Source organism: Schistocerca gregaria, chromosome 1 (genome assembly GCF_023897955.1).
Source record: "Schistocerca gregaria isolate iqSchGreg1 chromosome 1, iqSchGreg1.2, whole genome shotgun sequence".
Lineage (NCBI taxonomy): Eukaryota > Metazoa > Arthropoda > Insecta > Orthoptera > Acrididae > Schistocerca > Schistocerca gregaria.
In genome coordinates this window covers 348,661,385-348,733,473 of record NC_064920.1, presented here as the reverse complement: position 1 = coordinate 348,733,473, position 72,089 = coordinate 348,661,385, and the positions used below count along the sequence as shown (strand labels likewise).

Here is a 72,089-nt window from a genome sequence, read left to right as displayed (position 1 = left end):
CCAAATAAACAAAACAAAAAGATGCGCTGCTCCTATAAAAGACGTTCCGTCTTACCAGAAACCCACTCAAATGTGCAGGTAACGACATTAAACTGATTTTTGAAGTATATACGTCGCAAAGGAATCCGAAAATGCCGCTGGTTGGATAGATGATATAAATGAGTTAAAAGATAATGCGCTTGGCTACTGTTCGATATTGAGATGTTTTAATTTTGAACTATTTGCTGAAACGCGATAAAAGGAAAATGAAGATACAGGAAACCGCATATATTTTAAACAAAGACTTATTTCTGTCATTAGCAGGCTCGTGAATATGTGAAAAAGCGAATGCGGTAAATGGTGTCTGTTGACGTCAGAACGTTCAGATATTTTTCGCCTCTTTGCTGCACAACGACCAAGCCTCTACCTGTGGACTGACGTAAATCGTTCACAATAGAGTTCTTTCAGTCCAGCAGAGCCTTGACAGTATTACGATCACTGCACGCTTTCTTATCAAACTGGCCAAGGACTGTTTTGAGGGCAAGAGATCCGTTTCCGTAAGCTAAAATTAACTAAACAAACTTGCGGCTAAGCATCACAGAATGGAGAGTAACTTAATGTTTACTGAGTGTAATCCATAAAATAAGATGAAAGTTCAACAATCAACAGACTCAAATTCATTCAAGTCCCTGAACGATTTCTACCGTTTTGCTCAGTCATAACGGAATTTATTCTGCTGTATACTCCACAAAAACAGTCTATTGTAGTTTTTCTGTGGCTGCTGTCCATTGACGGCGGTTGACAATGGCACGCGAAGCTTACCCCGAGTTCCCACTAAATGTTTGTGTTTCACAGTTACTTTCCACAAGGAATTCTTTAGCAACAGTTTGAGCTAGAACAGTTCTTCTCCACGATTCATCCTTGAGTTCAGCGGTCTGCTTAGTTCCTTTATATCGCAACTGGACACTGATTTATACAGACATGCAGAAGATGGCGAAAAATTAAGGTCCTTCAGAGAATGTTCGGTCTCTGTATGTTCTACTTTAGAATACAATAAATTATGCGGATACTGTCGGGAATGGAGAATTAGTAAAGTATGGCATATCTTGCACACGAAACACTTAGAAAAAATTTGCACTAAACGAAAATGATCAGTCATTCCTTAGACACAACGAGTCGTCATCAAACAGGAATGGTAATGACCTTTTTGAAGACTTCACATCACGGAGCTAAAAATATTTAGTTTAGCGTAGCCTCGGTGTAAAACATCATCACGTCAGTACTGAAAGTGATCGCCATTACAGTAGTTATTAGCAAACTGAAACCTCCTCTTTTTAATTTTATCCGTCAGATATGGTTAGCAAAAGCCCTCTACTGTAAAAATAATGATTTTGTTTGTTTTAAAATAACGTTTGCTGCTGGTGATACGGATTTTCCTTTATTTTATTTTATGCACGACGTGTTCCGGAAAACTATTCCCATTATCGAGTGCTTTTTTGTGTATTGTGATATTTATATGTGATGTTTGTGATATGTAAGCTGCGGCAATATTCTGGTACCTTTAGGATTTCTTGCTATCCTCTTGCACAGAAACTCACACGACTGACAGGTCCACGTTACATGTATAAAACAAGAGCATCTGTTTTTAGCATGTACTGAGTATCGTCAATTCAGTTGCTTCATATTATCATAAAACTCTAGCTAAGTACTAGCATTTACACATGATAACTCAGTTTTTCTCACGCTTCTTTAAAGGAAATCGGATGAGTACAACAATTTTTCTCATACTTACCTTCATGACTTTGAAGGCCTGTTCGGCGAGACAGAATCTGTGAAGTTTTCGTAAAGTTGGTGTTTCTTTGTATTGCTCATAATATTGCAGATATTGCCCCATAATGACACACTTACTCTTATCGTCAATGATACATTTATTGTACGCAATTTGCTTCTTCACCTCTGGAGCATGCATTTGTATTTCATCCCACCCAACACCTTGTTGCCTATTCTGCCGTAATTTGCACTTACTCAACCTAAACAAATTGTCTGCACGTCCGTCACCTTTTGGGTCACCGTATCACTTACACATTTTGTCTGCACCTTCTGTCATCTTTTCGGTCTCATTTTCCCCTTCTCGTTCCCAATAAATTTAACGACTTTAATAGCAAGCCGTCGCGGCTACATTCCCCCTGATCTCTTTCCGTGCTCGCACTGCGAGGTAACAACGCAGTTTAATCTGCACCAGAACTTCGTTGTACTTCTTGATAGTTAGATGAGCGAGCGAGCTGCTTACCGCTATGGTCGCGTAGTCTGTCGACTAATAGTTGATCTATGATACGAGGTACTGAGGGGGTGCACACTGAGAATCTGATGAAGTAGAGATAGCGTGTGGTAGCAAGCAACTTATCAAGCAGTAACCATCCTAACTGGGAGTAATGTATAAGACACTGGCATGATCAAATATCCTATGGTCGAGGTGTAACGTACACCAGCACTCTTTGTTATGACTGTCTCAAGAAATGGTCGTCAAATAGCGGCCTTCGGGCCGCATGCGGCTAGAATCAAGGGTTCGTGCGACCCGCAGTTCTCAGCTGTATTTTGTAATAATATGTTTCTAGCAACTAACCGCAGAATCCGAAATATCTACTACCTTTAAGAGCCTCTAAGAGTGTGTTTTCTTGCTCAGTAACAAACAAAAATACTTACAGAGTCAGTAAAATTTTAGGACGTGCGTAATTCTAATTGACGTTAGTGAATTCGGCCACGAGCTAAGTAAAGTTTCCGCCGGCGTCGTGGTCAGAGCGGTATGTAGCGTGGCCACTGCGGGTTTAACAGAAATGAGAGAGGGAGTGTTTTACCGTTCGTCTTCCAGCGCTGGCGACTCACAAGCGTGCACAACTAGCACCAAACAGCTGCTATGGCATTAATGTCGAACGGAAGTAACATGGATTCGAGAATGCACACAACAGAGACAATCGTCTCAAAATGTGGTAGAATATGAAATCAAATTAAGGCTGTTGTAACACAATGCAATGAGTAAAAGATAAACGGAATTCAAAACATTTAGTAAACATTCGTGATGGTGTCTCATATTTAAGTTACTCTTATCAATTAATGTAACGTACTAATTAATCTAGGTTACCAATTAATAGAAAGATCGGTAGAGGAAGATGTGGTAAAGTGGCCAGCAGGGGAAAAGCGGACATTGGGTATTTTTTGCCCTGAACAGCTCTGCTGCCTGCCGTGAAGTGGTCACACAAGTTCTAATATACCTGAATAGCCATTGTTGCCAGTGAGATTTACAGAAGAAGTTTCTTCCTCTACTTTTTTAGTAAAAACGTTTTCGTTTTAGTCTGTTATAAATCATTTATATTATTCTTATTACCTCACTCGTATGGAGAGCAATAATGTTTTACAATATCAGTGTTTAATAGGCGTTTTTTGACATACTGTTGTAGTACCTCATTATTTATTTCATTTAGATAGTTTCTTCTGTGGATCACTAACGCTGAAATGGCGTACGATCAAGAAAAGATGGTACACTACTCGTCAGGAAAAGTGGCTAAGGTGTTCACCCTGATAACGGTTAGTTGGTTCCAAAAAATACACATAATACAAGGATAAAACTGGATTCTAAACCCCGTTACGTACAAACATATTATCCACCATGCTATCCCTTTATGACAATTTTCGATTAATTAAGTTGTATTATTTAAAACTGCCTATGTGCTATCATATTTGGCCTAATACAAAAATCCGATACAAAAGTGTCTGCTGTAGCCACTTGGTAAAATAAACATGGGATCCTATTGCTGTGGCACCGGCTGAAGTATAGTGCCAATATGTTATTTACCTTTGGTGTGATGCCTTATAATATCTAGGATCGAACTGTCTGTGGTAAGCTTTATAAATAAACATGGTGAAAACTGAATTTTATAAGGTCACGATTGGCTCTTAAATAAAGAAGTTCGACGACTGCTGTCACCATGTTGAATTAGTCGTCCATTGCAACAGCGGAGATTGCTGGAACAAGTGACTACACACGTACAGACCATGTGAAGACATGTTTCGATATTTGGCGGACATACAGTCGCGGGCGAAATGGTCGAGCGGTTCTAGGGGCTGCAGCCTGGAACAGCGCGACCGCTACGGTCGCAGGTTCGAATCCTGCCTCAGACATGGATGTGTGAGATGTTCTTAGGTTAGTTAGGTTTAAGTAGTTCTAAGTTCTAGGGGACTGATGACCACAGCAGTTAAGTCCCATAGTGCTCAGAGCCATTTGACCCCCCATTTGACATACAGTCTTCCTGTTGAATGGTAGCACTGTTTTCTTGCCCTGTTGAGGTGTTCAGAGTTACGCCCAACTTATTCGCCGTTTTCGTATACAGTATTGAGCTTCCATGAAAAATTTAAGAGGAGGCATTGGAGTAATTCCGTGCTAACTAACTTTTAATAAGACCTTAAAACTGCTTGCAACTGCACATTTAGTTTCAGATTTTATGCGTAAGGCATTCATATGGGCGCTGGCAATGTGGATATCCTCAGACCTGGTGTTTGGGTAATTCTGGAGGTAATGGAAAGGCTGTGTGGCTAGGTCCTCCCGTCGGGTAGACCGTTCGCCTCGTGCAAGTCTTTCGAGTTGACGCCACTTCGGCGACTTGCGTGTCGATGCGAATGAAATGATTATGATAAGGACAACACAGCATCCAGTTCCTGAGCGGAGAAAATCTCTGACCCAGCCGGGAATCGAACCCGAGCCGTTGGGTATGACATTCCGTCGCGCTGACCACTGAGCTACCAGGAGCGGACATTCTGGAGGTAATCGGTATAGAAATGGAATTTACGAGAAGTCATTAACAAACTAGGACAGCAGTAGGGGTCCTTATCCAGTACAATGACATTTCTTTGCCACAGGCAAAACTCTGCTGTCTATTCTCAAGTATCGGACCACTATCTAGTTTTTTATTTGTCGTATTTTTTGTGAGCGTTATCACAAAATTTAAATTATAAGATGCTTTACTTATTCCTAACAACATGCGTCACGGTTGTCTGTGATACATCGCAGATCATCAGTAACCTTAATTAGCGCAATACCTGCAAGCCACGGTCAGTAAACTCCCATGTATAAATTGTCGTATCTCTCGAAAGTATGTCTCGTACAATGACATAATTTTGCAGGTATATTCAGCGAAAAATGTGCTCCAAATACAGTAATAATAAATTAAAACGTCATGCAACTGTTCCATTGCTCGAACACCGGAAAACTACACTGAGGTGGCTAAACTCGTAGGATACGTCCTAATATCGTGCCGAACCTCCTTTTGCCTGCCGTATTGAAGCCACTCGACTTGGCATGAATAAGTCGTTGGAAGTCCTCTGCAGAAATATTGAGACATGCTGACTCTGTAGCCGTCCATATTTGCGAATGTGTTGCCGGTGCAGGATTTTGTGCTCGAACTGACCTCTCGATTATGTCCCATAAATGTTTGACAGTAGCCATGTCACGAGACCTGGGTGGCCAATCCATTCGCTCGAATTGCCCGTAATATTCTTTAAACGAGTCGCGAACAATCACGGCATGGCGCATTGTCATCCATAAAAATTCCATCGTTGTTTGGGTATATAACGTCCATGAATTGCTGCAAATGGTCTCCAGGTAGCTGAATATACAGAGGACCCAGTACATGTTATATAAACACAGTCCACATCGTCAAGGAGCCACCACCAGCTTCCATAGCGCCTTGTTGACAACTTGGGTCCATGGCTTCGTGGGGTCTGTGCCACCCTCGAATCTCACCATTAGCTCTTACCAACTGAAATCAAGACTCATCTGACGAGGTTATGGTTTTCCAGTCGTCTGTGATCCCACAGTTATGGTCACGATCCCACAAGAGGCGCTGCAGGCGATGTCGTGCTGTTGGAAAGGTACTCGCGTCAGCAGTCTGCTGCCATAACCCACTAACGCCAAATTTCGCTGTAGTGTCCTAACGGATACTTCCGCCGTGTGTCCCACATTGATTTCTATTGTTATTTCACGGAGTGTTGCTTGGCTGTTAGCACTGACAATTCTACGCAGACGTCACTGCTCTCGGTCGTTAAGTGAAGGCCGTTGGCTGCTGCGTTGTCTGTGGTAAGAGATAGTGCCTGAAATACGGTATTCTCGACCCACACTTGACACTGTGATTCTCGAAATATTGAATTCTCTAATGATTTCCGAAATGTAATGTCCCATTCGTGTAGCTCCAACTACCACTCCTCGTCAAACCTGTTAACTCTCATCGTGCAGCCACAATCGCGTAGGAAACCTTTTCACATGTATCACCTGAGTACATGTGACAGCTCCGCCAACGCACCACGCTTTTGTACCTTGTGTACGGGATACTAACGCCATCTGTATTTGTGCATATTGCTATTCCATCGCTTGCTCACATCAGTGTAGTAAACAGCATTTTTTTCACTATATTGGCCCGAAGGGATGGTGAGGGATGTCAGAGAGAAAAGGTTTCTTGGCACTTTTAGTTATGCGCAAAGTTTGTTGGTACTTCTCTCATTCACAAATATCGGACGGACGAATATAGTCTGGATAATTTGCACGCCTTCAGTTTCGCTGACTCGAGACATATTCACAGCTTCTGTTACACTTGTCTTGTTCTGTAAAATCCTTGTTATAAGGTTACAGCTCTTAACGAGCAGATTATAACAGCATTTTTTATTTTTAAAATTGATCAAAACTATATGAAATATTAAAAGTCTTTTTTTTTCCTCTGGAAGATGTAGGCAACCTGCTACTAACAGTGTCTCCGGTTAACCGTTTAGTAATGTAAAGGGTGTTCCAGAAGGCTTTCCTTGATTCAACCAATCATAAGGTATAAAATTTAGCACGCAGAAAAATACTTTTTGTCTTCAATTGCATTTGACACTTTCAATTTTTTGTGTACACGTTACTTTCTGTTACTTTGTTTGTTGATTACCCCAGAGACGCAACAGCGTACTCGGACAGCATTTGCAAACAGCATGTCCTCAAATATGGAGAAAGCCCAATGTCTCCTCTGGTATCAGGAGACAGTGTCACCAAAAACAGTCTAGAGAAAATTCCAGACAGTATACCCTAGACAGCCGCCAAATGTTACAAGTGTCAAGCAAGAAGGAGTTTGGAGCATATACTGTAATCGAGCATTATGAATCACCTTGAAGAAAATGACTTATTGATACATTACCAACATGGATTTAGAAAATATCGTTCCTGTGCAACACAGCTAGCTCTTTATTCCCATGAAGTAATGAGTGCTGTCGACATGGGATCTCAGATCTATTTCATATTCCTAGATTTCCAGAAGGGTTTTGATACCGTTCCTCACAAGCGACTATTAATCAAATTGCGTGCATATAGCGTACCGTCTCAGTTGTGTGACTGGATTCGTGTTTTCCTGTCAGAGAGGTCACAGTTCGTAGTGATAGACGGTACATCATCGAGTAGAACAGAAGTGATATCTGGCGTTCCGCAAGTAGTGTCATTGGCCCTGTGCTGTTCCTGATTTATATAAATGGTCTAGGTGATAATCTCAGCAGCCCCCTTAGATTGGTTCCAGATGACGCTGTAATTTACCGTCTAGCAAAATCATCAAACGATCAATTCCAATTACAAAATGATCTAGAGAGAATTTCTGTATGGTCCGAAAAGTGGCAATTGGTACTAAACAAAGAAAAGTGCGAGGTCATCCACATGGGTACCAAAAGATATCCTATAGATTTTGGATATACGATAAATCGCACAAATTTAAGGGCTGTCAATTTGACTAAATACCTAGGAAATACAATTATGAGCAACTTAAATTGGAAAGACCACGTAGATAATATTGTGGGGAAGGCGAAACAAAAACTGCGCTTTGTTGGCAGAACACTTAGAAGATGCGACAAATCCTCTAAAGAGACAGCCTACACTACACTTGTTTGTCCTCTAGTGGAATGTTGCTGCACAGTGTGGGACCCTTATCAGGTAGGATTGACAGAGGACATCTAAAAAGTGCAAAGAAGGGCAGCTCGTTTCGTTTTATCGCGCAATATGGGTGAGAGTGTCACTGATATGATACGTGAGTTGGAGTGGCAGTCACTGAAACAAAGGCGATTTTCTTTGTGGCGAGATCTATTTATGAAATTTCCTTTCTCTTCCGAATGCGTAAATATTTTGTTGACACCCACGTACGTAGGGAGAAATGATCATCATAATAAAATAAGAGAAATCAGAGCTCGAACGGAAAGATTTAGGTGTTCCTTTTTCCCACACGCCATTCGAGAGTGGAATTGTAGACAAGTAGTATGAAAATGGTTCGATGAACCCTCTGCCAGGCACTTAAGAGTGAATTGCAGAGTTATCATGTAGATGTAGGCGTAGACTTCTTGGAACTTTCCACAAATGCGTCTCTCACTGTCTGAGTTGTCCGCGCAATGGTCCAGGCCTACTTGTCCTAGGCAAGTCACAGACGCTCCTTTGCATACCACTTATTGATGCGTTTACCATCTGGTGACTGTCTGTGGTATACCGTCTGAAATTATCTCTAAGCTGTTTTCGGTTACTGTCTGGTGACGCCATAGAGCACATTGGGCCTTAGCGAGGTTTGAGTACATTTTGTTTGCAAATGATGTCCGACACCGCTGTTGTTACGTCACTGGGCTTTATAACAATGTAACACTTAATATGTATACACATGAAAACTTGAATATATAATATTCAATTCAAAGTAAAACGTATTTGTATGGATGGATATCATATTTTACGCCTTATGAATGTTTGTAATTAGAGGAAGACATTTGGGATACCCGGTATACTGCTACTTTAATGTTTAGAAAACCAGACATATTTGTCATATAAGATAAATTTGGCTAACTATTCAAAGGCTCAAGAATGAAATTTTCACTCTGTAGCGGAGTGTGCGCTGATATGAAACTTCCTGGAAGGTTAAAACTATGTGCCGGACAGAGACTCGAACTCGGGACAGCACTTTACCGCGAAAGGTAAAGGTCACGAGATCGAGTCTCGGTCCGGCACACAGTTTTAATCTGCCAGGAAGTTTCTTATTCAATGGCTACTTGTGGAGTGAATCTCACATTCATTCGGTTACAAAGTGGACCTGAACAGAAAATTCGTGACAGATCTAAACTGTTTCAGCCGTCGCTGACAATGCTCTTTCTGAATAATCCAGACACACCACACAATCCACTTCAAAGCTGTAATCAGCTCCTACTTTACAAATCTTGAATACCTTGCATGTTTATCACTGCTGGACGAAATGATGTAAGGGAGAAAAGCGGATGTTTCTTTACAAATACACTACATTTCTCTGATAAGGAAAGTAGGTTATTTGTTACTGCGAGTAGGGAAACAGTGTAGCGAGATTTCATGACTCGCGTAGTAGATTTGGATTGGGACTAAGCGAGATATAAATGGAAATCATGATTTGTAAAGTTGTCTTTGAAGTTCATGAACTTCAAGATACCTGCAATGCCTACGACTAACCATGGATAAATGTAAGTATATCCACACCACCTACGCCAAAAACGAGTTTGTCGCTGAAGTAAATACTGAGCAGCGGCAGTAGTTGCAGCGTTTGAGAAGTACTACTGCCCCCGCTCTTCTAACAATCTCAGGAGCTTGGCATTCGTATCATAGCCGTGACAAGAATGTGGATATTTGCATCTTAAATACTTTTTGTTTATTTCTCACGTAAAGTGAAGCGACTGTGGAAGGAAGCACGTTGTTTCAGGGTAGAATAAAGTTTTGATATTCAGAAACTATCGAGCTGGAAAGCTACTTTTTTTGGACGCCACATGTGGCCAGATTGTGCACGTAAGTTTTATTTTCTATGAAAGCTGCTCAGGAGCTTTGACAAACTGAGAGGGAAAGAAACTCCAGTGTTCGTTTCTGTCGCACGTGAATTCACGTGAAGATGAGCACGACGTGCGCCTCAGGGCAACTGGTGCGTTGACTTCTTCGCTGACAGCGTGTTTTTCACAATGTGACAATGGAAGCTTTGCCGGCAGATTCAGACTCCCGCACTACCCGTTCCGAAGCAGATGCGTCAGTTTCAGTCATGACGGAACATGACCCTGCTACTGCTTCAGATTCCCTGTACACCCTTCATAATGGCAGCATGGAGAAAGTATCCTGCGAAGTTAAATTCTAGTTACAAAGTGCATTACCACTGCATATTGTCAGTTACCTTCAGGCTCCTTTACTAAGAACAGATAAATGATAATGTTTCTCTTCGATAATAGAATAAATTACCGGCCATTAACTCTCTGAGTGATGCGTAGAAACGATTCATAGAGGACAAAAGGGAATAGCTGTTGGCTCAATTTTGTTGACCCACTACTACAACCGAAGCTACCAACAGGACTGCAACAAATGCAGCCACATATTTTCATCAAAAATTTTAGTAGACACATTGTGCGACACTATTCTATGTGTAATAACTGTCATACGTTTTATAAGGGGTGGAAATATTTTCTCAGTAAAATGGTAGCACCATTCATCAATCAATGTATCGCTATGGTTAAGATGTCGCACACTGGCCTCGGATTTCAAAACAGTGGGATTCACAGACTCCTCCAGACGCCTTGGTATCTGCCTGTCACATATCGGAAATCTTCTGTCTGTACCACAAAGATGTGGTGTACGAGCAAGCAAACTAATTTTGCCTTTAAATCGACTCGTAATCTAAACAAATAACCAGAGGCATGACTCAATGCCCACACTTGCGACATTTGCAGTATCAGGTGTGTTAGTGTTGTAAAAGTTACGTGTCTTAAGATCCTGTGATTCCTGCAGAAGTCTTCATTACAGTTATGTAGTTCATGACCTCTTTGTTGCACACACCTCGAAGCAGCATAAATACAAGTTTTTATGGTCTCGTTAATGTAATTACTTTCAAGCTTTGAAGACACGGTTTCAATTTGTTATTTCTTAATAAAGATCTTGTGAAAAAAAATGTTGTAAGATTTGTTGTTACAAAGACAGGACAACTAACCAACTAATTCACTTAGTTTTCAGACGTTTCCGATATTTCCAATGCCCTAAAGAAGCTTTGTGTTTCATTACTCAACCCTCAGTAATAATCGAGCCCCGTGTATTTAGCGTATAGGAAATGTCTTGATACCTGTAAGAAATGTTCGCAGATTGGTACCGATAACTTCTATATTCGTTCGTATAAAAGGAAAGATTCGACTTAAACCAAATGCCATTTCAACCACTCAGTCGCAAAGCTATAGATTTCGCAGTTTCTTTCTTACGTACATTTAATAATGACACCTTGAATGAAAAGAATTTATTTAAACTACGACCTTTCCGCTTTCCCAGGAACAGAATACTGAATATTTACCTTGACAGCTTTTCTATGCTCTTAAGGAGACAGGTTTTCTGCGTTATACGCTGCTAACTCCATTCACTGCTGCTATTCTTAATCAGCACTGATATCCCCGGATTCACACTGTTTGCTCCTTATATCCGTATTGGTTGTTTGACGCAATTCATTCTCATATTTCAAGTAACTGAAATTATTTGCGTCGAGAGGTAAACTCGAAAGAAACTCCGTTTTGAGAACATAGGAAGGGGAAAATGCGAGCACGTCTTAAATCTTTTCCTTTCTTGTGTTCAATAACACCGCATCAGTTATCTGTCTGTGATTTCTTCAGGTATTACACTTTCAGAAGTAATGTCTACGTAATCACTACATTCAACTTTCAGAAGTAATGTCTACCAAATAAGTAAATGTATGTCTTTATGGTGGAAGCGTTTGGCAAAATAACCAGTTTGACACATTGTAAAAGAACAATAATGAACCATTAAATATAGTACCATAGCCATTGCACAAAACAAAAACCTTTCCAGAAGTATGTCTGGAAAGCCATGGCAGGCATGAAGAGACAAGTTGTCATCTGAACAAGACAGGATCAATGCATACAAAAGATACAGTCGCTTGCGAGGCCAATGTATTCTATCTTAGATACTTTTTCGTGTTAGTCGGAGGGTAATTGCGCCATAGGTAACAGCATGTGTCCCAAACAACGGGCCCATTTTATTAATTTCTCTCCTTTCCTCTCTCCTCATCTCCCACTTTTTTCTCTACCTCCCCGGCCCCACCCTCTCTCTCTCTCTCTCTCTCTTTTTCTGTTCCTGTATCCTTATACTGTACTGTCTCGATCCCGTGTTTCATTTGCGTCTACATTTTTTTACACGGCAAGCACGTTACGGTGTGTGGCGGTGGCTGCTATGTGTACCACCGTAGCTTCGTCCTTTCCCGTTCCGCTCTCGAATGGTTCGTGGGAAGAACAACTGTTGGTAAAGCTCCGTGTGAGCTCGAATATTTATAGCTTTAGATTCATGATCTTTTCGCCAGATATACGTAGGATAAAGCAGCATATCGACTGATTCCTCGAGGAAGATACATTCTCAGAACTTGAACACTAAACCACACAGTGACGCAGAAAGTCTCTCATGCAACGTCGAATGAGTATCTCCGTAACACTTCTTCCAGAGTAGGACGAGAATCTCCGTAATGCTTCCGCACTTACTAAAGTAACATATAACGAAACGCTCTGCTCTGATTTGGATCTTCTCTACTTTCTCTAACAGTTGTATCTGGTACGGATATCCCATACTGAGACCAGTAATCAAGTATTGGTCGAACGAGTCTTTTGTAAGCTACCGCCTTTCTGGGTAGACTACACCTGCTACGGATCCTCTCAATGAAAAATGGTTCAAATGGCTCTGAGCACTATGGGACTTAACTTCTGAGGTCATCAGTTCCCTAGAACTTAGACTTACTTAACCCTAACTAACCTAAGAACATCACACACACCCATGCCCGAGGCAGGATTCGAACCTGCGACCGTAGCGGTCGCGTGGTTCCAGACTGTAGCGCCTAGAACCGCCACCCCGGCCGGCCCTCTCAATGAAACTCAGTCTGACGTCTGCCTTACCTACGATTATATTTATGTGAACGTCCCACTTCAAATTGTCACATACGCATACTCCCAGATATTTTATGGATGCGACTGCTTCCAGTACAATTGTGTAATAGTACAATAATTAGTCTTTGTGCCTGTTTATGCGCAATACGTTAAATTTGTTTACGGTGAGGATGATTCGCCGATCACAACAACATGCATTGATGCTCTGTAGGTCTTCCTGCACTTCGTTACAGTTTTCTAGCTTTGCGACTTCTTCATGTACAAGAGCATCATTTTCGAAAGGCCTCAAGGAACTCTGGACGTTGTCGACTATTTAATTTATATAATTTTTGAAACGTAATGATCCACTGTTACTCCCTTGGAGTACAGCCGAAGTTAGTTTCACGTTAGAAGATTTCTCTCCGTTCAGAATGACATACTGTACTCTGTTTGCTAGAAACTCTTCAGTCCAGTCACACAGCTGGTCTGGTATTCCGTAAGCTCGCATTTTGTGCATTAGGCGGCAGCGGGAATAGTATTGAACGCCTTCCGGAAGCCAAGGAACACACCATATAGCTGAGGACTCAATCTGCTGCTTTCGGTGTCTTGTGGGTGAACAGAGCGAGTTGGGTTTCTCACGATCGTTATTTTCGGATATTATGTTGATTCCTACAGTGGCGTTTTTCGGTCTCAGAAAATGCCATAATATGCGAGCAGAAAACATATTTCACATTCAGTGACACGATGCGTTGTTCGACGAACCTACTTAAAAATGGGAATGATTTGCGCTTTTTTCTAATCACTAGGAACGCTTTGCTCCTTCAGAATCCTAAGGGACATTGCTGCTAGAAGAGAAGCAAGTTTTTTTCGCATAGTCTATGTAGAATTTTGTGGGTACCCTGTCAAATCCAGTAGTCTTTCATCTGTTGAGTGATTTCATCTGCTTATCTCTCCCGCTGTCACTTATTCCGATTTCTATAATTTGACGTTCGTGCGACGATTTAAAGGAGTAACCATAGTACGATAACCCCTAGTGACAGTTTTGAGAAAAGGCGTTTAGTATTTCCGCCTTCTCAACGTTATCCACCGTTTCGATTCCATTGTGTTCACAGAGTGTCTGGACAAACGGTTTTGACCCATTTGCTAAGTTACGGTAATATCGAAATTGCTTATGGTTTTTTGCCTAACAGAATTTTACTATCTAACTCGTTGAAGAACTCACACATGGCACTTCTTACACAAAATTTGGCTTCGTTTAGTTTTTGTTTGTGAGTCCTTACTTATGTTTAAATTTGCAGTGAAGCTCTCTTTGCTCTCGTAACAGCTTTATGGCACGTCTGTCGAACCACGGAGGGTCTTCCTTATGTCTCACAGTTGTGCTCAGCACATACTTGTCACAGGCGTATTTCTTCAATACTTCTCACCTTCGTCCCTTGATGCTCAACATTTTCGCTCTTGGAGATGAATTTTTTGTGTTGGCCGCTCAGTTAATCTTAAATCGGATTTTTATCACTCTTCCTGCCTTTCTTTACACGCCCATTTGCGGGTGTATTCAGTGGGCTTCGATATATAATACACGAATCCTCCTTCCATTTCCTAAAGCTGCGGCCATTGGTCTCTGCTTTTCAACATATCAGTTTTAGAGATTCCGATGTGATCCTACATTTGTCCTAGAATTTTCCTGGCAGTTAATTCACTTCTACGTATTATAATGCTTTGAATATATGCAGAACCAAATCGAGATACGATTTGCATTCAGACATAAATAATTTATGATTCATAACTATAGGAGACATCTGATTCTCATATAGGATAAAATCAATTTGTTCTTAGGTAGTTTCTCATATCATCCTAGCTGTTAATACTTTGAAAATAAACGGAACATGTAGAGCGAACGTGAGATGTCGAGATATCTTCTCAAAATAGCACGCTCTATTTTCTTTTAATTGGAAGAAAGTGAAAATGGTTGTTTGCACATAATTCTGACATCTCATTGCTCGAAACTGATACTCATTTACAACTGGTGAAATTATGTGTCGTCGAAAGCAACTTCACGAGTGCGATTACAGACCTTATTTGGCTCAACTATATCCGTGATTAGCATGGAGAAATTGTTCCTGCTAACCAATATCACATCCCGAAACTTTTGTTCTGTTGAGTCAATGTATATTTGGCATTTTTTTCATTACATGATCCAATAGATAACAATTTAAAGTACTATATCTACCAAACAAATACGAAGCATAACATGCTTGCAGTCTCATGAATACTTTTGCACGTTTTAATAACAACAGAAAATTGCGGAACTCTTTAATAAGAACATGTTAAGTATTATTTATGCTGGTAGATTGACTGAATACGTGATTAACTAGATTGTTTGGTTTGTTTGATTTTGGGTGTGGAGCAAACAGCGAGGTCATCTGTCCCGTCGGATTAGGAAATCACGGGGGCGGAGGGGGGGGGGGGGGGGGCACTCTAATTATGAGAAATAGGGCGACATTTTCGTTTCCTTTTCCTGATTTCATATATAGCTTGTAGCAAACAAATTTCTGTATACCATCCATCCTAAACTGTTCCTCGAGTCTCTAAAGCAATAGTTGAGACATGTTCAATGTAACCAAAGACGCGATAGCGACATTCGTTGGTTTCCATTCGTCTTAGAACACAAACATCTGATTGCTATTTAGTCTCCTTCTCGTACGAATATATTGTATAGTTTTTTGTCCTGTTGCGATGTTGTATACCGATTATGCATTTCTCATCTGAATTCTTTGAGCATTTCTTTAAACCAATGTGCTTTAACTTCGGTAAAATCATATGGAACTAGGGGGAGTCTCGTTTTTCGTTCAGTTTTTTCATTGTGCTATACCCTAGTTTGGTTTTATTGCACAAAAAATAAGTATCTTGTAATTTGGGCTCCATAGTAAAACGAGAAAGCGTGCTCCTAGACCACGAAAATTGGTAAAAGATGAAAAATTGCATATCAGTCTTTTCTCTGAAAAACTACTGCTCGGAAATATCTGATTAACCAATACAATAATTACCTTTAACTTCTTTTTCGCTGTTGTTGTAGTACCTTTGATAAAGAAATACTGTAACTATTGGCACCCCTGGCCTATAGGTAAAGATTTTAATTAGTAATCAACACTTCCTCGGTCCTTGGTTAGAAATCCGCCACTGCTTAAATTTTGATTAATAGCATTGGTGGCCGAAGGCTTCCGGCATAAGGAGTCACCCTCATTCTAACAACGGCATTTTCTAAGAGGGCGGAGAAGCGGACAGAGATTCAGAGCACCCTTTTGTCCTTAGGGTGGGAAACTCCCTTAAAGGCGGAAGAATCAGCAATGACCAACGACATGAGGATGCAGAAGGCAATGGAAACCACTGCATTAAAGACTTATAACGTACATTCACAGGACATGTGCCCTGTAATTGAAAAAGTGTCATGATGATCTCTCCATTGGCAAAAGTTATTGGAATAATCTCTCATTCGGATCTCCGGGAGGGGACTACCAAGGGGAAGGTGGCCATGAGAAGAAGCTTGAATAACCAACGAAATGGTAACGCTCTACGAGTCGGGGCGTGAACTGTCAGAAGTTTGAACGTGGTATGGAAGCCAGAAAATCTGAAAAGGGAAACGCAAAGGCTCAATCTAGATATAGTAAGGTTCAGTTAAGTTAAATGGAAAGAAGACAAGGATTTCTGGTCAGCTGATTATAGGGTAATATCAACAGCGCAGAAAATGGTATAATGGGTGTAGGAATCGTTATGAATAGGAAGGTAGGGTAGCGTAGGTTACAGTGCGTTACTGTGAACATTTCAGTGATAGGGTTGTTCATATCAGAACCGACAGCAAACTAACAGCGACAACGATAGTTCAGGTATAAATTCTGACTTCGCAATCTGAAGATGAAGAGATGCAGTAAGTATATGAATATACTGAAAGGGTAGTACAGCACAAAAAGAAAGATGAAAATCTAATAGTCATGGGGGACTGAAATGCAGTTGTAGGGAAGGAGCAGAGGAAATGATTACAGGATAATATGGGCTTGGGACAAGAAGTGAGAGAAGAGAAACACTCATTGAGTTCTGTAATAAACTTCAATAGCAATAGCGAGTACTCTGTTCGAGAGTCACAAGAGGAGGAGGTATAGTTGGAAAAGGCCGGGTGATACGGGAAGATTTCACTTAGATTACATCATGGCCAGACAGATTCCGAAATTAGATACTGGACTGTGAGAAGTACCCAGGAGCGCACAAAGACTCACACCACAATGTAGTAGTGATGAAGAGTAGGCCGATGTTTAAGAGATTAGTCAGGAAAATCAGTGAACAAAGATGGGGTAACGTAAGTACTGAGGAATGACGAAATATGCTTGAAGTTCTCTAAGGCTATAGATACGGTAGTAAGGAATAGCTGAGTAGGTAGTCCAGTTGAAGAGGAATGGACACCTCTGAAACGGACGATCACAGAAGCTGGAAAGGAAATCATAGGTACACAGAAGGTAACTGCGAAGAAACCGTGGGTAACAGAAGAACTGCTTCAGTTGATCGGTGAAAGAAGGAAGTACAAAAATGTGCAGGGAAATTCAGGAATACAGAAATACAAGTCACTGAAGAATGAAATAAATAGGAACTTGGCTCTGAGCACTATGCGACTTAACTTCTGAGGTCATCAGTAGCCTAGAGCTTAGAACTAATTAAACCTAACTAACCTAAGGACATCACACACATCCATGCCCGAGGCAGGATTAGAACCTGCGACCGTAGCGGTCGCTCGGTTCCAGACTGTAGCGCCTAGAACCGCACTGCCGCTCCGGCCGGCGTAAATAGGAACCGCAGGGAAGCTAAGACGAAGTGGCTCCATGACAAATGTGAAGAAATTAGAAAGAAATGATTATCGAAAGGACCTAGTCAGTGTATAGGAAAGTCAAAACGACCTTCGATGAGATTAAAAGCAAGAATGCTAACATTAAGAGTGCAGCGGGAATTCAAGTATTAACTGGAGAGGAAAGAGCGTATAAGTGGAAACAGTAGCCGACCGGTGTGGCCGAGCGGTTCTAGGCGCTCCAGTCTGGAACCGCGCGACCTCTAGTGTCGCAGGTTCGAACCCTGCCTCGGGCATGGATGTATGTGATGTCCTTAGGTTAGTTAAGTTTAAATAGTTAAAAGTCTAGGGGACTGATGACCTCACATGTTAAGTCCCATAGCGCTCAGAACCATTTGAACCATTTTGGAAACAGTAAATTGAAGGCCTCTATAAGCGGGAAAATTTGTCCCATGTCATGGAAGAAGAAACAGCAGCCGATTTAGATGATATGGGAATCCCGTATTACAATCAGAATTTCTAAGAGCTTTGGAGGACTTAAGATCAAGTAAGGCAGAAGGGATAGATAACATTTCACTAGAATTTTTAGTCATTGGAGGATATCGCAACAGAACGACTATTCACATTGGTAAGTAGAATGTATGAGTCTGACGACATACCATCTGACTTTCGAAAAATATCATCCACACAATTCCGAAGACTCCAGGAGCTGAAAAGTGTGAGAAACATCGCGCAATCAGCTAACAGTTCATGCATCCAAGCTGCTGACAAGAATAATATACAGAAGAATGGAAAAGAAAATTGAAGATGTGTTAGATGAAGATCAGTTCGGCTTTACTAAAGGTAACGGCACCATAGAGGCATTTCTGAAGTTGCGGTCGATAATGGAAGCAAGACTACAGAAAAATCAAGACACGATCATAGGACTTGTCGACCTATGTTATATGATGCAAGACGTCCGAAATTCTGAGAAAAATAGGAGTAAGCTACAGGGAGAGACGCATAATATACAATATGTACAAAAGCCAAGACGACCAAAAACGAACTGCTTGAGTTAAAAAGGGTGTAATACGGGAATGTAGTGTTTCACCCCTACTGTTCAATCTGTATATCGAAGAAGCAAAGATACAAATAAAAGAAAGGTTCAGAAGTGGGATTAAAATTCAAGGTGAAAGGATATGAATGATACGATTCTCTGAGTGAAAGTGAAGACGAATTACAGGATCTGCTGAATGGAATGAACAGTCTAATGAATACAGAGTATAGATTGAGAGTATATCGAAGAAAGACGAAAGTAATCAGAAGTAGTAGAAATGAGAACAGCGAGAAAGTTAACATCAGGATTGACGGTCAAGAAGCAGAAGAAGTTAAGGAGTGACTCTATCGACAGTCACTCTTGTTAGGATCCTGAAGAACAGAGCACTAGATGGAGCTACACAAGAAATCATAAAATAAATCCTGACAGACACAAAAGCAAGAGTGAGATTCAGTGGAGCGCTGTCAGAAGAATTTGAGATCAAGACTGGTGTTAAACCGGGAGATGGACTGTCACCATTGTTGTTCAGTGTAGCACTGGACGAAGTGATCAGGCAGTGGAGAGCAATAAACGAGGAAATGGGAATACCAAAGACTCATGTGGTTGACAGAAAGGACAACAGGGCTCAAGTGGACTGTCTAGTCTTTGCAGACGACATAGCAATACTAAGTGAGACGGAAGAAGACGCAAAGACGCAACTCGACAACTTCAGTAAGGTAGCCAGAAATATGGGACTGAGGATCGCCTATAACAAGACAAAGACATTAAATACCACTGCAGACTTGGAAACACCGGAAGGCATTGTGCAAATGTTGGACAAATTTAAATATCTAGGAGAATTTATAACAGGAAGTAACAGGAGCAAGGAGGGAATAACAGAGAGGATAAAGATGAGGTCAGCCTTCTGTATGACGAGAGAGATATACAATAAAAAGAATATATGCACAGAGGCCAAGCCACTATAAGGCAACGGTGAGGAATGCAGTACTATATGCTACTGAGACGATGACACTAGGAAGAAATGGGACAGAACAACTAGAGAAAGAAGAGAGAAAAATACTGAGGAAAATACTAGGTCCCATAGAGGTTGAGAGAAATGGATGCGAAGACCTAGGGAAGAACTGTACCGGAACATGAGAACAATATCCGGGAAATCAAACTCAAAAGGGCAAAGTTTGCTTGACATGTAATTAGGATGAGTATGGACAGAATGACGAAGAGAGTTTGAGAAACAACAGAGAGGACAAGGGGAAAGACAGGAACCAAGTGGGTTGTTGAACTTGGAAAGGACTGGTTGGATTTGGGGATCAAGGTCGAAGGAAAGGAAAATTGGAGGAACAAATGTACACTGACCAATACGCCGCAGATCAACGATAGAGAAGACTACAGGAAAAGATTAGAGTGTCACCAGTGGAGCCGATAGGAGAAGAGGACACTGAAGATCTCGGAAGCAGAGCGGGAGAGAAGAAGAGAAAGGATGAAAGGTTCTGGGAGAAGAAGAGGAACATGCAGTCCACGAAGGGGCTACCCGTGATCGTACAGAGGCTGTATTGCAAGAAGAAGAAGAAGAATTCTACTACCTAGGCAGCAAAATAACGAATGCCGGACGGAGCAAGGAGGACATCAAAAGCAGACTAGCACTGGCGAAAAGGACATTCATGGCCAAGAGAAGTCTACTTGTATCAAACATAGGCCTTAATTTGAGGAAGAAATGTCTGAAAATGTACGTTCAGAGCACAGCATTGTACGATAGTGAAACATGGGCTGTGAGAAAACCAGAACAGAAGAGAATCGATGCATTTCGGATGTGATGCTACAGACGAATGTTTAAAATTGGGTGGACTGTTAAGGTAAGGAATGAGGAGATTCTGCCCAGAATCGGGGAGGGAGGGGGGAGGAATATCTGGAAAACATTGCGGAAGCTATAGAGGTGAAAAACTGTAGAGGAATACTGAGACTAGAATACAACCAGCAAATAATTGAAGACGTAGGTTGCAAGTGCTACTCTGAGATTAGGAGGTTGGCACAGGAGAGGAATTCGTGGCGAGCCACATCAATATCTGTCAGAAGACTGAAAAAAAGAGGCCATTTCAAACAACATTTGTGAGGAAAATATGGAAAGAAAATCACATTTACTTCTAAAAATTATTATTCTCTGACGAAATGTCTTTTATACCCTTGGCAGTTACTACGTGAGGCACATACTGCTTCCGTCCTCCATGCATTTGAACGTTCTCTCAGCTTGATCATTTGAATCAGTTGAATACCTAGCTTTGATGAAATTTTCATTTTCATGCCACTGCGTAGAATCTGGTCACTCAAATCTTCGTTCGATACAGATTCTTCAAACCCATTATCGATAAGTTCCGCAATGTGGTCGTTTCCTATTCGTACTTCTTCATTATTTTCCTCACGACTGAATACAATGACCATTTTCATTTTTTATTGAAGAAAGTCATTAGGATAGAAGGTGTCGCGGAGACAAAACAGGAAACAGATAGCACAAATTATTTTTCTGTTTTTGTAAAGTCGTTTAAGAGACTTCACGATCGGCATGATATATTTATAAAGATTTGAAAGAATGCTCAAATCCAAACATGGTGCTCTGGCTTCATAATGAGCAAAGAATCCTACTTCGACGTGCATGGTGACATGTAAAATACAAGTAGTACAGATTTCATTCTCCCCTTGTTGTCATAATTCAAATTCATCACCTAGCATAAACATATTTAAGAAATTCTCCATCCATTTTTCACGATGGATAAGCTCTGTTTCACGGAAAGATACTTATGAGATGGTGCTTTAACAAGAGAAGTTAGATTTAATTCTAAAAATTCAGTTCAGTCCTCTGTGGGCTGATGTTCACTCAAAGTATCTCGAACAATATCTGACATGAGATTCTCAACATGTCGACTTGTTTAAAATGTCCCTTGACCTTTTCGTGTTTAATTCCAGTCTGGAATTCGTTGACGCCTATTACAAACAAAGTGTTTTACTTCTTCTCAACACTAATCGGACCTGTGTCCCTGAAGGCCATATTTACCTCAAAAACGCCTCTTAAAATTATATGATGTCTACAAGTAAATACAAGAGGTTTTTCCCAAAAGGCTGTCTATGAGAACGCACGAATCTCTAAAACTGTTTGTATTTAAAGCAATTATGTGGAAAACTAATGCTTCAACATCGGACTAAACATCACTTTCAGAGAGAGTTTCAAAGACAGCTTTTATCTTCTCTTTGCCATAGTAAGTTAAAGGACCAGAATATGCATCAAAATTTGTACCTCTGAAAGATTAGTTTGTGTTTTTTTCTTTTTATTTTCAAGTGCATGTATGAGTAAAATTTAAAAGCCCATAGATACGTACATGTTGCTGAATTGTTGAATTCACGTTCGCTTCATTCTTACAGCTTCGCGGCTGCCTCTTCTCGCTCAGAAGTTCTCTTTCTCGAATGACTGGTGATCGATTCCATGCAACCATCTTGGCGCTACTTTCAATCGTTATTTGAACAAAACATCGCTGTCTTCTCAATAGCAATGATCTTCAAAACATTAGCACGCGTTATGTCCTCAAGCTACTTTTCGCTTACGAGCCTCTGACGCTCTTCCAGAATAATTTTGTAATCACCTTCATTGTTGATACACAGCATCTAATTTTGGCACACAGTTTCTCAGTTCCCGTATCAGAATTTGTACTTGCTCCTTATAAATCATCGCTTCCCTCACAGCCATTGTGTCACTTTAATGCACAGTTAATTTAGAGTCCTCTAATAGTAAGCTTTTGTCTGTCGAATGGCGCCTCCAGTGCACGAAATGAAGAAAATATATGTACTACGATAGCTAGCCTTCCTCAAAAGTGTAAGACTGCTATGGTGGACCGCGTTGGTTCGCAAGAAGGAGAAGCTCGGCTCGGCAAAGCTTTAAGCAAAGAGAAGAACGAATATATCATGCACAAGCAATATTTTGTGAAGCTGATGGTTCTTTTCCTCCTGGTACATAGAACTGTACCAGTCTGGGAGGACATAACGAATGAAAAAAATAGCAAAATTTTAAAACGTGCCATGTAAGAAACACCCTAGTGCAGAGCCCATGGGGAACAGATCTTTCACACAGCTAAATGTTCTTGCAAAATCGGACGAAGTGCAGTCTGCGATATGCGTAAAGAAGCCTCTGTCTCGCAGTAAGTAATATACCGATCCCCTTCACATATGTTGCAACCGACATCGACTTTTTTTTCCCACTACGAAATTCTACAAATAAAATGTCTTTTGGGAGGTAGCTATCAAAAGTTGAAAAACGCCTTTTCGGAGATGCCATTGTTGTAACAACAAGAAGTGACAAATTTAGTTTCTTAAAACCTACAAGGCGACGTCAGTATGAATTTAGTGGGTTTTTTTCTATCGTATACGCATCATTACTAAAGTTGCGGTAGTGGCTCCGAAAACTTGTATATTCGTCGTTTTGAGTTGCTTGTTGGATATTTCTTGCTTTCCAGTAGATTTTGAATAACCCTGAGATTTTGTATTTCCTGGGTCTTACACTTCTTTCACATCTTCTTGACTGCAACTGCATGTCTACATACTACAGAGATAATGTGCTGAGATAGACGAACAAAAAATATTTCCAAATGCCATACACCATACTGTAAAAAGCTTTCTGTCATCAAAGATATAGCACAGACGTCGGACACGACAGCTGTGCACGACAGAACGTTATGTCTTGGATGTGATATCAATATCAGCGTTACTTTTCCATATTTTGTAGTCAAAATTAGACGAGACTCTTCAAAGATAGCTTTACTGTTCCATCAATAATTTAAAATATCTCCAGTTTCTCAGTTAGGGCCAAAGGTGTCGGGAGACTAGCTGTCCTAGCTGTCGTGCTCGGCAAACGCTGGAATTGGTAATGCCCACAAAACTTCATCCTCAGCTATCCTATTTGTTTTATAATCGGGTGGAAATTAAACATGATATGCACAACGGCCCAATATGTTCTCTTGGGTACATAAAGAATTAGAAAAAAAGATAAAGAAACTTATATTTGATATTTACTAGTAAAGTATACCCTGTACTACATACTAGCAACATCATAATGTCTTGTACTGCACAATTAACACATTAGTAGCTATTCTTCCCGAAGCCACGTATATTTCGTTTCGAAGTTAGATATCAGCATCTTGAGGTTAAAGCTCACTCTTATGCCCGTATTTGCTTACAAATAAATTTGTTTTGGATTCGTTGCACCTTGAGAAAATACAATTTTTCTTCGTTTCTGTTTATACTTCTTTCTTGTTTCCTGTTGCTTAATGGAAAGGAAATAAAAAAAACGCTCTGATTTAACAATAGAAAAACATATGTGGATAGAAAAGAAGAAAAAATGTGTTTACTGAAAGTAGGAGCTATCCAAAAGAAATTTAGATATTAGAAAATTCCTCAGTTCTACACGTTGGAAGCTATAATCAAGCTGCAGCATCTTTTTCTCAGTATTTATTGTTAAAGTCATTAATCTGAGCTGCGCTGGGTAGAAGCGAGGTCTCAGGCGCCTTGTCACGGTCCGTGCGGCTCCCCCGTCGGAGGTTTGAGTCCTCCCTCTGGCATGGGTGTGTGTTGTCCATAGCGTAAGTTAGGTTAAGTAGTGTGTAGGCTTAGGGACCGATGACCTTGGCAGTAGGGTCCCATAAAACCTTACCACAAATTTCCAAATTTCATTAATCTGCATCGCAATGTGGGAGGGGAACCTAATGTTTCTGTCTCGTTTGCTGGTACCATAAATTATAGTTAGTTATTCTCAAAGCCGTTTATGGTACACATGTCGTGTGTGTATACATATATTTTAAATCCACAAAGGAATTTGTAAATATTGAGCTATACGGAAATACTTTCTTGTAAAAAAATGTATTTAAGTTAAAATTATGAAAACAAAATAACTGGTTGTGTAATGTATAGGCGGGAGTCAGGTATATGCATATGACAATTCTTGTTAAAAAAAAAAAACAATACTGATAAAACTACCGTTCAAGATGTTACCAGCTTAACTTCAGAAATGCTCGAAAAAGGAGAATTATTTCAGAATAACAAGCAAGAATCATGATTTTATTGTACAGATGTTAGGACCTGAATGCGCCTCGTCAACGAGGGAAGAATGTGAGTACATAAATAAGACTTAATGTTGTAGGAAAGTGTTTATTAGTGTGCGCTGTCTCGCCCATCTCATCGGTCAGTTCAGATCCAGTAAAGGGAAGCAGCTGCTCCCGACCACTTGTAGTCAGCGTCCTGGAAAAAAGCAGTAAAATTATAGTACACTATCAGGAAAAGTATAGTATACTATAAAAATTTAGTAATCTGATGAGTGAAATTGGAGAAAAAAAGGCATATACCAGAGCATATTAACCTAGGCTGCTGTTTCTCCATCCAGTGACCTACTTTTTTTCTTGAAGTCACTAGCATTCCACAGGCTTTCGTATTCGGCGTGCTTTCGCAATGTCTGTGCGCGTGTGTGGTGCTAACCTGAGCCTTGCACTGGAGTCAGCAAGTTTCAGCGCTAGCAGATTGTGCAACATCCTTTGCAGAACTGACGGCTGCGGAGGTCTGGTTTTTGTACAATTACATCTGTGACTTACACATAATTTTTCTACACTGCATATTTACATCAAGTAACAATCTTCCCATTTCTTCCGACGATGCATACAACTACCCATCAATTGTGAGATGTGAAAATGAAAATGTGGCCCTTACGCCTCTTACAATAGTATGTAGTCAAAGTTCCAGACAGATATTTATCAAAGTTGTCAGAAAGTAAATGATGAGTTAACTTTATCTGAGAGAGTGCACGATATTACACCTTCTTCTGTGTTGTGCCAGCGAACATCCAGCTCAAATTGAAGATTCGTTAAATATAATGCAGTTGTGTTCCATTCGCGAGTGTAGCTTCGCCACCCGAGAAGCGGTAGTTGCCAAGTCTTCATGAAGTCTCGAGCTGTTCATTAACTCATTCTCTTCTGCTGCTTTTACGGCCTCATTGGACCACATCAGACAGTCATTTTCTGGTAATCTTCTTCAATAGGGTTTCTTTCCGAATCGCCCAGCATCTTTTCATCAGTTGACTTAAACCTTTATTAATCGTAAATGGCTGAGATATTTCTTCTGTGGACTTTTCTTTAGATTTGGTGTTTGTTAGAGTTAATTTTATAGTTTTTGTTAATTTTGGATGGAGCCCAAAATTCCTCAGTATCTTCTTCATTGTAGATCTTTGGATACAATCATAAGTTGTTTCGAAGTCTACAAAGGTTTCGACTTGTTGTTTTTGTTAATCCACTACCAATTTCAAAGTGATTATCTGGTCAGACAAGCTTTTCTAGGACCTTAACCTCCGTTGGTATTCACCTGGTTCCAATTCAAATTGGTCTTTACAAATATTGTAAAGAATTCGTGAAATGACTTTATACGTTATATCCAAAAGGAAAATTCCTCTATAGTTGTCTGGATTTGATTCGTCTCCTTTTTTGTGTAACGGGTGGATTGTAGCTATAGTCCAATGTTCTGGTAGTTCTTCTTTGTTCCAAATTTTAATTATGGATTGGCATAATGATATCTTGACTGGATCTGTTGCATATTTGTCATTATTACACTTTTTATATAAAAGACACGCTTAATCGGAGAAAAAACTTTTCACATGATACCACTTTTCAAAAAATCTTTCATAAAGGTTACCGTTTCTCTTTTTAATAATAGGCTACTACTTACTGGATCACTGAACACTGCTGTAGCGTTTGAAAAGGGACACCCACCTCTAGCATTACTCTTCCTCAACAGAAGTAGTCGATACCATAAATATTCGAATTTTGAACAGGTAATATTATCTCAGCGGTTTCTCTAAAAAAAATTGTATGATTTTGTACTTGATGTGTTACATTTGAAGCTAAAATCGATAAAAAATAATTACTTTGTTTTGTTACAATCGATATGTACTAGCTCTGAAAGTACACTTAAATTTTTTTTGAAGCGTTTGAAATTACGAAATATTTGGCACACTTAAAATTTGTATTATTAATTACGAAATTTGATACTGTTTATCATGCTTATTTCTGAGTTCATTTATAAAATAATAATATAAATTAACAGAAATTCATTTGTCAAGAACTTTTGTAAACCCTTTGGAATATTGTTACTACCTCAGAGTGAGGAGGTACTAGTGGGCATGCCTCTGATGTGATCGTACGTGTTTTCTATTTTGGAAAGACAATGTTATTTCGACTTTCTTAATGTGAAAACTCAAAAGACAGTGTGATATAGAAAAATCTGACAGAATAAATTATCATGAAAACAAAAAAATTGCACAGGCTTACTTCAAAAATGATTTAAGTCGGTTGGAACCATGAGAACCTAAAATATGAACATTTCAGCTTCAAGAATCGGTCCGCAGACATGAAGAACTGGAACCAACTACGAGAAAAGAAGATAAGTACAAAGTTTATTGCAAATCTTACTCCTCTCGTTTGCTTTAAAAAAAAGAGACATCACCATCGGAAATAATAGTGGGAACAACAACACATTTTGGGAGGGGGATATTACAACTTATTTATTACATAAAACTGTTAGACTGTGCATCTTTGAGGCAAAAAAAAAGAGGAGAAATGTGGAAATTCTATTCCATCTTAAAAGTTTATTAGGTCCGAGTGATAGCGTACCATGGCTTTTATTAAACTTGTCTGTCAAGAAGCGATGGAGGAAACGCAAAAAAGTTTATAAGGAAAACTAAAGTAGAAGGGCTTTAAGAAACGATACATAGGCTCGCAAATGACATCTCTCTCATTGGAAATGGAGAAAATTTATAAGAGCCGCGAACTGCAACGGACCACTTACTCGTACTTCGTCCACAATCGGTATTAAAGGTAATAATAGAAAGAAGAATAGACTTGCAGAACCTAAAAACTGATGCAGGGTATTACAGACGCAGAAAACTTCCCTCCAGAAATGAGATTTATTGATATTAAGTACTAAAGTACACTTGAGAAAGAGATTTCTGAAACAGAATGCCAGGAACACAGAATTGCATGGCAGTTAGCTGGAAAATTGGCGAAGATATTGTAAATTTCGTAAGTTGAGTGTTCCGCATATTGCATGGACTATGGACAAGATATGCTGATGGCACACCCCAAGTTACGTTAATTATTAAACTCGATTTACCATATTTGTATCAGGCATTCCCCATTTTCTACGATACATCAGCAACACCCAATAGTCAGATTTTTAAACTTAAAATTATCAACACGAATCCAGCGTGTTGATCTCTGGGCTACACCGCCGCCGCTGTGGAAGAGCGGTTCTAGGCGATTCAGTCTGGAACTGCGCTACCGCTACGCTCGCAGGTTCGAATCCTGCCTCGGGCAAGGATGTGTGTGATGTCCTTAGATTGGTTAGGTTTAAGTAGTTCTAAGTTCTAGGGAGTAGACAACATTCCATTAGAACTACTGACAGCCTTGGGAGTGCCAGTCCTGACAAAACTCTACCATCTGGTTAGCGAGATGTATGAGACAGGCGAAATACCCTCAGACTTCAAGAAGAATATAATAATTCCAATCCCAAAGAAAGCAGGTGTTGACAGATGTGAAAATTACCGAACTATCAGTTAAGTAAGTCACAGCTGCAAAATACTAATGCGAATTCTTTACAGACGAATGGAAAAACTAGTAGAAGCTGACCTCGGGGAAGATCAGTTTGGATTCCGTAGAAATATCGGAACACGTGAGGCAATACTGACCCTATGACTTATCTTAGAAGCTAGATTAAGGAAAGGAAAACCTACGTTTCTAGCATTTGTAGACATAGGAAAAGCTTTTGACAATGTTGACTGGAATACTCTCTTTCAAATTCTGAAGGTGGCAGGGGTAAAATACAGAGAGCGAAAGGCTATTTACAATTTGTACAGAAACCAGATGGCACTTGCAAGAGTCGAGGGACATGAACGGGAAGCAGTGATTGGGAAGGGAGTGAGACAGGGTTGTAGCCTCTCCCCGATGTTATTCAATCTGTAAATTGAGCAAGCACTGAAGAAAAGAAAAGAAAAATTCGGAGTAAGTATTAAAATACATGGAGAAGACATAAAAATTCTGAGGTTCGTCGATGACATTGTAATTCTGTCAGAGACAGCGAAGGACTTGGAAGAGCAGTTGAACGGAATGGATAGTGTCTTGAAAGGAGGATATAAGATGAACATCAATAAAAGCAAAACGAGGATAATGGAATGTAGTCGAAATAAGTCGGGTGATGTTGAGGGTATTAGATTAGGAAATGAGACACTTAAAGTAGTAAAGGAGTTTTGCTATTTGGGGAGCAAAATAACTGATGATGGTCGAAGTAGAGAGGATATAAAATGCAGACTGGCAATGACAAGGAAAGCGTTTCTGAAGAAGAGAAATTTGTTAACATCGAGTATAGATTTAAGTGTCAGGAAGACATTTCTGAAAGTATTTGTATGGAGTGTAGCCATGTATGGAAGTGAAACGTGGACGATAAATAGTTTGGACAAGAAGAGAATAGAAGGTTTTGATATGTGGTGCTACAGAAGAATGCTGAAGATTAGATGTGTAGATCACATAACTAATGAGGAGGTATTGAATAGGATTGGGGAGAAGAGAAGTTTGTGGAACAACTTCACTTGAAGAAGAGATCTTTTGGTAGGGCATGTTCTGAGGCATCAAGGGATCACCAATTTAGTATTGGAGGGAAGCGTGGAGGGTAAAAATCGTAGAGAGAGACCAAGAGATAAATACACTAAGCAGATTCAGAAGGATGTAGGTTGCGGTAGGTACTGAGAGACGAAGAAGCTTGCACAGGATAGGGCAGCATAGAGAGCTGCAGCAAAGCAGTCTCAGGACTGAAGACCAGAACAACAACAAGTTCTAGGGGAAGGGGGGGGGGGGGGGGTGATGACCTCAAATGTTAAGTCCCGTAGTGCTCAGAGCCATTTGAACTATTTGAGCTACATCGCTCAGTTCAAACCAGAAGGTGTTCCATCGGAAGTTTAAAAAAAAAGCTATGATTATTATTCCCGAAAGAGAGTAATCAATAAGATATCTGACATTTTAAATACCGCAAGAAGTTTCTGAAGCGCTTTAAGTGAAGTTGAAGGCCGACTTACCTGTTCTGTGGAGCGTCCCAGTATTTTGTCCTATTCCTTCATGTCGTACGGTGAAACAATTTGAACAGATTCCTTGACGTCTTCCACAATGTCCTTGTCTTCCTCTTCTTCGATGAGTGTCTCTACGCCGTCCTCCGTCACTATTGGTTCGACGATCACTTTCTTATCCACATCCGTCTTAACATCTTTATCCACCTCGACGATCTCCTCGCCTTCGGGACCCTCGCGAACGTGCACTGCGTCGGTCTCGAATTCTTCCTTGTCCCCTCCGTAGCGCTCGATAACGTACGGCTTGGCGTGGTAGTTCTTGAGAGGCACCAGCACCTCTTTGCTGACCACGTGCGGCCCGTAACCGTAGTCGAAGTACTCCTTACCGACGATGGGCCTGTGGTGAGGCTCCCAGCCCCTGCGCCCCTCCACGAACACGTGCTTGTAAGGCAGGGGCTTGATCCCAGCGTCTACTGACTTCTCGACGAAGACCGCCTTCCGGTCGACGAAGTCTCCGGGCCAGCCGCCGTCCCCGTGCTCGATCAACTCCTTGGCCTCCACGAAGTCAGTTTCGCGGAACCTCGGTTTCTCGACATAGACGGGCTTGTAGCGGTCCACGTAATCGACGTGCTTGCCCACGACGACCGCCTTCGTGGCGATGGGCTCGCGGCTCCACTGCCTGTAGGGAGCCACGACGGCCGGTTTGGAGATGACGTGCTTCGCTTGCCAGTCGCGGACGGGGGCCGCCGGCCAGTCCGCTTCTTCGTAGTAGTAATCGCCTTGCGGGAGAGTTTGGTACGGGTACTCCTTACGCGCCAGCACCACGGGCCTCAGGTGCTCGTGTGGGCTGTGATAGTACTCCTGTGGGTGGCGGGGATAGCGGCTGTGGTCGCCTGCGGAGTCATCTTCCTTCTTCTCCTCTGTGGTCTCCATTTCCACGTACACCTCGAGCTCGGCCAAGTCCGAGTCGGCATCAGAGGTATAGCCATCCAGATACCCTTCTGGCTTGTCGTGTGCCAGCACCTGTAACACGAAAGCAAACCACTATTACGGCGTCACCGTGTCATATCTTGCATGCTTCCTCAGTTACAGTCACTACTTAACGGCCATACTAATTAATCTACATCTACATCTACATCTACTTGATTACTCTGCAATTCACATTTCAGAGCTTGGCACAGGGTTCATAGAACCACAATCATACTATCTCTCTACCATTCCACTCCCGAACAGCGCGCGGGAAATATGAACACCTAAACCTTTCTGTTCGAGCTCTGATTTATCTTATTTTATTTTGATGATCATTCCTACCTATGTAGGTTGGGCTCCACAAAATATTTTCGCATTCGGAAGAGAAAGTTGGTGACTGAAATTTCGTAAATAGATCTCGCCACGACGAAAAACGTCTATGCTGTAATGACTTCCATCCCAACTCGTGTATTATATCTGCCACACTCTCTCCCCTATAACGTGACAATACAAAACGAGCTGCCCTTTTTTGCACCCTTTCGATGTCCTCCGTCAATCTCACCTGGTAAGGATCCCACACCGCGCATCAATATTCTAACAGAGGACGAACGAGTGTAGTGTAAGCTGTCTCTTTAGTGGACTTGTTGCATCTTCTAAGTGTCCTGCCAATGAAACGCAAACTTTGGCTCGCCTTCCCGACAATATTATCTATGTGGTCTTTCCAACTGAAGTTGTTCGTAATTTTAACACCCAGGTACTTAGTTGAATTGACAGCCTTGAGAATTGTACTATTTATCGAGTAATCGAATTTCAACGGATTTCTTTTGGAACTCATGTGGATCACCTCACAGTTTTCGTTATTTAGCGTCAACTGCCACCTGCCACACCATACAGCAATCTTTTCTAAATCGCTTTGCAACTGATACTGGTCTTCGGATGACCTTACTAGACGGTAAATTATAGCGTCATCTGCGAACAACCTAAGAGAACTGCTCGGATTGTCACCCAGGTCATTAATATAGATCAGGAACAGCATAGGTCCCAGGACACCTCATATCACTTCAGTTTTACTCGATGATTTGCCATCTATTACTACGAACTGTGACCTTCCTGACAGGCAATCACGAATCCAGTCCACACAAGTGAGACGATACCCCATAGGCATGCAGCTTGATTAGAAGTCGCTTGTGAGGAACTGTGTAAAAAGCTTTCCGGAAATCTAGAAATACGGAATCAACTTGAGATCCCCTGTCGATAGCGGCCATTACTTCGTGTGAATAAGGAGCTAGCTGCCTTGCACAAGAACGATGTTTTCTGAAACATTAAGTATCAATAGATCGTCCCCTTCGAGGTGATTCATAATGTTTGAATACAGTATATGCTCCAAAACCCTACTGCAAACAGAAGTCAATGATGTAGGTCTGTAGTTCGATGGATTACTCCTACTACCCTTCTTAAACACTCGTGTGACCTGCACAATTTTCCAATCTGTATGTACACATCTATCGGTGAGCGAGCGGTTGTATATGATTGCTAAGTAGGGAGCTATTAATTAATTTGTCAGAGCTAGTCATGGGTGTGGAAAGCTTTCAACGAAATGTACTGAGAAACAACTAAGACGCATTTGCAACCTATGTGAGTGATCTCTTCATGGTCAATAGATGGCTAAGAGCGCTACATTTATTGATAAAAAAGTTTGCTGCGTGTTACTGTTTTAATAAAGGAGCTGTAGCATAACACGACAAATTACTACCCGGAGAATTGTAACCAAACTATAAGGGGCAATAAAATGAAAAGGAGACATATGAAAAAAGTAAGTTCATTATTTCAAAAGTAATCGTCATAACTGTTGATACATCTATCGCACTGTGAGACAAGACAGTCAATGCCTTCATGGAAAAATGTTTCGGTTGGCTACGGAACCATGATTGTACCCAGGCGCGTAGCTCTTCGTCCGCTGGACCCGCCCACATGTCGCTGAGTTTGTTTCCAGTACTCTGTAGAAGTTTTCTGGGAAGTCCTTGCACTTCCTTCCTAGAGTCCCGATCCATCCCTATGCGATTTCCACATTTTGGGAGACCCGAAGAAAGGCTTCCGTGGCAGTAGATTTGCTTTGGACGAAGAGATACGCACCTGGATACAGCCATGATTCCGCAGGCAACCGCAACCGTTTTTTCCATGAAGGCACTGACCGTCATGTCTCACAGGGGCATAAATGTACTAAAAGGTACGGCCATCACTTTTGAAATAAGAAACAGTTTACTTACTTTTTTCCATTTGCCTCATTTAGAGATATGGTTGTTGGTCTGCCGATTTTTCTGAATTGCTCCTCAGTTTTTTAAGCAGTTTTAAAATTTTAAAAAAAATGAGAAAGGCTTAACATTTCAGCACATCCACTAACGAAGTTGTTTTTAAAAGGAAACTTTTTAGAATAAAAAATATCCGCGAAAGTGTGCAGCAAGTGCTACTGTCAGATTGTTTTTTATAAAGGAACGTAAATTATGGATACTATAGGTTCTTCGGCCTATAGTTGATCCTTATCACTGTCTCTATCATGTCTACTATTTTTTCTATAAATCTTGCAGCCAAGTGTCAGATTCCTTCTAGTAATGTAGTTTACTGTATGTCACAAACGGTCACGGCCACTACCGTTTAACCTTATAGAGGATCGTGAGATACCATTTGTAACTGCGGAGCGGAGAAAAGTGGTCACCTGACTGTGGATTATTTGAGTGGACAGCAGCTGTAGACGTGTGGTAAAAGATACTAGTACTCGTGATCGTACGTGAAATATGTAATGTGCTTGCAATTATAACTTTATTCATTCGAATGAATCCAAATTTTCACCTAACTTGATTGCTTGATGAAATAATGGAGACAGCTGTTGAACACGGATGTTTATATCCGCCGGCCGGTGTGGCCGAGCGGTTCTAGGCGCTTCAGTCTGCAATCGCGCGACCGCTACGGTCGCAGGTTCGAATCCTGCCTCGGGCATGGGTATGTGTGATGTCCTTAGGCTAGTTAGGCTTAAGTAGTTCTAAGTTCTAGGGGACTCATGGCCTCAGATGTTAAATCCCGTAGTGCTCAGAGCCATTTGAACATTTTTTCTATATATCCTTTCGAAAACTGCACATTAATTTTGTTACTACGTTGCACAATAGTGTGACACATAGACTTTCTGGTTTCATCAAGATATGCAGAAACATTTCGGAAAAAGTACTCCAACTATCAGCTTAAGATTACATGTAGCTGATATTTGGTCGAAGAATGATTTTTGGAGTGCATCCTGCCTATAGTCACAGCGCGTAAGTTATAAAGGCGTTGGGTCCGACCCCTATTACGTTAATTTACTTCTGCTTAGATGTCATTCACAACCACACCTCATTTAAAGGAAGGAAGACTAGGGTTTAATGTCCCGTTGACATCGAGATAATTAGAGACGAAGCACCAGCTCGGATTGTTTTAAGGATTGGATTGTTTGCGGAAAGATACCAAACAGCGAGGTCATCGGTCTCATAGGATTAGGGAAGGACGGGGAAGGAAGTCGGCAGTGCCCTTTCAAAGGAACCATCCCGGCATTTGCCTGGATTTAGAGAAATCACGGAAAACATAAATCAGGATGGCCAGACGCGGGATTGAACCGTCTTCCTCCCGAATGCAAGTCCAGTGTGGATTGTTTTAAGGGTCAAGAAGGGCGTCGGCCGTGCTCTTCACGGAATCATCACGGAATTTGCCTGGAGCGATTTAGGGAAATCACGGAAAACCTGAATGTGCACAGCTGGTCGCGGATTAGAACCGTAGTCTTCCCGAGTGGGAGTGCAGCCTGCTATCCACTGCACCACCTCGCTGGATGAAACCATATTTGTGTACAGTAGTTATACTTTGTTTTTTCGTTTTACAACCGAATATCGATCCCTTCTTGAAAGAACAAATTCCACCAGCATCAACTTACAGACTAGTAAAGAAACTCTGAAAAACAAAATGATCCATCTACAAGCTCTGATTTTAAAAGGCGCTAGAATGAATGAGTCATTATGTGCCAACTCGCTGAAAGAAGCATCTGAAGTAAAGCGGTCAGCGGTTTTTTAGACGAACTTTGGTTTCATACACACAGACAGCACTGTAATTTATTTTTGCGAAGTGACAGTGCGGGAAGAGTGTTGTCAGACAACAGTGCCAGGCAACGTTCCATTCTTGTGAATACGAGGTGCATTCAAGTTCTAAGGCCTCCGATTTTTTTTCTCCGGACTGGAAAGAGATAGAAACATGAGCATTGTTTTAAAATGAGGCCGCGTTCATTGTCAATACGTCCCAGAGATGGCAGCACCGTACAGCAGATGGAATTTTACCGCCAGCGGCGAGAATGAGAACTGTTTTAAATACTTAAAATGGCGACGTTATCCTTGCTTGAATATCGTGCAACCATTCGTTTTCTGAATTTGCGTGGTGTGAAACCAATTGAAATTTATCGACAGTTGAAGGAGACATGTGGTGATGGAGTTATGGATGTGTCGAAAGTGCGTTCGTGGGTGCGACAGTTTAATGAAGGCAGAACATCGTGTGACAACAAACCGAAACAACCTCGGGCTCGCACAAGCCGGTCTGACGACATGATCGAGAAAGTGGAGAGAATTGTTTTGGGGGATCGCCGAATGACTGTTGAACAGATCGCCTCCAGAGTTGGCATTTCTGTGGGTTCTGTGCACACAGTCCTGCATGACGACCTGAAAATGGGAGAAGTGTCATCCAGGTGGGTGCCACAAATGCTGACGGACGACCACACGGCTGCCCGTGTGGCATGTTGCCAAGCAATGTTGACGCGCAACGACAGCATGAATGGGACTTTCTTTTCGTCGGTTGTGACAGTGGATGAGACGTGGATGCCATTTTTCAATCCAGAAAAAAAGCGCCAGTCAGCTCAATGGAAGCACACAGATTCACCGCCACCAAAAAAATTTCGGGTAACCGCCAGTGCTGAAAAAATGATGGTGTCCATGTTCTGGGACAGCGAGGGCGTAATCCTTACCCACTGCGTTCCAAAGGGCACTACGGTAACAGGTGCATCCTACGAAAATGTTTTGAAGAATAAATTCCTTCCTGCACTACAACAAAAACGTCTGAGAAAGGCTGAGCGTGTGCTGTTTCACCAAGACAACGCACCCGCACATCGAGCTAACGTTACGCAACAGTTTCTTCGTGATAACAACTTTGAAGTGATTCCTCATGCTCCCTACTCACCTGACCTAGTTCCTAGTGACTTTTGGCTTTTCCCAACAATGAAAGACACTCTCCGTGGTTGCACACTCACCAGCCGAGCTGCTATTGCCTCAGCGATTTTCCAGTGGTCAAAACAGACTCCTAAAGAAGCCTTCGCCGCTGTCATGGAATCATGGCGTCAGCGTTGTGAAAAATGTGTACGTCTGCAGGGCGATTACGTCGAGAAGTAACGCCAGTTTCATCGATTTCAGGTGAGTATTTAATTAGGACAAAAATCGGAGGCCTTAGAAGTTGAATGCAACTCGTATATTCACTTCTCCTTTTTGACGTCCGCCTCGATTGTTGAGTGGTCGGCGCGGTCGAATGCTATGCAAAGGGGCTCGGGTTCGATTCCCGGCTAGATTTTCTCTGCCCAGGGACTGGGTCTCATGTTGTCTTCATCAACATATCATCGCCATCGACACGCAAGTTGAGGAAGTGGCGTCAACTCAGAAGACTTGCACCACGCGGCCGGTCTACCCGACGGGAGGCCCTCGCCACACGACATTTCATTTGCTCGGTGACACTAACAGGAAAACTTTTAGGCGACTTAAGCGTCAGTTCCATTGTATATATATTCAAGCAACGTGTCAGTTGGCATAACAACACTGCGTGGACTACCTTCGAGATCTTTCCACCAGGGAAAAATTTGAGATGGGTATTGAGAATCAAGCGTTAGACGTAGGCGCTGCGAACCAAGAACGCGCGCGCGCGCGTGTGTGTGTGTGTGTGTGTGTGTGTGTGTGTGTGTGTGTGTGTGTGTGTGATGACTTGTGTAAGTGAAACTGAAAATATACCAAAATCTGTCGGTATAGATTCGAACGAAGAGTCGTAATTATTACCCACGACTGATACAGCACACGACGAAACTGCATATACCACCGTTTACAGCGAATCGTAGTGCGCACACAACGAGAGACACTGCAACGCGTAGGCGTCCGCAGAAATTTATCCACCAGGGGGAAAGATTTTAATGTGAAAACATATGACGTCCCAAGAATTGTATTTTGCACGAAGTACACAAACTGACTTATTTTACCTTAAGCGATTAATTATTATTCAGTCAGTAATTTTGAGGTAAATTATTTTGATTCCTAAACAGTAAACATACGTGTGTAGTATTTCTTTTTATATTACTAATATGCCATCTTTTTGATTCAGTGCTTTGAAATGACATCAGTATTTGATGAAATTCAGGAAATACAACTGAAATGCAGGATATTCAGATAAAATACTTTCTTCCTCTGTCAATAATTTTGAAACTGGAAGTTAAAAACCCGAAACAGAACTGCCAGAATGATCGAGAAAATACTGTTCCATATCAATGAAAAGTAAATACAAGAGCTGTACGAGTAAGGGACAGAAAATAAATTAGAAATTCTATTTCTGCAATGTTCTGTAAATTTTAATAACCGTCTTGACTGCAAGACAGTGCCAAAATCGCCTCAGCCCAAACTAATGGCATAATTTTCCGCGAAAAACGTCGGAACTAAACAAACACAAGTTATATTTGTTTTGCTAAAGCTGCAGCATTTCCCCTCGCGCTCAGCAACGCTGAATCGGATCTTCAGTAGAATCGCAGTCAATCATTGCTAGAGTTCTGCAGAAATGCAAAGTCTGTTCCCCGATTCCAGGAGAGGGTAAGTACTCCCTCTTTCCTTGGCGCCTAAAAGCGTGTAGCGAGTGGCAGCGCTCCATTTATATTTATGTAATAATACTGTCACTGCCTCCCCTCCCTACTTCCATAGCGTAAGCACGACGGTGCTGCCACCCCAGCCAGATAACCTTATATAGTTGCCTAACAAAGATCGAGGATACTGCACTGCCGGCTGTTATGGCCGAGCGGTTCTAGGCGCATCAGTGCGAAACCGCGCTGCTGCTACGGCCGCAGGTTCGAATCCTGCCTCGGGAACGGGTGTGTGTGATGTCCTTAGGTTAGTTAAGTCTAAGTAGTTCTAAGTTCTAGGGGACTGGTGACCTCAGATATTAAGTCCCATAGTGCTAAGAGCCATTTGAACCATTTGATACTGCATTTGTATTTATCTGTTATTCTGTCTCTTGTAGGTGACCAAACATTCACCCATTTCGTGCTTTCTCACTGTTCTTTCGGTTCCGGTGTTTTCACTCCCCGCTCTTGGGGAAAAGAAAAAATACTGTATAGTCAGGTGTTTTCCTTCCAAGAAAATGACTGAAACTTCGATATTACTTAGTTTTCTTACACGGTTGGAATTGGAACATTTAGACTACTTCGTCTTCTAAAGTGTTTACCCAGCTCTTGCTCCCCGTGCTCCCCCCTTCCTAGAAATTACCGCATTGGTGATTTTGCACTTGAAGATCACATGTCATAGATTTTGCTTCCTTGCACTCCCATCCTCCTGCTATTAATGAATTCCATTTAATAAACCTTGCTGGAACTATTGCTCCTAATGTCTAAGAACCTTAAAACGGACTGTAAATGGATCATTTCGGATATAAGGTTTTCAGTGTTAGGAATAAACCAAATTCCGCGCCGGCCGGAGTGGCCCTGAGGTTCTGGGCGCTACAGTCTGGAACCGAGCGGCCGCTCCGGTCGCAGGTTCGAATCCTGCCTCGGGGCATGGATGTGTGTGATGTCCTTAGGTTAGTTAGGTTTAATTAGTCTAAGTTCTAGGCAGCTGATGACCTCAGAACTTAAGTCGCATAGTGCTCAGAGCCATTTGAAACAAATTCCGCGCTCTAAAGTCTGAAGTGTTTGATGTGCTTCAGAATCAGTCGAATATAAATCGAAGTGATAAATAAAAGGCCCTTCAAATACTCTTTGTGTTGGCCACCATGTCACCGGTCTGTAATTAGTAACTCCAAACAGCCTCTATAAAAGATAGACGGATTTCTATCAGCAAGAATACTGACCATTCAATGCTGCACAAGAATATGTCAGTAGCCGTAGCACCTAAAGCCATGTCTTACCTATAAAGTAGGGAAGATACCGTCCCACACGAAAACTCAGCTAAAGGTATTTCCCAGTAAAGGCTCTAGGACGCTGCCAAGGAACGCGCAAAGAATCAGAAATGAAGAAAGAGGAAGAGGAGAGGTTTAACGTTTCGTCGACTAAAGGTAATTATAGACGGAGCGCAAGTTCGGAAAAAGGAAATTTGTGGTAAGGTCTTATGGGATCAAACTGCTGAGGTAATCGGTCCCTAAGCTTACCCACTACTTAATCTAACTTAAGCTAACTTTATTTAGGCTAAAGATGACACTCACACACCCATCCCCGAAGGAGGACTCGAGCCTCCGACGGGGGTAGCAGCGCTGACCGTGACAAGACGCCCGAGATAGCGCGGCTACCCCACGCGGTGCAAGGTCGGATAGAACAGAGATAGAAAGAAAAATCCGTTGAAACCTTTACAAGGAGCCATGAGACGCTTGACTTCAGTGATTTATGGAAAGGAGGGAGCACATAATAAGAGTACAGTTCCGTAAACACTTCCACGGACGTCAGCAGTAACTTTTCCGAAGGAGTACACACTCTAAAATCGCTAGTCTTGGTGTAAGTTGTTCACTTCCGACACATGTCATGTCATAAGACATAAATTTTGTAGATGACTAAAAACTTATTATATCCCAGAGACATTATGGTTAACCACTCAATATATGAATGAAAACTGCCCACTCCATATCCCGGGGAGGGGAGGAGGAGGGGAGGGAGAGCGGCGTGGGAAGCCTATGACCATTTCTCTCGTTAATGTATTAAAAAAATCGCTGGCATTGATAACTATCGGGCACATTTTTTTATGTGAGTGTTCCACAGTACAAGCGCGCCGAAAACCACACGACATGAGACCAAGTACGATTCTTGGCACTGCGACTGTCTATCAGAGGCGCACAATGTGGCCACCTGTTTTCAGATCATGTGCACCTGAAGAGCACCCTGAGCTGGAGAATAATGGAGCCAGGAAATCGTAGGGTGAACTTCGCATGAAATTATTTCCTTAAACCACGGAAGCCCTAAATTTGGGTAGCGCGACACTTACTGTATATGAATCGTGCTTCTCTTGGATATAATCTCACCACCACAACAACTGCACCAATTCGTCCGTGTTTTAATAAGCGTATATTGTATTTTCGGTGCCCGCTGTTAGACGGGAAATCAAAACTGATTGAATCAGAAAGTTTCTTCTGTCACAAGAAGTGTCGTTTGCAGTTCGCCTTCGTCTGTTCAGAATATATTCCAAAAGGCTGCATACATTTTAGACGTTTACGCACTTCCAATACGTCCTCGATCAACTGCAATGGTACTTACCAACAAAAGTGCACATCACAGAAAAAAGACGATGATGCTACAGTGGCAAAACAGCACTCCACTACAAGATTAGTTTGAATCGAAAATGCACTTCTTTTCATGCATTCTATAGTATGTGCATCAACAAAGTGATCTCTCGTTGAGACAAATATGTCCGTCGCTAGGGTGAATATATTGAGAAATAAAAATGCAGACATAAAGAATAAAGATGTTGAACAGTCAATAAAAAATTTTCTGCGTTTGTGACCGCGTTCGCCTGCCGCGGTGGTCTAGCGGTTCAGGCGCTCAGTCCGTAACCGCGCGACTGCTACAGTCGCAGGTTCGAATCCTGCCTCGGGCGTGGATGTGTGTGATGTCCTTAGGTTAGTTAGGTTTAAGTAGTTCTAAGTTCTAGGGGACTGATGACCACAGATGTTAAATCCCATAGTGCTCTGAGCCATTTGAACCATTTTTGGTGACCGCGTTCTCAATATGTAAAACTACCGACGTTTCGGTCACTGTTGCAAGTGACTCTTCAGGCTGTATTTGTTTACTCTAGAATGAGAAAACTTTGTTTCTTATATACCTGCAGACGTGGCTGTTATCTAATTCTGATAGGCTAGTAAGGATGAAACACAGGTTAGTCTTACCTGAGAGAGTAGCTAATTGACTAATTTATTAATTTCGACGCTCATGTTTCATTGTAAACGATTACATTTTCTTCTGTGCGTTGTGTCTGTTGACAAGCATTTTGGTTATAATATCTAATGTTGAGTAAAAAGAGAATGTTATGTAATTATTGGCTGGGAGACAATAAGTGGTAGTTAAACCACCTAATGGGAGTGGTTTATAATCCTTGTACGTACTAGCACCTTTCCTCAATGACAAGTAAGCTTAATTTTTTATATGTATTTATTTTGTATGTGTGACAGTAATGAGCACACGTCGAGAGCGAAAGCGCGGTGCCAGCAAATACGCTGCCAACGTGGCTGTCGATATTAATGGTTCCTTCCCAGAACGAATCATCAAAATAAACAGTTTCTCACGCCCTCAGTCCATGAGACACAGTGAAGTAGTTTGTCGTGTTACCTTCTAAATTATATGATAAAGTTGGGCTAACAATAAAGATCTCGGAAGTTGAGACAGCCTGCGTTTATAGAGGTCACCGTCCAAACAAATTACCCACTTATTTTGCCAGAGAGACGGTTACCAGACCGCAGAAAATTTATTATAATTAATTATTACTCAGAAAAAAGAGCGCTTCAATCCAATCAGGAACGCCGTATCAAATAGTGAATGAAGCTCATGGACCAAAGAATACTGTACGCTGACTACCGAAATCCATTTGGACTCTTAAAGTTAGGGATCCAGTACATCAAGCTCTTCTTAAGTAAGACCAGAGCTAGATCTGGAAGCTCTTAGCACTGTAGAAGAAGCAGTGAGGGAATGCCATCAAGTTTCTGAAGAGGAATACAAACTGTACGGGAAAGATAAAGACACAGCCTTTATAGAGGTGGTCAGCAAGACTTATAAGTATTCTTGAAGAGAATGAATGACGTATTTAGAGCAAAATATCGGTCAAGGACAAACGTCAGAGTTGGGGAGAACACTCTGGAAGAATGGAAACACTTAATAAAAGTAAACAAGACGAGGCAAGATGACCGATGCAACGAATGCATCACCAAAAGTCTGGTCCAGGCAATAAGAGATTTAGACAGCAAAGAGATCCAGTGTCAATGAAATGTAAAACAGAATCGAGAAAAAAGTACTTAAAATGATCACATGGAATATTTTAATAAACAAGTAAAATTTTGACCATGTGTAAAAGGCAAGAAAAGAAAAATACTGAGAGCATTTACAATGTAGTGCTGCTGAAGGATGCTAGGAACTAAATGGAATACAAAGCACAAATTGACGAACGTCTTGTTAAAGTAGGCGAAGTACGAAGTCTATGAAGAACTCTTACGAAAATAAACAACAGTTTGAAGGAACATCAGCTAGGGTATCAAGGAATAGTTAAAATCACAAGAAAGAGTAGAAAAGAAGGACTGAAAGGCAGACGAAGATCAGAAAATATGAAATAAATTCTCCAGGCTTTTAAGAGTAGCAGATGTGTAGATACATAGAAACTGAATCTCTTTTGTCGTTTCAATCGTATGTGGCCAGTACAACGCGTTACCGAGCAAGCCTCGTTATTTAAAAATAGACGCATAGACCATCTAGGGTATTTTCCATCATGAGCAATTTTGTACTTTTTCGGGTAAACATCCATAACAACGGTACCAAGTACCTAGAAAGTTTTCTTTTCATTCCCCCTGAAGGTAGTTTTCTACTCATTGGGTACAACGTTATCTGATTCCTTGGGACGAGCTGACTTACGAGTAATTCTGCAGGTTTCCCTTCTCATTTGGGCACTGATTAAGAAATTGGACAGGAATCTGGGATACTTTTGGTTCAAATTTCTGGCTGGCGAATGCAATTTAGGTTTTCTGGGGTTACGCTACATCATTTCAGATGATTTAAGGAACGGTTCGTTCGACAAGAACTCCACACAAATAACTCCTTCTCACTTTTCCGAGAATGTGCTCGTTCCTTGATGATGATTTTTGCTGAAAAGTAAAGCTTCCGAATTTTTATGTGAAAACTCTTAATGCTTTTTAAATAAAAGAAACGTTATTGATATTCTGCGTCTTTAATCCTCATGTCTACATATTTTTTTCTCAATAGTCGCCAGGGCGACGAACACAGTTCTCCAGAGATAACAGTTTGCTGATATCTTCACTGTAGATTGTTCGACTTTGTTGATGAAGCCGCAACGTCATTTCTGCTTGCACCGGCTTCATCACTATTAAAGCGAAGTCCTCGAAAGTGTTCTTTAAGTTTCGGAACCAGATGATAGTCGGATGGCGCCAAGTCGCGAGGGTACGGAGAACGATGGATGACAGTGAATGCAGGGCGTCAGACTGATGCAGATGTGGCAGCGCTCGTGTGTGGTCCGGCACTGTAATGCTGAAGGAGAGTGTGTGGTCCGGCACTGTAATGCTGGAGGAGAGTGTGCTCAGCGTGTGCACGAACACCTCGAATGCCGAAGTCGACCACAGCACGCCGTTTCCCACTCAACGGCATAAAGTAGATACCTTAAACACCGCCACGTCGCACACTACAATTCGCAGCCCTCTAGCGGCAGAGAGCTTCAAATATGTAGACGTGAAGAATGCAGTTCCAGAATGTTGATGAAGTTCGTTTTATTTAAAACGGTTTGAGAGTTTTTACATAAAAAATTCGGAGGCATCACGTTTAAGCATGCCCTCGTATATCTACAGAACGTTAAACTGTAACGTTCCTTGGTTGATTTAGGGGAGGGGACCAAACAGCGAGCCGGCCGGGGTGGCCGAGCGGTTCTAGGCGCTACAGTCTGGAACCGGGCGACCGCTACGGTCGCAGGTTCGAATCCTGCCTCGGGTATGGATGAGTTTGATGTCCTTAGGTTAGCTAGGTTTAAGTAGCTCTTAAGTTCTAGGGGACTGATGACCTCAGAAGTTAAGACCCATAATGCTGAGAGCTATTTTGAACCAAACAGTGATGTCATCGGTCCCATCGGATTAGGGAAGGAAGTCGGCGTTGCCCTTTCAAAGGAACCATACCGACATTTGACTGAAGCGATTTGGGTAAATCACGGGAAATCTAAATCAGGAGGGCCGGCCGCAGGTTTGAACCATCGTCCTCCCGAATGTGAGTCCAGTGTACTAACCACTGCGCCACTGCACTCGGTGTAACCTTCCTGCCTTACTTGTACGGCCCCTAGTACTTTATTTTTACTGTCGCGTTCTCTGTTAATATCCGTTGCCTTTTATTTCCCGAGGAACAAAAACATCATCTGTAAATGTCAAATGGTTGCGATTATGTTGTAAAATAGATATGGCATAAAAATTTCAAGTATAGGCCGAAAGAATCATAATTAAAGTTTAGAAACAACGTATAACGCAGCAAAGTAAGGAAAAGTGATAAGCACTCTCAAAACATCCACAGACCATTAGAAGGACATCTGAATAGCTTACAGAGAATTTTTGTAGGAAAATAACAAATACATGAGGTAAAACTATATGAAATTGAAATCGGATTTAATGGAGTACTACACTATGAATTTTCCCAGGTCGTAGGTTTGTAACAAATACTTCTTAATCGCGGTAGAGAAAGTTAACAACTGATGTCGTGAGTATAAGTGGAATCAAGTCTTATCCGAAATAATTGGGTTTAGATTTTTTTGTGTTTTTTAAACTACTTAAGTAAATGTGACGTTTGTTTTATTTTTCCACAGATCGATACGTTTTTTCCTTCCGTCATTTCTTTTTTTATTGCTCCATTGCTAACGATCTTGTTACTGACTAGATACTAAATACTAACAAAATCGAATGTTAATTTGAACCAATCTACATCAATGGTAGCATGTCGCAGATGAACAGAAGAAATTTGTTACAAATACTGAGGAGTGAAGCCACGCCGTACAAAAACATTGGTCGGCAACAGAACTATGAAGTACGGGGTTGGACAAAATATGAAAACACAGCGGGAAATGCTTGGTTGAACATACATGCAGGTACTAACCGAGCCTTGAGGTTGCGCTGTTGTATTTGACCTCGAAGTGTACCTGTGCAATGTCCTTAATACGTTGCAAGCGTCAATCGTAGTGGGAACAGTATTCGGTGGAGTTGTGAGAGCATTATGCCGGAGCTATGTGAATTCCAGCGTAGGCAAATTGTTGGCGCTAGTATGGTAGTTGCTTCTGTAACCAAGGTAGTGGAACTGTTTGCGGTCTCAACAGGCACCCTATCAAAGATTGACAACGCATACAGGAAAAGCGCAAAATCAGTTTCCGTTAAGTCACAACGGAGACGAAAGTTCGCGTCGAGTGATCGTGACGGATGGTCATTAACCCTCGTGGGGTGTTCAGAAAACCCCAGTCATCCTTATCGATGGATTATTACGTAATGGACAGGAGTATAACGTCATGTTCTTTGGTTCCTTTCTAGCACATAATACGAAAGCTTTGAGTAACAATAGAATCTACTGTGGAAGCGAAAGTTCCAAGAAAACACACAACAATGTGCCGGCACCCCGTGTAACTCTTTATGTTGCAGTGCTGCGCGAAAGCGTACAGTTGCGTTCCGTAGCAGCTGCTTGTATTTTGTCGCTCTCTGCAGTTAAAACAACTTTGGATCGTTACGAAATAGAACACGAAAGAGTACGGAAGCTTCTGGAAGAGTTCTTAGACGAAACTTTCGAAGGAAGAGAAGAGGAAGACGAGGAAACAGACAGTTGTGAAGTTCTCTCTCTTCACAGTGAGACGGAAACGAAGGATGAAGTCAACCTGGAACTGGAACACTAAGTAAGTGCAGCGGATAATGAAAGCAAGCATGATTTTTTTATTGCAAAGGATAAGGTTACAAAATGGATGAAAAGTTGTCCTAGTCGTTACGTAAGAACTAGAAGTGTAGACCTCATTATTCATCTCCCTAGTCTGAAAACTATCGCAAAATCTGCGAAAACTGCTGTGGGCTGTTTTTCGATATTTATAAATGACATAATAATTAGAACGATTATATCGTGCACAAATATTTACATACAGTGCATTGCATCAAATTTCACAAGAGACCATGATGCCAAACCAACAAATGAGGAAGAAATCAAATCTCATCTGGGTCTGTTGATACTGGCTGGTCATTACAGGGCAGCACACCAAAACCTGAAAGACATATAGGAATATGGGACACAAATGGCTTTTGAATTCCAATATTTCATGCAACAATGAGTTCACGGAGCTTTCGTTTCTTATTGCGTTGTTTGAGATTAGATGATATTCGAGACAGACCACAGCGCAGAGAACTTAATCGCCTAGTTGCGCTCAGAGAGGTATTTGAATTATTCATGTCAAACTGTATCAGTAATTATACTGTGCCTGAATACGCGACAGTGGATGGACAATTGGTTGTATTTAGAGGCAAATGCAGTTTCCGACAGCATATACCAAGCAAGCCTGCGAAATATGGTTTGAAAATTATCACCTTATGTGACGCAAGAACATGGTATACCTTGGGGATGGAAATCTATGCTGGGGAACAGCCAGAGGGTCCCTTTGCGCTGTCAAACTCGCCTAAGGAGATCGTAAATAGACTTGTACAGCCTATCGAAGGTACAGGTCGCAGTGTGACACTAGGCAACTGGTTTTGTTCCATACCACTAGCTGAAAAGCTCCTGAAAAAGAAACTTACAGTAGTAGGAACTCTTAGAAAGAATAAGAGGGAGCTCCCTCCAGACTGTTTGCACGAGAGGTCGTCATCTTAGAAGCAGCCTTTTCGGATTCAGAAGGAATATCACCATAGGTTCATATGTGCCAAAGAAGGGCAAAAACGTTATTCTCCTTTCATCTTTGCATCATGGCGGTGCCATTGACTCTATTACTGAGAAGGAAAAGAAACCAGAAATTATAACAATGTACAATAAGATCAAAACAGGTGTGGCCACAATAGATGAAATGTGCGCTACTTAGACGCTGGCCACTTGCCCTATTTTTCCGAATGAGTGACGTTGCTTGCATTAACGCCTTCATCATATATGCAAGTAATAACAATGAGAGAATTTCCCGAAGAATGTTTTTTACGTGATTTCGGAAGGTCATTAGTAAATCCTATAGTGTGAAAGAGAGAAGCCACTCATTCCCTGCCTAAACAAGTTAGACAGAAAGCCGCAAAAATGACGGTAATTGAAGACATCTCCAATGCACCACCTTCTGAACAATACTTAAGCCCAGGCGCTGCACAGTTTGTCCTCAGAGTAAAGATATAAAAGTTAAATTTCACTGTGCTCTATGTTCGAAAGTTATGTGTGTAAAGCACATGAGAAATGTGTGTAAGAAGTGTTACGATAACGCACCCCTTGTAGCCAGTGATAGTGACTGATTTTATTAAATGTTTGTATGAGTTGACTGAACAAATGTTTAATTATATGTATAATGCCTTATACCTGTAATACAGTATGAAGAACAACAGAAATCAGTAATTAAACAAAATATTGTAAGAAAATGGGAATTACTGCATATGTTTCAAATAACCCAATTTAATACTAAAGTAATATGAAATAAAACGATAATGTACCGGGAGAGAACATTCTACATAGCCTTTTGTGAAGTAAACATATTCATATCATTGATATGCTGCTCAACAGTGTCATTATAGCCACTTTTATTTGGGGTTTTAGCAACACCCCGAGCGGCTATTAACGTTACGAAAAGCCGTGCGAGCGCATAATGGTTAAAGAGGACTGCAATAAAAAATAAGAGAACTGCAGGATGTCACACTCGCAGATCCTATCAGCACCAAAACAATATGAAGAGTGGCTCCATATGCATAGAATAGCAGGGTAGCCTGGACTTCCAAACCACTAATCAGTGAAGCAAGTGCCCGTAACAGGAAAACGCGGTGCTGAATCCAGAAAATGGAATAAAGTCATCTTGTCGGATGAGTCATTTGTGACACTTTCCAACTTCTGATCGTATTTACTTCGTAAAAGTGAGACATGACGGGGGTTCGTATTCTATGGGCCCCATGGTCACTCTGCAAGATCGCATTACTGCCAAGGATTATGTGACCATTGTAGCTGATGAATTCCACCCCATGGTATTTGTTCCCCAATGATGATGCTGTGTACAACGATTACAGGGCCGCTCTTCACACAGCTCGCATCGTTCAGGACTGGTTTTGTGGCCACGACGATTAATTGTCATATTTCCTACACCCATGAGTCAGAGATCTCAGTATTATTGAGCCTTTGTGGTCTGCTTTGGCGAGAAGATTATATACGCTGTCTTACATGCTGTGTGAACAGAGAGTACAAGTTGGCAGAATCCTGATATGCACAAGTTCTATGAGTGCTCTGTACACCATTGTAACAACACTTTCGGTAAAAAATATTGTCTGTAGCGTAGGACATCCAAATATACATTACTAGATGAAAATGTCTCAGTGGATACGGGCTACAGCTGGACACTGGGCAACGAACGCGCAACACCTTGCGCCTTCTTCACAATGGCTCTGAGCACTATGGGACTTAACTTCTGAAGTAATTAGTCCCCTATAACTTAGAACTACTTAAACCTAACTAACATAAGGACATCACACACATCCATGCCCGAGGCAGGATTCGAACCTGCGACCGTAACGGTCGCGCGGTTCCAGACTGTAGCGCCTAGAACCGCTCGGCCACCCTGGTCGGCTGCGCCTTCTTCACTATCCTTTCTATTCCTCAGTTTGGACACTTCCAACTGCTTTCGTTTAAGGCAACGTCAGAATAGTTAACATTATGCGACGAATATATTAACTCCAGAGGAACGTGGTCTAAGCTATCCAGCATAATATACATCAGAATCCATGCATCCTTAAATCTAGTTTTCATCTGGATGAGATTGGAACCTTTAATAGGGAAGAGAAGGGCACACGATTACCAACAAAACGAAGCTAACACCTCTCCTCTCCGGACTGCTATTATTGTGCGGTGGATAAGAATATCTTGCAGTTCTTAGTGAAGTATGTGGAAGATAACAAGCAGAGGACAAAAAAAATCTCAAAACATTAAATTATTGCTTATTTTTCGCTTAGATTTGTTCTAAATTCATTGATATATTAAACATGTAAATGTAACTGTAAGTTCAATGCACTTTCAAAAGAAGATCCTTAATGCTAATTTCCCTTTTGACACGTTACTTGGTTGCTTTTGTAATTTGGCCAGTTAAAGGTAAAAGCTTCACTTTGAATGTCACAATGTTCAATGTCTTCATATTCGTGACAAGTGGATTGTCATTAATGTTTTAAAAAATGAGTGTCTTCATATCCTATATACGAACAACTAAAAAAGACTAGTATATATAATGGGTCGAATTTTTGACTGTGGGCTCTGTGTGATGAATGAAACTCACGAAAAACTGTATAATAGAACCAAATACTAAATTCAGAGAGCATAAAACAATATTTATTCCTGTTTTATGTTTACAGAATTTTGTTTCTGAATGTATGAAACATTTTTAATACATGAAATGTATTCGCAGTTGTGAATATGGACAACCATCAGGCGCATAATGGAATGACGACAATGGAAATTTGTGCCGGACCGGTTCCCGAACTCGGATTTCCCGCTTATAGCGAGCGGTCGCCTTTCGATTAGGCTATACGAGCGCGATTCTCGGCCAGACCCATAGTTCCATATGTCGTCAAACATGTATCTACAACCAGCATTACATGCATGCAAATCCGAAAGAACATTGGATCGTGCTTCTCAACAACATAGGTACTTGACTTGCGCCAGAAGGTGGTGGGGTTTCGGGTTCCGTTGAATAAGTCAGGAGTTCACTACACTCAGCTGGCGGCTACACGGGTGGCAGAGGTTGTGTGGCGTGGACTGGGCGGTTTTTTAGGTTAGAAGACCTCGGGAAAGCTCGGGGTGGACTGCAATCTCAAAGGGTGCATGGCAAATACAGGACGTGCTTGGATCAACGAACAGTCGGAATTCTAGTTGTAAATTGTTGTAGTTGTGCTGGGAAAGTCCCTGAGCTTCAAGCGCTAATAGAAAGCACAGAAGCTGAAATCGTTATAGGTCAGAAAGCTGGCTAAAGCCTGAAATAAGTTATGCAGAAATTTTTATGAAGTCTCAGGCGGTGTTCAGGAAAGATGGATTAGGCAGACTTGGTGGTGGAGTGTTTGTGTCTGTCAGTAGTGGTTTATCTTGTAGTGAAGTCGAAGTAGATACTCCGCGTTAATTGCTATGGGTGGAGGTTATATTTAACAGCCGAACTAAGTTAATAATTGGCTCCTTCTACCGACCCCCAGACTCCGATGATATAATTGCTGAACAGTTCAGAGAAAATTTGAGTCTCGTAACAAATAAATACCCCACTCATACGGTTATAGTTGGTGGGGACTTCAACCTTCCCTCGATATGTTGGGAAAAATATTTGTTCAAAACCGGTGGTAGGCAGAAAACATCTTCCGAGATTGTCCTAAATGCTTTTTCCGAAAATTATTTCGAGCAGTTAGTCCACGGACCCACGCGAATTGTAAATGGTTGCAAAAACATACTTGACCTCTTAGCCACAAACAATCCAGAGCTAATAGAGAGCATCATGACTGATACAGGGATTAGTGATCACATGGTCGTTGAAGCTAGGCTCAATACCGTTTCCTCCAAATCCACCAGAATCAAATGCAAAATAATTTTATTTAAAAAAGCGGATGAAGTGTCACTAGAAGCCTTCCTAAGAGACTATATCCATTCCTTCCGAACTGACTATACAAATGTAGACGAGATGTGGCTCAAATTCAAAGATATAGTAGCAACAGCAATTGAGAGATTCATACCTCATAAATTGGTAAGAGATCGAACTGATCCCCCATGGTACACAAAACAGGTCCGAACGCTGTTGCAGAGGCAACGGAGAAAGCATGTCAAGTTCAGAAGAACGCGAAATCCCGAAGATTGTCTAAAATTTACAGACGCGCGAAATTTGGCACGTACTTCAATGCGAGATGCCTTTAATAGGTTCCACAACGAAACATTGTCTCGAAATTTGGTAGAAAATCCGAAGAAATTCTGGTCGTATGTAAAGTACACAAGCGGCAAGACGCAGTCAATACCTTCGCTCCGCAGTGCCGATGGTACTGTTACCGACGACTGTGCCGTTAAAGCGGAGTTATTGAACGCAGTTTTCCGAAATTCCTTCACCAGGGAAGACGAATGGAATATTCCAGAATTTGAAACACGAACAGCTGCTAGCATGAGTTTCTTAGGGGTTACGAAGCAACTCAAATCGCTTGACACGGGCAATTCTTCAGGTCCAGATTGTATAACGATTAGGTTCCTTTCAGATTACGCTGATACAATAGCTCCCTACTTAGCAATCACATACAACCGCTCGCTCGCCGATAGATCTGTACCTACAGATTGGAAAATTGCGCAGGTCGCACCAGTGTTTAAGAAGGGTAGTAGGAGTAATCCATTGAACTACAGACCTATATCATTGACGTCGGTTTGCAGTAGGATTTTGGAGCATATACTGTATTCAAACATTATGAATCACCTCGAAGGGAACGATCTATTGATACGTAATCAGCATGGTTTCAGAAAACATCGTTCTTGTTTTCTTTATTCGCACGAAGTAATGGCCGCTATCGACAGGAGATCTCAAGTTGATCCCGTATTTCTAGATTTCCGGAAAGCTTTTGACACCGTTCCTCACAAGCGACTTCTAATCAAACTGCAGGCCTATGGGGTATCGTTTCAGTTGTGTGGACTGGATTCGTGATTTCCTGTCAGGAAGGTCACAGTTCGTAGTAATAGACGGCAAATCATCGAGTAAAACTGAAGTGATATCAGGTGTTCCCCAGGGGAGCGTCCTGGGACCTCTGCTGTTCCTGACCTATATAAATGACATGGGTGACAATCTGAGCAATTCTCTTAGGTTGTTCGAAGATGATGCTATAATTTACCGTCTAGTAAGGTCATCCGAAGACCAGTATCAGTTGCAAAGCGATTTAGAAAAGATTGCTGTATGGTGTGGCAGGTGGCAGTTGACGCTAAATAACGAAAAGTGTGAGATGATTCACATGAGTTCCGAAAGAAATCCGTTGGAATTCGATTACTCGAGAAATAATACAATTCTCGAGGCTGTTAATTCAACTAAGTACCTGGGTGTTAAAATTACGAACAACTTCAGTTGGAAAGACCACATAGATAATATTGTGGGGAAGGCGAGCCAAAGGTTGCGTTTCATTGGCAGGACACTTAGAAGATGCAACAAGTCCACTGAAGAGGCAGCTTACACTACACTCGTTCGTCCTCTGCTAGAATATTGCTGCGCGGTGTGGGATCCTTACCAGGTGGGATTGACGGAGGACATCGAAAGGGTGCAGAAAAGGGCAGCTCGTGTTGTATTATCACGTAATAGGGGAGAGAGTGTGGCAGACATGATACGCGAGTTGGGATGGAAGTCATTAAAGCAAAGACGTTTTTCGTCGCGGCGAGATCTATTTACGAAATTTCAGTTACCAACTTTCTATTCCGAATGCGAAAATATTTTGTTGAGCTCAACCTACATAGGTAGGAATGATCATCAAAATAAAATCAGAGCTCGAACAGAAAGGTTTAGGTGTTCGTTTTTCCCGCGCGCTGTTCGGGAGTGGAATGGTAGAGACATAGTATGATTGTGGTTAGATGAACCTTCTGCCAAGCACTTAAATGTGAATTGCAGAGTAATCATGTAGATGTAGATGTATTTTTTATGCGTTTCATTCACCATCCCGAAGAGTAGAGTTAGCTGTTAGAAATTCGACCCATTATATATACCAGTTCTTTTCATCCAGATACCACGCGAGCTGTAATAAGGCAGGTGGAGTCACAAATTGGAGTATTTTGGAGGAAATTTCGAGTTTCAAAACGCAACCATGCGTAACCTTCTCAAATCGTTGGTTGGAGCCAAAGGACTGAACATAACTTTAATTTTTTCTGGAACGATATGCTCCGAGCAGTTCTTTTCCAACGAGCAGAGCTATTTCTTTGAGATCCGGCCCATTATAGCGTTCTTTTAAGCCAAACATCCCACTCGGATGGAAGCGGGAGGCGGTGCAGAAGAAATCCCAACTGAAATATTCAGGAGGGCTAATTGAAAGAAAACAGCCCTCGATCACTATTTTTAACAAATTAACCGGGTTTCAACACTGCTAGGAGTGTTTTCCTCAGAATTTAAATCAAAGAATGGTCTAAACATGGTCACTGAATTATGACTAAAAACGTATGGATCAGAGTATAAGTACGGAACCATCGTGAAAGACTGACAGTACTTATATGTCATTTATAAAATAATAAATATGCCAAAAGGGCATTAGTCACAAAGATATTTAAGATAAAAAATTGTTATGGCGAGCCACTGAGGGCTGCAACCTGTAACCGCTGACCATGTTATAGACCATTCTTTGATTTAAATTCTGAGGAAGACACTCCTAGCAGTGTTGAAGCCCGGTTAATTCGTTAAAAATAGTGACCGAGGGCTGTTTTCTTTCAATTGTAACTATTCACGGTCTCTGAACGTGCAGCCATGTACAAAATTTTGCTATTCAAGAGGGGATTTGCTGTTCCAGTATTCGTTGAAAAACCAGGGGAAACCTCCCAAAAAGTGGTCGGGACTGGGCTGTTTACATCGCCAGTGGTCGATAGTGATTACATCTCCAGTGGTCGAGAGCAACACAAGAAAACTGCACATTTCGAGCAAGGTATCGACTTTGCTCGGTATGATAATAAACAAACACGCTCTCACACACACCAGCTCTTCTTTTTTTCTGGAACATATTGTACCAAAATTAAATTACAAAAGATCCCATCCCGCAGTTCCGACCAGTGTTTTCCAGAGGTTTCCCTTGGTTGTGAGGCAATACTGGAACTGGAAATCCCTTCCAGATATCCTCAATTGGAACTCGCTCTGCCCCAGTCTACGATGAATCATTAATCGAACGGAGTGCCCTGCCTAGAGAAAAATTTTAATTTCTTTGGCCGAAGCAGCTTAAAATAAAATAATACCTGCGAGACGACGGCGTCCAGCTCCTCCTGGCTGGTGGTGTGCGCCACTGGCGAGATGTCGCGCCACGATTCGGGGTCGTGCTCGTAGCCGTAATATTGTTCGGCCGGCGCCGCCGCCGCCGCCGCCGCTACCGCCGCCGCAAGGCACAGAACCAGTGCCTCCCACGCAACCATGTCGTCCAGAGCTCGGCCGGCTACAGTTGCTCTTTATAAGCTGCTGCCCCGCAGCCCCTGTTTACAAACACAACTCGGCGCATTGCCAAAGCGAGCGAGCGCGCCACCCGTCACGTCACTGCTAACTCCAACATGTATACCGTAAGGGCGCGTCGTCGTCCGAAGTGTGACACAACCGCTGGAGACCGGTCGCGTTGCAGGTTCCAACTGTGTTTTGGGTTTGCCTGTTCTGTGAATGGCGCCCTCGTAGACACTGTTGGGTTTCGTCAAGTCGACAACATGGAATACTCCAAACAGCGTGGAAAAGTCAAAAACTGCTGTAGGTCACTGGTCTTTACTGGGCTATTTTAGTGATCAGCTTTCATACAATAGCTCCTTCTCCCACATATCCCGCTTCGTGCTGTTATTCCCATATTTCCATTTTTCTACAACTTACGTCAAAAAGCAGTTAAAAAGTACGTGTTAAACAATACATTTCATACAGCCAGAATTACTTATAGGAGGTTTGATAAAAAATTTCAAACAAATAAGTAACAATGTTAGTAGTTTGAATTAATTCTCGCTGTCGATGAAGATAGGGCACTAGTTGTACAATTGCAGCGTAGCGGTGAGTGACATGACACCTACAGAACAGTAGAAAAATTAGGCTTTCAGATCTGTGTATCATTCCAGTGCAGTAAAAGCACGTATCTATTTACTGCCTTGTCGGGCATGTCGGATTTTGTACCTACAAATGGGTTCAAATGACTCTGAGCACTATGGTACTTAACAACTGAGGTCATCAGTCCCCTAGAACCTAACTAACCTAAGGACATCACACACATCCGTCCCCGATGCAGGATTCGAACCTGCGACCATAGCGGTCTCGGTTCCAGACTGAAGCGCCTAGAATCGCTCGGCCACACAGACCGGCTTTTACCTACAAAAAGACTCTTGCAGAAAGTGTTACTCTATCTACATCTCAAGAAATCTGCGGAAAGTCATCGTCTGCTAGTGGAGGCGTACGGAGAACGCACTCTGTCAGAAACAATGTGCAGAGGTTCGTTTCAACGATTCGAAGACAATGATTTTGAAGTGAGTGACAGAATGCGTCGTGGTCGGTGTGGTGTACCGTGACCTGTTGCAATCGGATCAAATGGTGAACACCAAACGCTACGAAGCACAATTGCCCAACTAGAATCACGCAGAAGACAAACGCCCGCAGTATGCTCAGAGACATGACGAAATCATCCTGCTTCGTGACAGTGCCAAAACACTTATTGCAAACCGTGGGAAGGGAACCTTGAAGGGAGGTCGAAGGGAGGTCGTAGGGATGTCTTGCCCCTCCCGCTATAAGCACCGGACATCGATCCCTCCGATTACCATTTGTTTCGGCCCATACAGCATGGTTCTTCTTAACAACGCTTCACATCTTTTAAAGATCCCGAAAACAGGCTCCATGAGTGGATTACCTCAAAATAATACGATATTTTTTAACACAGTATCAATTTGTTACCCGAAAAGTGGGAAAAGGTTGTAGTTGCTGAAGAACGCGACTTTCAATTAGTTATATCGTTCTGCTAAAATAAACAAGGCCAACAAACAGCAAGAATTAATTAAAGTACTCAATAATACATCTATCATTTCATATAGCATTGCCACGTTAGGTTTTTTAACTTAATTCCAGAACCTCTGCAACGTATATTATCATTAACACCTTACATTCTTTCTGAGGTCAGAATCTCAGTCACTGCAGATGAATGCTGAGTTTCTCACGCTATCATCTGGGAAGTTGCGGTCCAAAAAATGGGAGTCCAACATCGTCGCGTTGTTAGCTGATAGGGTGTCTAATGTTATATAATGAAACAATGCAGGTATAGGGTGTGTACTTATTATTAAATAACTGCCTTCGAAAACAGTATTGCACGCTAGAGATAAACAGAATACGGTAGCGCTCTTTGAAACTGACTGGCCTTATATTCGGAAGGATCTAGCCATCCTGGTTTGGGTTTCCAGTGATTCCCCCAAATTATTCTAGGCAGATGACGAGGTAGTTCCTAGTGAACGGTCACGGCCGACTACCTGTCGCATCGTTCTCAAATTACATCTGTAAGTACGTAAATGCCTGTATATGTGAATTATGCTGTTTTGTTCTTCATAAATTGTAATATCACGCCATTTTGATACCCTTGAAAACAGATCCGCGGATGACTGAAGCTACTACTGCAACTATTACTACCACTGCAAGAACCCTCGGTCACTGGATTAAGTATTTCAACTTGTCTGTGTCCCTGCAGTCTTTTCAATCTACCGTTTCTTCCAGAGGTTAGTTAACTATAAGAGGCAGTCAAATGAAAATGAAACAGATGCAAAAAGAAGTAAACTGTCCCTCCACGTGTTGCCAAGATTGTTTCGAGTACGCTCCAGGAGTTACGCTGGGAATTTATTAGGCATCCTCCATACAGTCCCGATCACTCCTCATGCGATTTCCGTACTTTTTGATCCCTGAAAAAAGATATTCGTGGTCTCTATTTGCTTTGAACAAAGAGGTGAACGCCTGGGTTCAATTACGGTTCCACTGGTGACCGCAAACATTTTTCCACGAGGCGCTGACAGTCTTACCTCACAATGGGATGAATGTATTAACACTTATGGCGAATGTTTTTGAAGTAATAATAGTTTTACTACTTTTCTCCATCTCTCTCGTTGTCATTTGATTGCCCCTTATACCAATACCTGCCACATTTTGAATGAATACCCCTTTTTCCTCCTACGAAGAAGGAAGATTGGAGTTTAACGTCCCGTCGAGATCGTGTTCATTAGAGACAGAGCACAAGCTCGGATTGATTGAATAATTGGATAGTAAATGGGCCGTACCCTTTCAAAGGACCCATCCCGGCATTTTCCTTGCACGATTTAGGGAAATCAAGGGAAACCTAAATCTTACGAAGATTTCCAGCAGATTTTTTTTCTAAGGCGTTCATTAGAGTACCTTCTCATTTCACCGCTTGTAAAGTAAAGAACGGAAGTGTCCTGTGGAAATATTACCTGCGAGTCTCCGATGGATTCACCTCCTAGTTGGAAACGTTTCCTACATCCGCGCATGATGGCGCCTTCTCTTGGTGAAGTATTTACCCTTGTGTGTGAAGTGTATCTGTTCAGCGTAAACGACTCTGATGAATGCGAGTGTAGTTTTTAGTTCTGCAGGTCAGAACCGCGATGCCCAGTGTTAAAATCACGTGGCTTTCTCATGGGTGGCTGAGGAAAATATTTCACGCACGTCGTCGCTCAGGAAGTGGTATAAAGGGCGCCAATAAAACCACCCCTTGCCTTGGGGCGTTCATTTACACAGATCCCACGGTGCTAAACGACGTTTTCCTTGGGATGTAGAACGGAACGACGTTCTTGGCTTTGACACTGCTGATACCGCCAGACGATTCTCCCCTTCTCTAAGGACACCATGGGGCTGCAATTCCATTTAAGGTGATCTGGCCCCTTCGGAGGGAAGTGCGACGGAAATTTTTGCCCCATTATACCCAGTGGAGCCACTGTGGACATCCAAAACGTCTCTACAAAAGATGTTTATGTTTTTCAGTCCTCATGTTCTAGGCCCTCCTTATGGCGTGATCATGAAGGGGTTGCGACATCGACAAGTGCATGAATAAAATGGCAAACGGTCCCTCTAAGTCCATTCTGTTTAGCAACACCCTCAGTGCCACCTGCTCGTCTTTGTTGAGCACTTTAAAAATGCACATGCACAGAATCAATCCGTGACTGAGGTTCAGGTAGGCAACCCTTTCGATGCACTACAGCTGAGTGACTCTAGCTGGTCTAAGGGCTGCTTGCAGGAATGTCGAATCTGAGGGGTGTCGAAGGTGTTGCCTGCCCACAGGCAGCAATCAGCCAAGGGCTGTCTCTATACAGGTACATTTTTAGAATGCTGAACAAAGGTGCATGGGTCAGCACCGAACTCGATGGTCCTACGTGGCCGCTTTGCCATTTTCTTCATGCACGTGCCAATGCCACAGCTCGCCCCCATGATCACGTCACAGGAGGGCACAAAGGAAAAGAACTGAGAAAGTCTAAACACAATTTTCTGCTTTGGATCTCTTTCAGGTTTCTTCGAATGGTTTCGAGTGATCCCTAGCTGTTTTACCTTGTACACCATAATAAAAGTTGCAGTCACACTGCACTGCAAAGGGGTTAGGTCACCTTCAATGGGGTTGCAGCCACATGTTATCCATAGAGAAGGGGAGAATGGTTTGGGGGGGTATCAGCAGTGTGAAAGGTTGTCATCGAAATACAAATTGTCATTTTAGGCCGCAAAATGTGCGTAAATGAATGTCACAAGGGAAGCCGTGGTTTCATTGGCGCACTTTATGCCACCTGCCAGGGCCTTTTCGTGTCGATTCTGAGCGACGTATGCCTGAAGTTTTTCCCTGACTATCCTTAAGAAAACCGCGTCATTTCAACACTGGGTATCGCCGTTCTGATCTCTATCATAGAAGCGTCAAGAGAAGGGGTGAAATGTGGTTGAAGAGTCGGAGCTCTACTGGTAGAAGCATACAACTAATGGCAGACCAGGGCAAATATAGCTGCAAGGAAGGTAACGGCGGAAAAGCTTGGATAACAAATCGACGAAAATGTAAAGTAGAAAAATGTTCAAGGACAGACGAATACACCAATGAAATGAATAAATAGGAAGCGAAGGTGAAATCACTGCAGAAAAAAATGTGATGAAACAGAAAAAGAAACCGTCGTCAAAACGAGTATTGTAGGATATAGAAAAGTCAAAACAAACTTCCGTGAAATTAATAGCAGGTGCTTCAACACTAAGACTGCAGTGGGTATTGAATTCCACTGCTAACGTAGAGGAGAGAGCGAATAGGTGGACAGAGAGCATAGAGATAGCCACCAAGACGAGCAATTGTCTGACGACGTGATAGAATAAGAATTGCGCGACAGGGTTCATTATTTATTACAATATACAGAGAAAATACCAACAAGTGTTACATTTTTACATACAACATACCCTTTACACCAAACATAAACAGCTTCACCTCGAGGCACCTTCCGATGTCCACAAGTTCCAACTACAAAAGGCATCGTAGTATAATAATGCACTGCACTGTACCTGTATCCTTATTCAAACCTTCACCAACGGTGAAAGTAGAATAGGCAATGACGTCACGATTATTAAAACTTCTTCAATAGGACAACTGGTCTACATCAAATACGAATTCTTGGTACATTCCACCCTATTGACTTGTTTCAGCACCAGCCGACTTCTAAAAGTGCGTCGCTCGAAGGCGTTTCAACCCAAATGAAGAGAATTTAGCAGCCGTAGCTGGTTAATCTTGCAAGTATTCCAGAATCCAACTTCTGGGTTCTTCATCAGTATCCATCTCTACATAAATACTCTGCAATTCACAGATAAATGCCTGGAAAAGAGTTCATCGAACCACTTTCAGCCGCCTGGTGTGGCCGAGTGGTACTAGGCGCTTCAGTCTGGTACCTCGCGACCGCTACGGAGCAGGTTCGAATCCTGCCTCGGGCATGGGTGTGTGTGATGTCCTTAGGTTAGTTAGGTTTAAGTAGTTCTAAGTTCTAGGGGACTGATGACCTCAGATGTTAAGTCCCATAGTGCTCAAAGCCATTTGAACCATTTTGAACCACTTTCACGATAATTCTCTACGTTCCAGTCTCTAACAACGCTCGGGAGAAACGAACACTTAAATCTCTCCGTACGACCTTTATTTCTCATTTTACTGCAACGATAATTTCTTCCCAAGTAGAGAGGTCAAAAAAATATTTCGAGACTGAAATTTCGTGAAATGTAAACGGGAGTGAAAAACGCCTTTGCCGCCCCAACTCGCGTGTCATATCCGTTGCGCTCCCTCCCCTACTTCGCTACAATACAGAACTAACTCTTCTTTAAACATTTCCGATGTGCTCCGTCAATCTCATGCAGTAAGGCTCCCATACAGCACAGCAATACTCAAGCAGAGGACACTGCAGCAGAGGACGGACTGGCGTAACGTAGTCAGTCTCTTTAGCAGACCTGTTGCATCTTCCTGCCAGTAAATCGCAGTCTTTGGTTCGTCTCCCCACAACATTTGCTATGTCATCGTTTCAGTTTAAGGTGTTTGTTGTTATAGTTCCTAGGTACTTTTTTGCGTGTTCTTCTCTTACTTCTTGGTAGAATAGTTCCATATTTAAGATTGAATAACAGGTACAATGTTCAGTTCTACTGATTTTTGCTTATTTCAAACTAGTTTTCAGCTCATTGGGCTATCTTCAGGAAACAACTGACTAGCATCTGAAAGGGACACTAGTTCTTACGTAACCAAATATTATTAGCAAAGATACAATCCGCTTGCATAGAGTGCTATGCATCAAACTTGTTTCTCAACGTTAACATTACACTTCAAAATGGGCCATGTTAACCACAGTAAATAATTAAATTACACAATATTACAGGTTTAATTGTTATAGCGCTAAAGTTGGTGAGATCTTAACATTGGCTAAGACTCTGTTAAACAGAGCACTCTTAATTTATTTTGTGCAAGAAACATGTTTTACATTGTAAACTACATTTTATGCAGTGAGCTACATTAAACACAGTACTTCAATAAAAGGCTCAATATTACAGTGTTGCAAGCTATATTGTTGAAGTTTGTGGGGTACCCAAGGTAAGGAATAGGAAATTCTATTGTATCATTTTGTGTAGCAGTATGTGACATTGTAGTGGTAGCTGGCTGATTGCGTCATGTGAAGCTTAAAGATAGGGATGCGCTCAGCTGTAATTGATCATTTAGAACCAGCTGGGGATTTTGAGGCAAATGTTTGTTTACCTCAAGTGCTTCTAACAGGCTTTTCATTATTTAGGGCCAATTTCCACTTTTCGCACCATACAGCCATATTGTATAATCATTTTGCAATTGGTTATGATTTTCTGGTGACGTAAAGTAGACGGTAAATGACAGGGGCATCTGCAAACAATCTAAGGTGGCCGCTCAGATTGTCTCCTAAATCTTTCCCATGAATTAGGAACATAACACTTGCTTGGGGAACGCCAGATATCACTTCTTTTTTAATCGATGAGCTTCCGTCATACGAACTGTGAATCACGAATCCAGTCGCACAACCGAGACTACAGCCCATGCGCACGGAATTTCATTAGGAGACGTTTGTGACGAGCAGTATCAAACGACAACTGGATTTCTAGACATATGGAACCAATTTGAGATCCCTGTCGGTAGCACTCATTACTTGATGAGAATAAAGAACTAGTTGTGTCTCATAAGAACAATATTTTCTGAATCAATGCTGACAGTCTGTCAACAGGTTGTTTTCCTCGAGGTTATCGATAACGTTCGAATGCATTACGTGCTCCAAACTCATATTGCAAACGACAGACATATGAGTCCGTAATTCGTTGGATTACTCCTACTTCTTGTCGTGAGTACTTGTGTGATACATATATAAAGTACGGAGCTATTATATCAGTGTACGCTGAAATAAATGTGATTGGGATAAATTGAATATAGACAAGGGAAAACTGCTGGACAAAATCCATTGACCTAAAAGGGAACTGCATCAAAAAATAGTGCATATTTTTTCCCAAAAGAAACAGTATTTCAATGACAAGCCGTAAGATGTTCGGCTTTCCTTGAAGAGGAACACCAGCATTTTGTTACAAAATACGAATAGACGTGCAATCATCTCAATCCATTAAATGATATTCTAAGTTGATTTCCTGTGCTGCTGATGCCGGCTGAGGTTCGGGTCCTCCCTCGGGCATCGGTGTGTTTGTTTGTCCTTAGAATAATTTAGGTTAAGTAGTCTGTAAGCTTAGGGACTCGTGACCTTAGCAGTTAAGTCCCATAAGATTTCACACACATTTGAACATTTTTTAAGTTGATTTTATGCTCGGAATAAAGCGAGTGGCAAATCATGGGATGGGTTGTCCTATTTGGAAATGTACCGTGTATGAAATCCAAATGTTGCGGTTAGAGGTCAGAATGGGGCGAGTGTAGAAGCGACAGCTGAGCGGTTTGTTACAGGCGGGAGTGGAGTGGAGTGGCAGCACCTCCTGTGGTATTCGCCTTTGATCGCGGACTAATAGTCGCTGTGCAACTGATTCATACGAAAGGGCGACACCTTTAGTATGAATCAGTTGCACAATGATTAGGATTCACGGTATCCAATTTTATGGCGCTATACGATAAGGTCGATGACTCGAAAAAAGAGTATGGGGCATGAAGATGGCAAAATGAATTGCCGAAACTGGTTGCAATCGAAATAAAATAAAATAACCTAAATTATATGGCTGTTGGTAACGTTTTTTGAACTGAGATGTACAGCATCTGTTTATGATGGACTGTGTGACCTAATAATGGGAATTAAATGAATGTCTACTAGGAGAGAATGACGAAGTGTGTTGGTACAGGCAGATGAAGATAGGTGGAAACTAAAGTAGACCAATCACTCAAAACTAGCATTAGGAGAAGCAGATGGTTGGCTAATATTCAGTGGCAGAATTTTAAGGAAATATTCATGCACGAAAGTTCAAAATGGTTCAAATGGCTCTGAGCACTATGGGACTCAACTGCTGTGGTCATCAGTCCCCTAGAACTTAGAACTACTTAAACCTAACTAACCTAAGGACATCACACACAACCATGCCCGAGGCAGGATTCGAACCTGCGACCGTAGCAGTCGCACGGTTCCGGACTGCGCGCCTAGAACCGCGAGACCACCGCGTCATGCACGAAAGAAGTGGCTTAGAAAACAGTCGTTCAACCGATTCTTGAGTATTGGTCATCAGTCTGGGAGCCTTATCAGATTGTATTGACAGAGAAGATATAAGGGGTGGTCAAAAAGTTTACGTTCGAAGGCCGTACAGTCCAGAATCAATGAGTAAATCAGGTAAAATCACCGTGAGCATTGAGACAATCATCACATCAATGCACCAGGTTCAAGATACCATTTGGTAAAAGGCCATATCCTGCTATGTGAAGAAGTCCGTAACGTCCGCTGCACACCCTCGTCCGACAGGAGTCATCGATCCCTCAATGCCTTTTTTTTAAGGGACCGAAGGTGTGATAATTACATGGGAAGAAATCAGGGCTACAGGATGGGTGTTCGAGTGTCTCCCGGTTGAGTTGGCGTAACTTCTATGTTACTACTTTTGCGGTATGGGGACGTGCGTTATCATGAACTTGGTGCACCATTCGACAATGGTAGTTTTCGTCAAACATGCTCCTATGGATATCTACCGGTTGTCCTTTGGCAGCCAGGGAAAGAGTAACAGCACGTTGGTCCATTTGTTAATAACGTCGCCATGGTTCACGTTTCCGCATTTACCGCACGCCGGAGGAACACGAATGCCACACTAATCCATTGCTACATGTCGGTGTTATGTCCCAGCATCGGAGTCGCATATACACTGAAACAACGCTCTCAAACGGAAATTTTTTTGATCGCCCCTTATACAAAGAAGAGCGGTGAGCTTCGTCACAGTATCGTTTAGTTAGCACGAGAGCGATACGGAAACGCTCAACAAACTCAAATGGTAGATGCTACAAGAGAGGAGTTTTGTATCACGGATGGTTTTACTATTGAAGTTTGGGGAGCAGACATTTCAAGAACAATCGGGCAACTTATTGCTTCCTCCCACATACGCCTCGCCAAATGATCACAATGAGAAAATCAGGGAAAGTAAAAGTTTACTGACAATCATTCTTCCCATTCACCATTCACATCTTGACCAAGGGAGATGAGAAACTATGGCGGGTCCAGAAGTACACACCGTAAGCTTACTAGTGTAGTATAGATGTAATGTAGGCATATCAGAACGCCAGGGTTGGGAATTACGGAAAAAGCGATAGGACTGTAGGTGTCATGTTTATGGCCCCTGAATTGTAGGAGTAAATAAATCTGTCATCTGTCTGCCAGAGGAAAAATGCTCGAGTCGGAGAACATAAAAGGTGTACACGCTCCTGGTTAAAAGACTCTAAATGGAAAATGGGGTACCAGCTGTCTCACTCTATCTTCCTCAGCACCTTCAAAAATTTTGGCAAGCGAACATATTGGCGCTCTTTTTTAACTTGCAACTGACCTCAAACTCGCACAAGCTTCCATAGTAGCTCATTCACACCCACTAGTGCATCGCTTTAAGTCGCTCTTACCCATCCATTTCCAGTTGCCCTTTCTCAGTCACTCATTCTGTCCAACTCATTGTCATCATCTCTTTGCGTCTATCATTGTTTCCAGCGTCACAGCCACAGTCTCCTTCGTTCATGTTACACCACTAGCCTCTTCTCATTGTCACTGTCTCCTCCTTATTGCTAATATCTCATTCCCTCGTTCCTACCGCTACTATCTCTTTCCACTGTCAGTATCTCTCTCTTCCTCGTTGTCTTTGTATATATTCTCTCATTATCACTGGCTCTCACCTACTTCCTCCGTCTCTTTCTCTTTATTCCCCCCCCCCCCCCCCCCCCCCTGTCACTGTCTACTTCACTCTTTTCCTGGCACTATTCTGTCACTGTCAACTATGTTCCACTGTCACTCTGTTCTTCACTCTCACACACACTGCTATTGTTTCCTTCGCTCTTTCTACGCCACAACCACTGTCTACATTCCAATATTTGTTATTTTTCCCTCATTTTTCACTGATTGTTTCCTCTTCACTTAGCATAAGGAAGCACAAATATGTTCGGATGCCAAAATTTTTATGAAAATTTTTAAAGGTGCTAAGGAATGTAGAGTGAGGCAGTTGGTACCCAATTTTTCAGTCAGTCTTTTAAACAGGGGCATATTATCTTTTTTTGTGCTCCGATAAGAGCATTTTTTCACTAGTTCCCTTCTTTTTCCTGCCACAGCAGGGCATATCGCTCATATGAAAAGAATTTTACGGGTCGGTGAAGTTTTGATAGTTTACTTATGTCAAAGCGAAATAATTTTATATACTCAGAAACTATGCATGTACTTCAGTACTACAACATGGGGTTCCCAGAATCCTTCTGATAATAACGTAGACACTTTACAGCATATTTCTCCGTACTACGTCAGTTTATAGACTAAGCTTTCGCCTCACACCGGATTTTACGCGTACAAGTAGGGCAAATTTGAACCTCTGTATCTCGGAACCGGATAAAGATATCAAGAAAATAATTTCAGTTGTTCGAGATAGAGATCTTAGGAAAACATCATAAAAATTATAAGCATTTGCTGCGCACAGCCGCCTTGGAATCCGCGGCTCAGTTTTGGTATCCAAAAACCGTGTTTTTGGGGTGTTGGCACTTCTAGACAAATGCCTGGAGAATATGTCGTTAAAATTTGAGCAATTTGCTAAGGTTAGTTATTTTGATATTGGCTGCTAACGGTGAAAAATACTGAAAAACTACTTTTCGGGAACCACCCATGACTTAAATAGTACCTCTGCAAGTCCCTCAAGGCGCACCGTAGATCACATCTAGTGCAAAAAGAACCGAACACTTTGTTCCATTTGCCTGAGCTGAAGGAAATGTGTAAAACTCAGACTTTGACCCTTCAGTGTAGGATATTTACAGCAAGATTATCCTTCTGCTGGTTACACAAATGATCCGTAGGCCAAGGGCAATCCAAAACACTGAACTATACTTTTCTGTTTTTAATACAACCCGAGGTATGCGCCCTGGGAAAATTAGTTTTTATGCGAGGTGAGGCAGTTTTGAACATATTGGTAGCGCATGCTGTCACTTGTGTCCCGATACGACTGGAGAGATAATTCATATTGAAGTAGGTTGAGAACCAGATGTCATTCAAGTATTTACGCCCCCTGGCTGTACGAATCAAAAGCAACAAGTAAGACAACAGTTAACGAATACGGCAAAAGTGCCGCCTGTCTTTAACATTCGTCGTCTTCGCAGGCCGAAGAAGCGAAACGTGTGCAACCTTGTGGCTACACGGTTAAAGGGAAGACTGCTGACGCTCGCGGGTGCGGGCAGTGTGGCGTTGCGCAGGCGGCGAAACAACGGAGGCCAAACAGCTTCATCAGCCCTGACGAACGAGCCCCCACGTTACTGCAAGGCGCCGCTTTCGGGCACGCTCGCTCGCCGGCACAAACGAGTTAGTACTATAGAAACTTGAAGCCGATGCTTATCGGTAATAACATAGAACGAAAACTCTCGTATTTTCCACTCACACCGGCCCTGCAAAGTACAAGTTCTAAGGAATCCGAATTGCCAGCATGAGAAGGGAGACCCATATGGAAAGCAGCTTCTGTGAAATTTCGAACATTTCATTGGATGATGCGCGACTTCCACTTTAACACATTAGCCAACAACTATTTCGCTAAAAGATGTGATCATATAGGTGCGGGTTCAAATGACACTGAGCACTATGGGACTTAGCATCTGAGATCATTAGTCCCCTAGAAACTAGAACTACTTAAACCTAACTAACCTAAGGACATCACACACATCCATGCCCGAGGCAGGATTCGAACCTGCGACCGTAGCAGTCACGCGGTTCCGGACTGAGCGCCTAGAACCGCTAGACCACCGCGGCCGGCGAGCGGCTTATAGGCGCATGTTAAGCTAAATAGCTTAGTGAACGCACCATAGAATGATTATTATGTCTCGCCGACGAATAGGTCTTTAGAATCGTAAACTTGACGAAGCAACTACCTCTGCAATTACGCTAAATCGCTTAGAGAAAATTCGAGAAACGAAAAGCAGAGTGATTGGCAGGGAATTCGAAATCCCCCCCCCCTCCCCCGGAGAAGACGCTCATCACTGGATGGTTCTCAGACTGCATCCAAACAGAAAATACAGCGGGCTTATCTGATGGTAAAACAGACCTTCAGAGATGAAATCAAACAAAGAAATAATTAAGTATGGTTTGTTAGTTACATCTTCCATAGGTCTTCTGAACGATTCTATTGTCGAATTTATGTGGAACGAATGATTGGCAGGGTACGTACACGGGATTAATGAATATTTTATTTTTTACATCCACCCACGCAATTTCGATTGCATGCTAGGTGATAGTTTTTTACAAGCTACCAGTTTTACATAAAATTTCGCCCATAGAGAAGGTTTTGTCCAGGAGAAATGATTTTAGATTACAATTAATACCTGCTTTGCTATCTGTTAGACATTTTATGTTTCTGGAGAAATTATCCAACATGTTTGTTGCTGCATATTGAACACCTTTCTGAACAGATAATAAAGGTAATTTTTTCCTCTGGTGTTCTAGGTACTCTTTTCAAATTGTGATGGTTTATTTATGACTAATTTCATTAGCATGGTGCAGTTAAAATGTACTACTCTCTGGAGAGGTACCTACGTGACGCCGCGGGTGAACCCCATATACACTACTGGCCATTAAAATTGCTACACCGAGAACAAATGCAGATGATAAACGGGTATTCATTGGACAAATATATTATACTAGAACTGACATGAGATTACATTTTCACGCAATTTCGGTGCATAGATCCTGAGAAATCAGTACCCAGAACAGCCACCTCTGGCCGTAATAACGGCCTTGATACTCCTGGGCATTGAGTCAAACAGAGCTTGGATGGTGTGTACAGGTACAGCTGCCCATCCACCTTCAACATGATACCACAGTTCATCAAGCGTAGTGACTGGCGTATTGTGACGAGCCAGTTGCTCGGCCACCATTGACCAGACGTTTTCAATTGGTGAGAGATCTGGAGAATGTGCTGGCCAGGGCAGCAATCGAACATTTTATGTCTCCAGAAATGCCCGTACAGGACCTGCAACATGCGGTCGTGGTCGTGCATTATCCTGCTGAAATGTAGGGTTTCGCAGGGATCGAATGAAGGGTAGAGCCACGGGTCGTAACACATATGAAATGTAACGTCCACTGTTCAAAGTGCCGTCAATGCGAACAAAAGGTGGCCGAGACGTGTAACCAATTGCACCCCATACCATCACGCCGGGTGATACGCCAGTATGGCGACGACGAATACACGCTTCCAATGCGCGTTCACTGCGATGTCGCCAAACACGGATGCGACCATCATGATGCTGTAACCAGAACCTGGATTCATCCAAAAAAATGGCGTTTTGCCATTCGTGCACCTAGGTTCGTCGTTGAGTACACCATCGCAGGCTCTCCTGTCTGTGATGCAGCGTCAAGGGTAACCGCAGCCATGGTCTCCGAGCTGATAGTCCATGCTGCTCCAAACGTCGTCGAAATATTCGTGCAGATGGTGGTTGTCTTGCAAACGTCCCCATCTGTTGACTCAGGGATCGAGACGTGGCTGCACGATCCGTTACAGCCATGCGGATAAGATGCCTGTCATCTCGACTGCTAATGATACGAGGCCGTTGGGATCCAGCACGGCGTTCCGTATTACCCTCCTGAACCCACCGATTCCTTGTGCTAACAGTCATTAGATCTCGACCAATGTCGCGATACGATAAACCACAATCGCGATAGGCTACAATCCGAACTTTATCAAAGTCGGAAACGTGATGGTACGCATTTCTCCTCCTTACACAAGGCATCACAACGACGTTTCACCAGGCAACGCCGGTCAACTGTTGTTTGTGTATAGAAATCGGTTGGAAACTTTCCTCATGTCAGCACGTTATAGGTGTCGCGACCGGCGCCAACCTTGTGTGAATGCTCTGAAAAGCTAATCATTTGCATATCTCAGCACCTTCTTCCTGTCGGTTAAATTTCGCGTCTTTACTACGTCATCTTCGTGGTGTAGCAATTTGAATGGTCTATAGCGTACTTCGAGCCTTGCAGTTCCGGCGCACTATAGTTTAATTTATGGATTAATATTTCTAAACATTATTTACAAAAACACTATAACTATTATGTACATTGCGGAAAGGTCAGTGGTGTGTGAGTATAAAGTACGTTGTTCCTTGCTGTTACTAATTAATCGTCAATTCCTATATTATGAGTCTTGAATTTTACCTACAATGTTGCTTATATACTCAGTGTTCAGTTACAAGCGTTACATCCCAACAGTGGTATAATGACAGCGGGATGGATATACCTGCTGCTTTTACTCAAGCTAGAACGGGTTTACAGGGTTGCTTGCAATACACTACTTATCCTAAAACAATTTAATTATTCTGGATGTAGTGTGAGGTCGTCTGGATACGTGTTGGTGAAAGTGTTCGCTATTTGAGTGAGTGGTGTTTCGGTACTGCTGTCTGTGTAGGTGTACGAATTGGAACTGCTGTCTTAGGTGCTTCGTGTGTGTTGCGGTGTTCTTTATGCGGCCGTGTCTGTTTTCGTCATGTAATGTCTTGAGACATCATCAGCGATTTTATTTATTATCTCTCAGTCGTCTTTGTCTCTTATTGCCCGTATCATATCACCACGTCGGTGTCTGGTGTGGTTCTCTCTATTGGTGACAGTGAAAAAGTATGTGTTCTCTGGATGCATGTTCCCCACGTGTACGAGCAGCGTTCTGGACGCTGCCTACGCGATGAAGTGCGCAAGGTAAGTGCCGTGATCTGTCTGAAAGTGAACCATACCGCGGCTGGAATTTGACATGGCTCAGTCTCAGACCTTCCCTGCTGTCCGGGAAGAAATGAAACACCCTACGGTCCTTTAGCAAGTTGGCGCTTCTCAGTGACCTCCTGCCCGATACTCTCGATTACCTAATCCTGTCTCCCACTCCTCAGCCAGTACATTGCAGCCCGAAACCGAATGATTATGTCCTCAGGTAAGGATCCAGGCATCAAGCAGAGTGATTCCACTGACGTGGTGTTGAAAGCTCCTGACAGTCTTACCAGGGCACTTCTCTGCCCTCGCCGCACGAAGTCCCTCTTTGTCACCAGACATACTCGGTGGGCCCATGCACTGGCTGGAAAACAGACCAGAGACCCAAAGAGCGCACTACAGTCAGTCCTCAGCGTGTGTTATGGTAACATGAAGAGTTTTATGTTCAGTCTGGCCAACTTGTGCATGATCTTGGCAGCCGTGTCAGTCGTTGTTCTGATGACAAGGGATTTCAGATCGATTCCGTATTTTTGAATTTCCGGAAGGCTTTTGACACTGTACCACACAAGCGGCTCGTAGTGAAATTGCATGCTTATGGAATATCGTCTCAGTTATGTGACTGGATTTGTTATTTCCTGTCAGAGAGGTCACAGTTCGTAGTACCTACCGGAAAGTCATCGTGGAAAACAGAAGTGATTTCTGGCGTTCCTCAGGGTATTGTTATAGGAACTTTGTTGTTCCTTATCTATATAAACGATTTAGGAGACAATCTGAGCAGCCGTCTTTGGTTGTTTGCAGATGACGCTGTCGTTTATCGACTAATAAAGTCATCAGAAGATCAAAATAAACTGCAAAACGATTTAGAAAAAATATCTGAGTGGCGCGAAAAGTGGCAGTTGACCCTAAATAACGAAAAGTGTGAGGTCATCCACATGAGTGCTAAAAGGAACTCAAACTTCGGTTACACGATAAATCAGTACAATCTAAAAGCTATAAATTCAAATAAATACCTAGGTATTACAATTACGACAACTAAAGTTGGAAGGAACACATAGAAAATGTTGTGGGGAAGGCTAACCAAAGAATGTGTTTTATTGGCGGGACACTTAGAGACTATTAAGGAGACTGCTTACACTACGCTTGTCCGTCCTCTTTTAGAATACTGCTGCGCGGTATGGTATCCTTACCAGATAGGACTGACGGAGTACATCGAAAAAGTTCATAGAAAGGCAGCACGTTTTGTATTATTGCGCATTATGGGAGAGTGTGTCACAGAAATGATACAGGATTTGAGCTGGACATCATTAAAAGAAAGGCGTTTTTGTTGCGACGGAATCTTCTCACGAAATTCCAATCACCAACTTTCTCCTCCGATTGCGAAAATATAGGTGATCGTCACCATGATAAAACAAGGGAAATCAGAGCTCGCACGGAAAGATGTAGGTGTTCATTGTTTCCGCGCGCTACACGAGATTGGAATAATAGAGAATTGTGAAGGTGGTTCGATGAACCCTCTGCCAGGCACTTAAACGTGATTTTCAAAGTATCCATGTAGATGTAGATAGATGTAGATGTGTACGTCAAAGGACAGTCGTTCGTCGAGTTGCACACAAAGATATCTGCGTACGCTAATGTCTTGTAATTTTATGGTTCGATTCTTTTGTAGTGTTCCTTTGAGCCGTATAAAACTGTTTTGTGTAGAGCCATCTGAAGAGATTAGATTAGATTAGATTTTACGTACAGATCTACATCTGTCTACATCTACATGGATACTCTGAAGTTTATTATGTATGCATCACTGGCTGATACTTGTGAGTAGCTTTGTTGACCGGCAGTCGAGTTGTGCTCTTAAGTGCGCGACCACCATCAGGTAATCAATTTCTGACTTCCCGCGCGCCATTCTACCGCCCTGTTTCTACAGTGGTTCGAAAGGCTGTCGTAGAGGGCTTTAGGTATCTGCATCTCTCTGAGTCAAACATTAAGAGCCACCAGAGATTATCAAATACGCCCGAAATGTAGAAGAATAGCAACTGCGTATTTGCTTCATGTGTTATTAACGGTGGATAGTACCTTATTTCGTGTCTCGTCTACACAATTTCCCGCCCTAAAGCCCAATTGGTGTGGACTAGGGCCAGGGAGTTCTCTGTGCGATTGCAAGCGATTACACAGAAGTCGCTCCTGGAATTCGGCTAAGGTTTTCATTAACCATACAGGCCTATACGTGTTTGGATCTGAGGGATCCTTTTCCTCTGATTTTTTAAATTATGTCGATATTTGCTGTTTTCCAGGCCGCAGGTACCCATCCCAACCGTAGCGCTTCGTTGACTAGATCCGTCAGGTATAGAACAATCTGTGTGTGGAACGACAGTTTCCAGTGTCTCGGAGTGGATACCATCTGGCCCGGCGGCTTTTCTGTTCTTTAGTTTGTCAGTCGCAAGCG

The 72,089-nt window shown here is 42.1% G+C and overlaps 1 protein-coding gene across 1 annotated transcript; it reads right to left on the bottom strand.

The window, feature by feature from the left end:
* Positions 1 to 24,836: 24,836 nt before the first annotated feature.
* On the bottom strand, positions 24,837 to 54,181 carry LOC126347090 (uncharacterized). The gene is made up of 3 exons (XM_050002245.1): positions 54,008 to 54,181; positions 29,923 to 30,933; positions 24,837 to 25,055 (listed from the first exon to the last, which is right to left on the bottom strand). The coding sequence occupies exons 1-2, from the start codon at positions 54,179 to 54,181 to the stop codon at positions 29,953 to 29,955; spliced, it is 1,155 nt and encodes a 384-aa protein (XP_049858202.1). The 3' UTR covers positions 24,837 to 25,055; positions 29,923 to 29,952.
* Positions 54,182 to 72,089: the final 17,908 nt, after the last annotated feature.

Excerpts from the sequence above, each read along its gene's own strand:
- LOC126347090 (XM_050002245.1), bottom strand. The coding sequence starts at position 54,181 with ATGGTTGCGTGGGAGGCACTGGTTCTGTGCCTTGCGGCGGCGGTAGCG. Across the intron at positions 30,934-54,007 it reads TGGACGCCGTCGTCTCGCAG|GTGCTGGCACACGACAAGCC; the intron begins GTATTATTTTAT and ends TTCGTGTTACAG.